A 70,135-nucleotide genomic window follows, 5' to 3' on the forward strand; every position below is an offset into this window, starting at 1 on the left:
CATCATTTCCCCCTCCATGCATAGCTTCTCTTCATCCAGTAAGGGCAGTGACATCCATGAGTGCCCCAGCTGCACCCAGGACTCAGCCTCCACACCTTCCTGCCCCTCTCAGGCCTTTTCATTACTGCCTGAGTCGTGCCTGGATGAGGTTGTGGTCTCCTGGTGGGTCTTTCGACAACTCTCCTGCCCACTCCCCACTGCAGCAGCCGAGCTTGTACACTAGACAGCGTCAGAGCCTGCAGCCTCTGCTCACTACCCTGGGAAGGCTCGGAGGGCCACCAATCCCTCTATATCCTGACTGCCGCCACACCCATGGCTCTTTGCCCATCACTTGACTTCCCTTCCTGGGCATGCATTCCTCAAGTGCCCAGGAAGCTGCCCTTTGAAATGTCCTTTGGCCCTGGACAGACCTCACCATTGGCTCCCCTGACTCCTGCATGGTCAGCGCTGCTGTGCATGCAGTGAGGACTCCACCTCGCCTCCAGCCTGGGTGCGTGCCCAGCCCAACTATCTTCAATGTCTAGAAGCAGGAGGCTTTTGGAAATTCTGGTTGAGTGAGAGAAAGCAGCCTGTCTCAAAGGTATGAGGCTCGTTGGACTCAGAAATGGCCAGAAACCCTGCCAACCTCCTGGCTCTGCTTTAACCTGCCTTACAGGAGGCTTTTCCTGGGGGATAGGGCTCCTTCTCTCACAAACCAGCTGCCAGCTCCTGGCCTCCCCGGTGGAGGGAGCCAAGCAGGGACCAACCTTGAGACTTGCCTCCTAGGGAGAGAACGTGTTCTTCTTGGTGACCAATTTCCTTGTGACGCCAACTCAAGTTCAGGGCAGATGCCCAGAGGTAAGATTGGCCAGGAGTCACCACACATGTTTCCCTTTCTGCTTCCTGGGTGGCTGAAGGCTCAGGATGTGCTTACTGTATCCCAGGCACTGGGCTAAATCCTACTTTTGTTTGTTTGTTTGAGACAGGCTGTCACTCTGTCACCCTGGGTAGAGTGCTGTGCATCATAGTTCACAGCAACCTCAAACTCCTGGGCTCAAGGATCCTGCCTCAGCTTCCCTCGTAACTGGACCTATAGATGTGGGCCATTGTTCCTGACTATTGTTTTTTTTTTCTATTTTTAGTAGAGATAGGAGTCTCACTCTTGCTCAGACTGGTCTTGAACTCCTGAGCTCAAGTGATCTCCCTGTGTTGGCCTCCCAGAGTGCTGGGATTACAGGTGTGAGCCACTGTGACAGTCTTGGGATAAATCTTATAATGAATGTCATTTCATTTAGTCTTTACATATCCCCTGCCTGGTAGGAATTACCATGATCCCATTTAAGATGAGAAGGCTGAAGTTCAGGGAGGTTGAGTCAATTGCTCAGGGCCTCCTAGCCTGTGAGTGACAGGACTCAGACTTTGCACTGCATCAGTGCCCACGGGGTCAGCAGGACCCTCTGCATCCTGGTCACACCTCTGAGCATGCTCCAGGTTGTTAGTGTGATACCAAGAGCTGGGCACATGCTCAGGTGGGTTCTAATAGTCAGAGCCAGGCTGGGATATCACTTCCCCGTCTCTGTGCCCAGAGACGTGAATGTGTCTTGAGGTGGCTTCCATTTTTGTGGGCCATCACACTTATAATTTCTAAGTATTTTTCACTACAACCATGGTCAAGCTAGGATACACACCCCTCCACACACGCACTGTTTTGTTCATTTCCCTTCCAGAAATACAGATTCTGCCCTAAAAAGTTACCTTTTCTACCTCTCTGGGGATATCCCCAGAGATCCAACCTCTGTCACAGAGCATGCTCATTCTCTCTCTCTCTTTTTTTTTTTTTTGTAGAGACAGAATCTCACTTTATCACCCTTGGTAGAGTGCCGTGGCTTCACACAGCTCACAGCAACCTCCAGTTCCTGGGCTTAGGCGATTCTCTTGCCTCAGCCTCCCGAGTAGCTGGGACTACAGGCACCTGCCACAACACCCAGCTATTTTTTTTGTTGCAGTTCAGCCGGGGCCGGGTTTGAACCCACCACCCTCGGTATATGGGGCTGGTGCCCTACTCACTGAGCCACAGGCGCCGCCCTCACTCATTCTTCTCCCTGGTTTGGACCCAGGATATAGCCCGGAAGTCTGCCTCCACAGTGACATTAATCAAATCCAGCATTTAACTGCTTGCTGCCTACAGGGTCACTGTGCACACAACTGTCCCCCAAGCCCTGGTGCTTTGTCCTGGCACAGTGCTGGGGACGTCCTGTGTCTGTGGTGGGCCCCATCTACCTAGGAGGTGAGATATGTGCGCAAAGGATTTGCTCCCCCTGGTGAACCCACATGACATTCCTCCCTTTCCAAATGCTCAGAAGGTGTCTATTTAGCGTTCAGTTTGTAGACTATTCTGAAATTTCACTGGAGCCATGGGTCTGTGATTTCTATGGTCTGTGTGATTCCTCTTTATCTGTGTCTGGACTTCTGTGTCTTTCCATGAAACTGCCAGAGCTGGGCAGTAATTCATCAGATCTGACAACCTGGCTCCCTGAGAATAACCAGAGTTCCTACCAGTTCCTCTCAGGATCCTAGTCAGCTAGTCTTTCCCCAGCACAGGGCACTGTGCTCCTTATAATGCCATCTCCTTCAGCAGACACCTGCACATTCCCTCTGTTCATCCCCAGGAGCGCCTGCAGAGACAGCCCAGCCAAGGTGGCAGGTCCCACAATGGGGGCAGGGGCTGCAGCTGGGGAACCCAGGACTTTGAGCAAAATCCTAAAGCGTGAGGGGAAGCAGGTGAGCAGGTGGGTGTGGCTGGAGCAGGATGTCCACGTGAGGATTCATGGGAGGTACCTCTGGGGTTACCAGCCACTGAGGCAGGGCTGGAGCACAGATTTGGACTGGTGCAGGAAGGGTGTGGCTCAGGACCTTAGGACCCTATGAGTCCTGCTAAGGAACTGAACTTGATGACAGGAGCAGAGGGAGCCACAAGTGGGCACAGGGAGGGTGTCAATCTCCTCCACATTGGGATGGAGCACTTGGTCTGCCAGGGGAGGTGGGTGAGGGCAGAGGCAGAAGTGGGGGCTTCATGTGGTGGTCACCGTGGGGTCTGGTTGGAGGAGACAGTAGCCTCACTCAGGGTGAAGGGGAGAGCCAGACTCAGGACACAGGTAGGGACAGCTGCCCTCTGCCCGCACATCACAGTCCCATTCCCACAATGTTCCATCCTCTCATTCTGGCATCTTGGAGGACCTCAGCCTTTCTTGCCATGCTGGCGCTATGTTCCAAGCTATGTGCCCTGGGGAGCAGCAGCCATCCTCGGCCTGGGTAGGACTGTGTCTGTGAGATTTCCCGGCACTTGCGGTGCCTTCCTCACCTGCCTTCCCCTCCTGGAAGACCCCGTAACTCTGTGACTCTGCCCCAGCATTCGTGTCCCTGACTTAAAGCAGTGCAAGTGTGGAGAGAGTGGCTGGGAGTGTCTCATCGAGTGTGGCGTCCTGCTTCCCCACCTGGGCCCGGAGACTTCAGGGTCCTCTTGCTCTCTGTCAACCAGACCTGGAACCTCCGCCAGGCACACCAAGCACCATGAACTTAGTCTTCCAAGGGCCTTCCCCTTCCCTGTTCTGTTGTCCAAATTGGACCAGATGAGCTGGACCTCACTTCCATGCCCATCACGGACGGAACTGTCAAGGGGGGGTTTCACTCTATCTTTGGAAGATGGCAACCCCGCTGCTCACCTCCTTTCATCTGCACCCTCCAGCTTATCCTGTCCCAGCAGCAAACTCAGGGTAGCCTGATTGGCGTGGGGCTATGGTGGGGAGGGTCATGTCCTTGCAGCCTGTTGCTGAGGAGAGACCCCTCCACCCAGGGGCATTGGTGACTGCCCTCTTGCCCTCCTCAGCACCCGTCTGTCCCGCTGGCTAACTGCTGGGCCGATGAGGACTGCCCTGAAGGGGAGACAGGCACACACAGCCACGGTAACGGTGGGCTCTGTCTTCTAGGGCCTCTGGCAGGGCGGGGCCGGGCTGGGACCCTGGGTGGCTCCTGAGTGTGCCCCACTGTACCTCTGTCCCTGCACCTCTCTGTTTTGCCAGCACCCCTGGCCTAGGCCCTCCCAGGCTCTGTGGAGACTTGAGGGCCTGGAGTTCATCTTGTGTTTTCAAGGCATAAAAACAGGCCGGTGTGTGGCGTTCAATGGGACCCACAAGACCTGTGAGATCCGGAGTTGGTGCCCGGTGGAGAGCGGCACGGTGCCCACGTAAGCATCCACTCCACCCCCAGAGCAGGGGCCCTGGGCCTGGCAGAGGCCCTCACCTTCCCTCCCCCCACTCAGGAAGCCCCTGCTGATCCAGGCCCAGAACTTCACTCTGTTCATCAAAAACACTATCACCTTCAGCAAGTTCAACTTCTCCAAGTAAGCAGGGGCAGGGACCAGCTGGCCCCAGACCTTCCCTGTCCCCTGTCTTGTTTGACATCACATGCCTGTCCCCTCCTAGGTCCAATGCCTTGGAGACCTGGGACCACACCTACTTCAAGCACTGCCAGTACGATCCACGCTCCAGCCCCTACTGCCCTGTGTTCCACATTGGGGACCTTGTGGCCACGGCCGGAGGGTCCTTCGAGGACCTGGCGTTGCTCGTAGGTCCTGGGGTGGAGGGTAGGCTTCCCGGAGGACTCTGGGAGAGGGTCCTAGCCCCAAGCCACTGGTGCAGCAGTGGTGTGCTGTGTGCAGGGCGGCTCTGTGGGCATTAGTGTCTGCTGGGATTGCGACCTGGACACCGGGGGCTCTGACTGCCAGCCCCGCTACTCCTTCCAGCTGCAGGAGAGGAGCTACAATTTCAGGTGAGGCCCCCACTGTCCCTAGTGCCTGGCTGCCATACTTGGCAAGCTTGTCCCCTCCACCTGTCTCCCTTGGAGGGCAGGAGAGAACTACCCCTGGGCCCAGCACTCGGCATAACACGCTGTGTGTCCAAGTGGGAGGTGCCAAGGGCAGGAGGGGTGTTCTGAGTCCTGCATCCCCCAGCACAGGCTCTGTCCACCTCCCCACCTCAGCCATGAACCCCTCTCCCCGCTATCATCCACCCTGCCCAGCTCAAGCTTCTCCCCAACTGCCTCTCCTCCACTCCACCCTACCTCCGCCACCTGCCCTGCACACATGGGAGGACGCCATTCATTTTTACCTCCCTCTTCAGGTTTTACCTCATAAAATTTTAAAAATCGATGTAAAAGTTCAAAGATTAGTGCTGTGAACACCTCTACACCCTTCACCTGGCTTCACCAGATTTTATTTTGCTGTTTGGCCATGTTTGCTTTTCCCCTTGTGCAGAGTGAGCTGGATAGATAGACTTAGTTTTCCAATGGAACTGAAAGTAGGGGCCAAACACCTGGACACTCACCCTTCTCGACACTGTCCTGAGAACAAGGACTTACCCAGTGTGACTGCCATCCCATTGTTACCCTCAAGAGATGGACCATGATGAGACCGGGCGAGGTGGCTCACATCTGTACTCCCAGCCCTTTGGGAGGCTGAGGAGGGAAGGTCGCTTGAGCTGAGGAGTTTGAGACCAGCCTGAGCAAGAGTGAGACCCTGTCTCTACTGAAAATAGAAAAACTAGGGCGGCGCCTGTGGCTCGGTGAGTAGGGCGCCGGCCCCATATGCTGAGGATGGCGGGTTCAAACCCAGCCCCGGCCAAACTGCAACAACAACAACAACAACAACAAAAATAGCTGGATGTTGTGGCGGGCGCCTGTAGTCCCAGTTACTTGGGAGGCTGAGGCAAGAGAATCGCGTAAGCCCAAGAGTTCGAGGTTGCTGTGAGCCGTGTGATGCCACGGCACTCTACCTGAGGGCGGTACAGTGAGATTCTGTCTCTACAAAAGAAAAAAAAGAAAATAGAATAACTAGCTGGGCGTTGTAGTGGGTGCTTGTACTACTCAGGAGACTGAGGCAAGAGGATCGCTGGAGCCCAAGAGTTTGAGGATGCTGTGAGCTGCAATGATGCTGTGGCACTCTATGCAGAGAAATGGAGTGACACTGTGTCTCAAGAAAAAAGAAAAGAGGGTCGTGCCTGTGGCTCAGTGAGTGGGGTGCTGACCCCATATACTGAGGGTGGTGAGTTCGGACCCAACCCTGGCCAAACTGCAACAATAAAAAAAAAAAAATTAAAAAAAAGAAAAGAGAAAAGAAAAGAAATTGACCACGGGCAGAATAAATCTAATATTTAAATTTCCCCAGCTGTGTCAGTTATGGCACTAAATCATTGTATTTTTCCCATCCAGAATCCTTTTTTTTGAGACAGAGTCTCACTATGTCACCCTCTATAGGGAGCTGTTGTGTCACAGCTCACAGCAACCTCAAACTTTGGGCTTAAGTGATTCTCTTGCCTCAGCCTCCCAAGTAGCTGGGAGTACAGGTGCCCATCACAATGCCCAGCTAGTTTGGCTTGTAGTCGTTATTGTTGTTTGGCAGCCCCAGGCTGGTTTCAAACCCGGCAGGCCCAGCGTACATGGCCGGCACCCTAACCACTGACCAACAGGTGCTGAACCAATCCCAAGATATTAAATTGCATTCATTGTCCATCAATAAATGCAGTCATTAAATTTATTCAATGTTGCATTGTCTAAGCAGACTCGCTGGTGATGGTCTGGCTTACACAACTTCTCCAGCCCCTCTCTAACCTGTGCGGCTGGCTTCTGTCCCCATCATACCCACCACCTGTGGGGGCAAACCACCGGCCGACACAACCTTCCAGGCCCAGTCTGAGCGTCTCCCTCCAGGAAGCCTACCCCAGTTCTGAGGAGAGACAGAGCTCCTGCGTCTGGGCTCTCACAGTCCTGGGCCTGTCCTGTCCCCTCTCTACCCCACCGTGGTGTCTGTTGGGCACCCTTCCGTCCCTCTGTCCTTCAGCAGGTAGGGAGCTTCCGAGAGGCAGGTCTCTGTTTCCTTTTCTCTGTTTTTTTTGAGCAGTGACAAAGCGCCCAGACCTAAGACTCAGGCTTGGCCTGGGGGTTATGGATGCAGTAGTCCAGCCCACTTTGGGGTGGGCAGAGCAGGACATGTGGTGGGTGCTTGTAGTCCCAGCTACTCAGGAGACAGAGGGAAGAGGATCGCTGAAGCCCAAGAGTTTGAGGATAGCAAAGTTGACTGGTTACCAGAGCCCTGTCTCCTGCCCCAGGACAGCCACACACTGGTGGGAGGACCCAGGCGTGGAGGCCCGGAGCCTGCTCAAGCTCTACGGGATCCGCTTTGATATCCTTGTCACTGGTCAGGTAGGGGTCTGGTTGGGGGCAGGAGGGTTGATGTGGGACGACATGTATGGCCTGACATGTTCAGCCCAGGTCTCTGTCAGGCAGGGAAGTTCGGGCTCATCCCTACAGCCATCACTCTGGGCACCGGGGCAGCTTGGCTGGGCACGGTGAGTCTGAGCACCAGGGGCTCCCTCGGGCTGAATTGAGGGTGGCCTGGGGCATCTGATGCCTCAGCCCTGAGTCACAGGGTGTGGGCTGGGGGGGAGGTGGCTTGAGGCAGGTTGGGGGGCTGAGACATTGAGTTGGCCCTACCTCTCCCAGGTCACTTTCCTCTGTGACCTACTGTTGCTTTATGTGGACAGAGAAGCCCATTTCTACTGGAGGACAAAGTATGAGGAGGTACGTTGCAGGCCTGCTGGGGGCCTCGAGTTGAGGCCACTTTGCCCAGATACTGAGGAGAGTCACACTTCAGGGGATGTTGGCCCAATCCCTGAACTGCTGTCTTTGTCTGCAGGCAAAGGCCCCGAAGGCAAGTGCCAACTCTCTGTGGAGCAAGCTGCCCAAGTGCTTTAGACAGGGCTGAGCACCTGCCCCCATGGCCACTGCTGCTGGGAGCCAAACACCAACACCAGGGTGGCCCTGTCCAGGCTCTGGCACCCACTCACTGGCCTGTTCCTGAGGCCTGTCTCCATTTCCTGCTGGTCGGCGGTGGGGCGCTGGGAAGGGAGAGGACACTGCCTTGGGGATCTCAAGTAGAACTTCACCAGGATTACGCCGGGGGTTGTAAGGGAGAAGACCACCCTCAAACTGAAGCAGAGGGCCCCTTCCGACTCCACCTCAAGCAGGATACTGTCTGGGAGCCACAGGAGCCGGTTTTGTTTAAAGCCCTGCAGGGAAGCATGAGCCATGGAGACTGGGAGAGCGGGGGACCCCCCCTGCAGGATGCCATCCAGTGGGACTCCTGCTGTGTCTGTGTCTGGAGTCTCCCTCCCAGACTCTGTCCCCAGTGTTCCTAGCAGAGGTCTGCTCACAGCTGTCACCACTGACCCTTCTCCCCCTCCCTGTACCCCCATCCCAGGTAGAGACCCCACCCTTCCAGTTGCCCTGTGGATAAGGCAGAAAAAGGCCTGCGGGAGAGGTCCTGCCAGTGCAGATGTCATCCTTGGAAGGGCGGGACAGAAAATCCAGCCCCCAGGGCCTCAGGAAAATGCATGAGCTTCTCTGTTCAGCTAATGGGTGCCGGCCATTTTCTTGCGGTAGTCCTCTGACCACAGAGGGCTGGGACAGGGAAGAGGGGGGACTGAATTGGTAGTCACTGGGCCCCTGAGGACCTTCTATATCCCTCCCCAATGACCCCCAACCCAACCCCCTAGAACCTGCTATCCCAGGCATCCTGAGAGCCTGGGGGTGAGGAGGGTGGGGGGCTGCCCTTCTGACATTCACTGCATCCCAAGCCACACCTAGGAACCTGTCTGGGCAGCTGCACAAAGAGGTCCTGACCCTGACTGCAGGCAACATGGGATGACTGGAAGGAATGTGCCTAAAAAGGACCCACAGCAGCCTGGCCCCAGGTTTTACCCCTGGAATCCTCCCGGGGCCCTGAATCCTGCCTGATAAGAGAACTTTCCCCGGTGGGGGGAGGCAGGAGAGGTGGCAGGACCCAGGCCCTGTCTTGGTCCCAGAGTGGGGCAGGGTCGCTCACCCTCCGAGGGGAGAGGCTGCTTTCAATCATGGGTACCTGCTGGGGAGGCTCAGGGTTGGGAATCACCTGGCACCAGAGACTCAGCAAAGCCCTTGGGGTCCCTGCTGCCTCTCAATCCCCAGAGCTGTGTCCATTGGAGGTGGGCTCTGAAGGGCCAGGGTGGGACAGCATGGCCCATGAGGCCTGGTTGTCCACAATGGGTGCCATGGACCTGGTTGTCCTTGGGGCCTGGAGAAAGCTGATGTCATGGCTGGACAAGTTGAGTAAAGCTGGCAAGGCCAGCAGTGTCCTGTGTCGTCCTTACAGGAAGGAACGGGAGGGGGGGCATCTGTGGTGGACGGGGTGCAGCCACGGGGAGACTAGTGGGGGTGGGGCCGGGTTGGCCTAGGGCTTTCCTGGCCCTCCATCCTCCAGGATGAGGCCCTAGAGCCACCACATGGCCTGGAGCAGGCACTTGTGTGGCCCTACACAGCTGAGCACCCTGTGTACCACATGGAACCTTCATCTCAGAGCCCTTGAAGAGAGGGTAGAGAGACAGCCTGAGAGCTGAGGCCTGGGCATGAACCTAGAAATAGCTGCCGCCTCACTCCGCATGGCAGCACCCCTAGGGTGGTCTGTGCGGGTCGTGTGGGGATGGGCATGGCTGTGTGCGGTGTGCCTGTGTACTGGGGTGCATCTGTGTCCCTGGGTCAGGCACCTGCCCCACTCTGGGAATCCAGGAAAACCAAGGAGAACCTGGAACCCCACTGCCATTTTAAGGCAGCCTCCTTGGGGCCCAAGATCTACTCCCTGAATCATCCCCCGGGGAGGACAAGTGGCGGGGGCGACCTCTCCTGTCACAGCCCCTCCTCCTCCCTACCTGGTGTTTGTAGGTCTAGGCAGGGACCTGGGCAGGGGGGCACTGGGCTGGGGTGGGAGCACACTTGGACCCAGGTGAGTCCCAGGGCTGGCACCTCCCCTTTGCAGAGCCTTAGTGTCTTGATGCGTGGACTGTGGAAATTAGCAAGTTCCTGGGAGCAGATGAGACCTCATTGCCGCAAAGAATGCCACAGTGAACACGGCAGCAGACCATATGGCTGGGTGAGCCATTATTATGGATCCCTGGGCCTGTGGGCCTCCCACCAGCCCCACCTCACCTTCCAGGGAGCTGGAGTCGGTCAGGAGCAAGAAGGCACTGGGCTAAGAGGCCAGTGCACCAGTGCTGGCCAAGGCTCCCTCCTGGAGACCTGAAACTCAGTGCTTAGGCTAAGTCCTAAAGTCCTAGGGACCCCAGACTGAGCAGGTAAACCCAAGCTGCCCTGGACAGAGGGGGCTCCTGAGGAGGTGGGGGAGGGCAGGGCAGGTGAGGGTGGCCGGCTACTCCGTGTGGCTGGGCGCAGGGGGTGGCGCCTGGCTGGAGGGTTGCACGGCCTGCTCCATCTCCTCCAGGCTGCCACTGGGGAACACCACATAGCGGGTGACGGTCAGCTCTGGGGGCTCCCGCTGGTTCTCCTTGCTGTGCCAGATGCCGTAGCCGAAATACACAGCCAGTCCTGCAGGGTGTGAGGGGATGAGCCTGAGGGCAGGTCCCAGCCCTCCCTGCCCCGCTCCCAGCCCACTCGGGGCCCAGCTGGCCCCACTCACCCAGTAGCACCCAGATTGTGAACCGCACCCAGGTCAGGTAGCTGAGCTTCAGCATGAGGCAGATGTTGAGGAGGATGCTGAGGGCCGGGAGCAGGGGCACCAGGGGGATCTGAGGGGACAGGGTGGGGCTAGCTGGGGTACAGAAGAGACCATGCCCAAAGGGGTGGGGCATGGCTGTTCCGGCCTCCCCAGCCCTGTGAGCCCTGGTTCATTCCCTGGTGAACAGAGGAGGAAGGGAGAGGGGAGCCTGCTGTTCTGGGGGATGTACCTGAAATGTGTCCTGCCGGGGCTGTTGCTGGAAAGCAGAAACACAGCACTGCTGAGCAGCAGCAGCAGGATGTAACCCCAGTGTGGGAGGCCCGAGTCCCCAAAAATCAGCGCGCAGCCCAGGGTGATGGCTGAGGCCATCAGGATACAGAGCACCCAAGTCACAACCCTTCTTGGGCTATACCCACTCAGGAAACCCAGATAGCGCCTCAGGGCAGGTCGCAGCTGTCCAGGCTCAGGGACTGACGCCTGCTTTGCACCCACGGGTTCTATGTGGTCTGAGACGGAGCTGTGCTTCTTGGACAGGGGGCCAGGGCTGGCTGGGGCCACGGCTGGGGAGCTGTGTGGAGAAGCCGTCTGGAAGCGCAGCACGACGATGCTGGCAGCCACAAAGGTGTAGGCCAGTAGTGTGCCAATAGACAGGAACTGGACCAGCGCTTCGAGGTCCATCAGCAGTGCCAGGAGGGCCGTGAGGATCCCGAACAGCATGGTAGCTACCACGGGCACCTGTGTCCGGGGGTGCACATAGGCAAACACCTGGAAGAAGAGCCCGTCGACAGCCATGGCATAGACGATGCGAGGCAGGGAGAAGAGGTTGCTGAGCAGGACAGTGTTCATGGCTGTAGAAGAGGGTAGGGCGGCGGTCAGCATGGTGGATAGGCTTTTGCTGGAGCCAGAGCATGGGTGGCTCCTTGTGAGTTTGTGTGGGCTCTCTGAGTGGGCATCAGTGTGGGGGTACTGTATTATCAGCCCCTCACCCCAGGAATGGGACACTCCAGTTTAGGTCTCAGGCCCTTTGGAGAATCTGATGAGAGCTGAGTCCCTCTCAGGAAACCAACCCATGAGGGCTGCTGGGCAGCCCTCAATCTCTCCTGGACTGTCCACCACCAGTCCTCTCTCTGTTCCCACCCTGAGGACCTGGGCACTCACATCCTGGGCCTGCTGGAGGGCAGGGATCAGATGGGGGTCAGGGATGTCTGGAAGTCCAGCCTTCCTCCCAGGGAGCAAAGGGGTCCGAGAGGAGCCCCATGGGGTTGCCTGGGTGGCCCTGAGAGTGGGGAGGGTGCAGCCTTAGGGAGCAGCTGGGTATCGCTTAGTGGTCTGGGATCCAAGAACACTGTGAAACCCGAAACTTCCCGGAGATGGGCCAGGCTGGTAGGACGCAGAACAGGTCAGGGGCGGGGGGCTGACCATCTGGTATCAGATACTGGCGGTCTCCCACTCCTATCCATCCCCCTCCACCGCCAAACAGGCAGATCAGGGCGTCGGGTCAGGGGGCTGGAATGAAGCGGGGCCCTGGGGCCGGGACCGCACACACCTCGCCCCCCTCACACCCCACCACTGCAGGAGCCAGCTCCGTCGCGTCCCACGTCCCAGACACCTGCCGGAGGTCGTCTCCGTGGGATCCGCTGCAGCCCTCCTGCTGTCGCCGCTGCAGTCTCAAAACAGCGCTGTGCCGGTTCCGCTCACCACAGCCACCTGCGCGCAAGGCCCGCCCCCACTCCCAGGCGCCCCGACTGGCTCGTAGCACCATCCGCCCGCACACAACCAGAGAGCCCCACCCCCTAGGATGTTAGAACCGAAGCTCACGGAGCTCCAGGGAAGTCCTATCACTGTGACCCATTCACAGATGAGGAAGGTCAAGTCACTAGCTACTGACAACCTCGGGGTGAGGTTGAGGTGTATGGGGGTCTGGGGGTACAGAGCCAACCCTCTTTCTACTGCAGCAGATCCCTCCCCCAACACAGGGTGGCATGAGGGCTGTGGCTTCAGGCACAGTGAGATAAGTGGCCCTGGGCAATCCCTGAGTCTCACCCACAGTGGGTGGCGGTCAGCCGTCTTCACGACAAAGGCAGGACTGAGAAGCCTTTGACAGTGCTTTTGTTTTTGTTGTTGCAGTTTGGCTGGGGCCGGGTTTGAACCTGCCACCCTCCGTGTATGTAGCCGGTGCTCTACTCCCTGAGCCACAGGCACTGCCCTGACAGTGCTTTTTGAACTGGCAGAACTCAGTGGCTGCTCTGAGCCTTCAGCTCCCCTGTCCTGCAAGTAGGCAAGCAGCCTCCTGGACACAGCCTGTACCCTCCTGGGAGGTGCTCTAGAACAGTGATTTTCAACTCGGTGTGTGTGTGTGAAAATTCTTAAAGATCATTAATTAGGCTCAGCGCCTGTGGCTCAAGCAGCTAAGGCGCCAGCCACATACACCTGAGCTGGTGGGTTGGAATCCAGCCCAGGCCGCCAAATGGCTGCAACAAAAAAATAGCTGGGTGTTGTGTCAGGTGCCTGTGGTCCCAGCTACTTGGGAGGCTGAGGCAGGAGAATCGCTTCAGCCCAGGAATTGGAGGTTGCTGTGAGCTGTGATGCCACGGTACCCTACCCAGGGCGACAGCTTGAGGCTCTGCCTCAAAAAAAGAAAAAAAATGTCATTAATTAAATTATGTTCAAAAGAAATTCAAAGCACAGTAAGTATATTCTTTTTTTTTTTTTTCTAGTTTGTTTTTTTGTAGAGACAGAGTTTCACTTTATGGCCCTCGGTAGAGTGCTGTGGCCTCACACAGCTCACAGCAACCTCCAACTTCTGGGCTTAGGCGATTCTCCTGCCTCAGCCTCCCGAGTAGCTGGGACTACAGACGCCCGCCACAACACCCGGCTATTTTTTGGTTGCAGTTTGGCCGGGGCCGGGTTTGAACCCGCCACCCTCGGTATATGGGGCCAGCGCCCTGCTTACTGAGCCACAGGCGCCGCCCAGTATATTCTTTTTTTAATCAATATAAGTGTGCATGGAAGTTTTAGCTATAGGTTCAAGTGTGCTGCGATATAAAATAGGTTGAAAAACACTGCCCGAGACCCTCTAAGAGTCCCATGGCAGCTCCCCCTGCAGGCTCAGAGACTCCTGGGGGACCCCAATAGCAACTCCGTGTTTGTGGTTATCCGTGACAGCCACCATGTGCTGTGTCCCCCGTGCCCGTCCTTGCACTACAGGCAGCCTCCATGTCCCCACCACCACCACACACACTGATGGGGACTCTTATTCCTGGGACTGAAGGGCCTTTCTGCTCTTCCCATTTCTTTAAAACTGAGAACATTCTGTGGTAGGGTGTTAATTTAGTCATAGTAAGAGAGTAACAATGTAGCCAGGCCCAAGCAGACATGTGCTTCCTCCAGAACTTTACAGGGCTGGGTCGTCAGGTCTGTGTGTGGTTCATGGAGCTGCATCTGAGGGCACCTGCAGCCAGCCTGGCTTGGTGGGCTGATGACAGGACGGTGGACTCCCAGACAAGGTGGTCCCACGGAGAACACTCTGCCTTGGCAGCCACCTTGGTCCCTTGGCTGATGGCACCTTGAGGAGCTTCTCAGATGGCCTCTCACTTCCTTTGGGGATGACATCTCCTTACCTGCCCCCATGTCACCTAAGCATGACTAAGCTCATATCCCTTGTCCTGAAAAGTCATCAAGAAAGCCTATAAAAGTGCATTTCAGACTATAAGGCTTGCATAGTTTTGTAATGGAAATTCCCCTAAAGCCTTAAACGTTTGCCAAATTTACTGTAGGTGTATGGTGTGTTGACTTTTTTTTTTTTTTTTTTTGTAGAGACAGTGTCACTTTATGGCCCTCGGTAGAGTGCCGTGGCCTCACACAGCTCACAGCAACCTCCAGCTCCTGGGCTTAAGCGATTCTCCTGCCTCAGCCTCCCGAGTAGCTGGGACCACAGGCAACCGCCACAACGCCTGGCTATGTTTTGGTTGCAGTTTGGCCGGGGCCGGGTTTGAACCCGCCACCCTCGGTATATGGGGCCGGCTGAGCCACAGGCGCCGCCCGTGTGTTGACTTTTTATCAATCCCAGAGAAGAGCTCCTACCACATTCCCTTACATGGGCCACAACATATCCTGGACATGCAAGGCCAAGTGTAACTGATGAAATAAATTGCACATTTCCAGGGATGTGGCTGGGCTGAGTGCCGGGATCTCACTGAGACAGGCAGTCATGCAGAGCAAGCCCGTGAAGATGCAGAAAAGATGAAGCACCAAGAATAAACAGAAGAGAATACTTTCCGATTCATTCTAGAAGGCCAGGATTACCCTGACACCAAACAACAAAGACCTCACATGCAAAGAGCTACAGGCCAGGTGAGGTGGCTCCCACCTGCAATCCCAGCCCTCTGGGAGGCTGAGCCAGAGCTCAAGCTCATACTGCTTGAGCTCAGAAGTTTGACACCAGCCTGAGCAAGAGTGAGGCCCCGTCTCTGCTAAAACTAGAAAAACTAGCTGGGTGTGGTGGCGGATGCTTGTAGTCCCAGCTACTCAGAGGCTGGGGCAAGAGGATCACTTGAGCCTTAGAGTTGCAGGTTGCTGTGAGCTGACACCACAACACTCTACCAGGGCGACAAAGAAAAAATAAATAAAATAAAAACTCAATAACAAATATTGCAGAGGATATGTAGTAACTGGAACCCCATTATGTTGCTTCTGGTATGTAAGATTGTGCAGCCATTTTGGAAAACAGGCAGTTCCTTAAAATGCAAAACATTAAATCGCTATATGATCTAGCCATTCTGCTTCTAGGTACATACACCCAAGAGGAATGGAAACATCATCCACACAAAAACTCTTTTGAATTTTCACTGTAGTGTTATTCATAATAGCCAGAAATGGAAACAACGTAAATGTCTATTGGCTGAGTGTGGTGGCTCAGGCCTAGAATCCTAGCACTCTGGGAGGCTGAGGCAGGTGGATAGCTTGAGCTCACGAGTTCGAGACCAGCCTGAGCAAAAATGAGACCCCCGTCTCTTCTAAAATAGAAAAACTGAGGCAAGAGGATCACTTGAGCCCAAGAGTTGGAGGTTGCTGTGAGCTATGACACCACGGCACTCTACCCAGGGCAACAGATTGAGACTCTGTCTCAAAAAGAAACAGGGTGGCCTCTGTGGCTCAGTGGGTAGGGCACCGGCCCCATATACCAAAGTTGGCGGGTTCAAACCCGGCCCCAGCCAAACTGCAACAAAAAAATGGCTGGGCGTTGTAGCAGGCATCTGTAGTCCCAGCTACTTGGGAGGCTGAGGCAAGAGAATCGCCTAAGCCCAGGAGTTGGAGGTTGCTGTGAGCTGTGTGACGTCACGGCACTCTACTGAGGGCGATAAAGTGAGACTCTGTCTCTACAAAAACAAACACACAAATAAATGTCTGTCAGTTGATGATGAATATATAAATGTGATTTAGCCATACAATGGAATATTATTTGCCAATAAAAATGAATAAAGTGGTAATACAACATATATGAATCTTTTTTTGTTTTGTTTTGTTTTTTGAGGTAGAGTCTCACTCTGTCTCCCTGGGTAGAGTACTGTGGCATCATAGCTCACAGCAACCTCAAATTCTTAGGCTCGAGAGATCCCCTTGCCTCAGCTGGGAGTACAGGGGCCTGACAACGCCCAGCTAGTTTCAGAGACTTGGTCTCACTCTTGTTCAGGCTGGTCTGAACTTCTGAGCTCAAATGATCCCTCCACCTCAGCCTCCCCGAGTGCTGAGGTTACAGGCTGAGCCACTGCACCAGCCCAACATGGATGAATCTTAAAAATACTGTGCTAAGTAATAGAAGTTAGAGGCAGAAGCCCTCACAGTGTATGATTTTATTTATGTGAAACATCCAGAATAGGCTAATCCATAGAAACCGAGAACGTATTAGTGGTTTCTAGGGGATGGAGAGAGGGTGGAATGGGGAATTCCTGCTAATGGGTATAAGGTCTTTTTTGAAAGTGATAAAATGTTTTGAAATTTGATAGTTGTGATCATTGCACAACTGTATGAATGTACTAAAACCCCCTGGACTGTATTATGATATGCGAATGAAGCTGTATTTCCACCATCTTTCTAGAACTCCAGGGGCAGGAAGGCCTGAATGCTGAGAGATGGAGCTTGGTGAGCCCAGGACAGACTTCAAGGTTGGGTGACTGCTCCCAAACTGGCCCAGTCTCCATTGCCTGACCCAGGTCAACGCACCACCATCCCCCATGCCCCTTAATCACTGAGTCTACATACCCCATGAACCCCAGATGTCCCCCTGTCCTCGAGCCTCCTGGAGTTCCCTTTTCCGTTAGCATCCAAATGAGATCACTTGAATCAGAGCGTTCGTTTCAGGTAGTCCAGGCCCTACTCAGCTTCTGAGGGCATGTGGTGCTGCTGGAGGGGAAAGAGATAGAAACAAAAAAGTCCTGCCTTTCTCCTGAGTCGGTCCTCCTTGCTATCTTTTTATCTTTTTCTCCAGTTTTGTAAGTCTCCTGCAGCTTGTCCTCTTTTCCCTCAGCTTGTTATTGTCCTTGGGGCCAAAGCCAACCCAGCTTCACCATTCAAAGCTCACCCGCATGTTGCCCCATATTACCTTTCCAAACATATCCCCATAACACTTCACCCCGGATTGGCTTCCAAAGCCTTCCTTCTGTTTGCTGTCCAGCCCTGGCAAGGGCAGCCACATCTGTCTCCATCCCATATCAATCTTTCTGTGAGAAGCTGACCCTGGTTTCTTGCACCCACTAGGTCAGGTCTTTCCAGAGAGAGTCCCACATCTGGGTTTCCATACACCACACCCTAGAGGCCCCAGCTAGATGCTTGGCTTTTCTAACACCCAGACCACACTTTTTCTGCTCTGCCAGAGCAAGGCAGGGATGGGGATCTGAAGAGTTGACCTCACTGAATGCAGGGAAGGGGGGATAGTATAACTCAAACTCCAGTCATTTGAACTGTCCTTGTGAATTACCTACAGGGTACAAAATCTGCAGTTAGCATCTGTAAGGGTCTTTTTTTTTCCTTTATTAATTGGTTCAGGTTTATGGAGGGTAAAAGAATTAGGTTATACTGTTTGTACTTGTTAGGTAAAGTCCCTTTTACAGTTGTGTCCCCCACCAAGGGATGTGCCCCACCAGAGACCATGACCCCTTCATTCCCCTCTGATCTCCCCCATTCCCTTATTCCTCGACGCCCCACCTTGAATCGATTTGAGTTTTTCTCTAATGTGAGTATGTATTAGATCGTCTACTGCCTTCATATTAGAATTGAGTACATTGGATTCTTGCTTCTCCATTCTTCTGATACTTTACTAAGAAGAATGTGTTCTTTTCTTTTTTTTACATATACATGTGTTTATTAGGTTTCCATTTTTTTTGCCTTCACAAATTAAAAAGGCTTAAGATTTAATAGCAACAATAATGTTTAAGATAAGGGCCAGAAACAAAACACTCGTTTTTTGTTTTTTTCTTTTTAAGAGATGGGATTTTGCTTTGTTGCCCAGGCTGGTCTCAAACTCCTGGCCTTAAGTGATGATCCTGCCTCAGCCTCTCAAAATGCTAGGATTACAGGCGTGAGCCATCACTTCAGCCAGAAGGCAGGAATTCTTACCAAAGTTAGGTCTCCTGGATTTCTGTCTGCAGTGTCTGGTTGACAGAGGAGGGTAAAGTTTGCCTTGTTCTTTTCTTTACAAATTTGGATGTGTAGGAAAAGAGCATTTGTTTCTTTGAATTATGATTTTTATGTCAACTTTGAATAATGAGATTCAGAAAATATTATTACGTATAGAGTGTATTCAAGTGCAAAGTTTGAGGTAACCACCTGAGAAATATGTATAGACCCCAAAGAGATGGCATAGTGATCCAAAGTGGGAGTTTGGAAAGTTCTAGCAGGTTTACAACAGTTTCCATATAAGGCCAGAAGTTACAGCAATTTGATTTGTACATTTGTTACATTCTAAGGAAAACTGCTTTAATATTCCATTCATAGAAGTAATGTTCTGAGGGGATCTTATCTCTGGCACCACTCTGTCATTTCTAATCATTTATAAGAAAAAGCAGAAGTCATGATGCATACATTGTGACTCAAGCTACACAGCCACATTCCTCTCAAGGCTCAGAATAACTGGAAGTTCCAACAGCTTAAAGTTTGAATTACTTAATATCGCACTTGTGAATTTGGTTCTGGGTGCACATTGGCTGGTGATCCACAGCCTCCCAGTAATAGTGCATGGTTTCCTGGCCTCTGTCTTTCTTGTGGTTTAAGGAGGAAAATCATAAGATTCTTCTTCCAGCTTGCTTTGGGTCTCAAGAGCTTGGTTTTGTGACCATTGAAAATATTCTTTTTGGTCTCTGCTAGCCAGGGGTCACATGTTGACAGGCTTGCGGCACCGTGCCACTGGCCAGCTGCTAGGAATCAGAGACACATAGTCTCTCTTGTCACTTGCCAGCTCCCAGGGGACTTTAATTGTCTCCACCTTCCTTGCCTGGTTAACAGTGAGAGCTGTTACTTTCTCAGGCTATCTTGGGACAGACTTCACATCTCCAAGGGGACTACATCCATCTTTTCCAGCTTCTTTGGATGTACTTTCTGTGTCATCGTTAAGCCATTAAAGTCTTATTGATTTTGAGTCACTATGAAAACATGCATACCTTTGAAGATACGGACTTTTGTATCTAGAAATATTTTTTAAGAGTGCCGTCACCCTAAACAATTGTCCTATCAGGCCAGGCATGGCGGCTCACAACTGTAATCCTAGCACTGTGGGAGGCTGAGCTGGGAGGATCAGTTGAGTTCAGGAATTCCAGGCCAGTCTGAGCAAGAGTGAGACCCAGTCTCAAAAAAAAAAGACACAAAAGTATGTGCCAGGTATAGAATTAGGGACTCCTTTAGCAAGATTAAAGATAATAGTTAAAATTCCTCTGTAAATTCTCCTCCTGTGCTACCTTTTACCTCCAAGTCCCTGCCCCTTGAACCCTCAGAAAAATCTTTTGGATCTTTGGGCCCCTGACTTAAACTTCTCTACCTCAAAATATGGCCCTAGCTCTTCAGCAAATTTCTTTTACTCCTAAAATTCCCCTGGCTTCTCCAAATATCCTTTAAACACCCATCTGTCTACTTTAACTTCCCTTTCCCTGAAAAATTTATAGACCACTCCTCAGCCTGATCACCAGGCACAAAATATACTACTTATGTAACTGTTGAAAGACCAAAAATGAAGGCTGACTCTGGAATTTGCAGCCAGATTTGCTTTATTGTACCTTCAACTCCTACTTCCCAGGACTTGGCAATCAAAATGAATCAGCCAAGTCTTCCCATATTAAAGAACCTAAAGAAAAATGTATTGGACTGTCCTACACTGAGGGAAAAAAATATATTAAAAACAGGTGGCCCCTGTGGTTCAGTGGGTAGGGCACCGGCCCCATATACCCAGGGTGGCAGGTTCAAATCCAGTCCTGGCTAAACTGCAACAACAACAAAATAGCCGGGTGTTGTGGTGGGCGCCTGTAGTCCCAGCTACTCGGGAGGCTGAGGCAAGAGAATTGCGTAAGGGGAGTTGGAGGTTGCTGTGAGCTGTGTGATGCCACGGCACTCTACCAAGCGTGATAAAGTGAGATTCTGTCTCTATAAAAAAAAAAAAATCATAAAAACTACTCTAGATCTCTCTGATGGTAACAAACAAATATGCCCCCAACTACCCCTTCTTGGAAAAAAAATCTATATCCTTTCTCTGCTGGGTGCAGGGGCTCATGCCTGTAATCCCAGCACTCTGGGAGGCAGAGGCGGGTGGATTGCTTGAGCCCAAGAATTGGAGGTTGCTGTGAGCTATGACACAACAGCACTCTACCCAGGGCAACAGCTTGAGATTGTCTCAAAACAAAACACAAGAAAAAAACAAAAATCAGAAAACTTGTATCCTTTCTCACTTGTCTTGAAAGTGTAAATCTTATCATATCTTTAAAACTTAAGTATCTGGAGGCTGAGGCAGGTGGATTGCTTGAGCGCAGGAGTTCCAGACCAGGCTGAGCAAGAGTGAGACCCCGTCTCTACTAATAGAAAAACTAGCTGGGCGTGGTGGTGGTAGTCCCAGCTACTTGGGAGGCTGAGGTAAATAGATCTTTTTGTTAGGGTGAAAAGAAAGCAAGCCAGACTCTATTTGTTGTAACTTTTGTTCCTGAAAATCAGTGGGGAGACAAAAAGCAAGCCGGACTCCACTTTGCTGTTTACCCCTCTTCTGTTACATGTTAATACCTTCCAAACTGGTTCCTCTTGTTTACCCAACCACTGTGTCACTGTAAATGTTCTTAGCTAAAATTGCTAGTGATGTGTTGAGGTTGTGATTGTGACCCTGCTGATTACAGCTTTTATGATCATGCCCTTACAACTCTAAACGTTTCTTGTAAGTTCCTGTCCCTACCCTGCCCCTTGATTTTGTACCTATTTTGTAAGGAAGAAAAATTACTAATCGCTCTTGTCATTATAGCATTGTGTAAAATAACTAAGTGCCCTACCCTCAGGATTCCCCCTTTAACTGATATTTTTGCTACTGGAACAATGTTTCTTTGCCCGGGGAAAATTTTGCCCTATAAAAGCCAGGACCCCAGACAACTCGGTGCTGCTCTCAGAAACCCCACGGTGGGACCCTGAGGCAGTCGCTGGCTGGCCAGCTCTTCAATAAAAGGACTCTTCTGTAAATTCAGCTTGTTTGCCAGTGTGGTCTTTGTGGAACTCCTGGGCAAAACACTCCTGAGACCAAGAGTTTGAGGTTACTGTGAGCTATGATGCCACGGCACCCTACCCAGGGTGGCAGAGTGAAACTATCTCAAAAAAAAAAGTTAAGTATCTGAAGAATTAATGAAAACAACCCCTACATCTGCCCATCTGACACAAAATGAAAGAAAAAAGCAGAATGTTTAACTTTTTAGGTGCTTTACTTCAATAATGTTTTTCTTTTTTTTTTTTTTCAGTTTTTGGCCGGGGCCGGGCTTAAACCCACCATCTCCAGGATATGGGGTTAGCACCCAACCCTTTGAGCCACAGGCACTGCCCTCAATAATGTTTGATAATTGTCTAATTGTATGTTATAAAAACTGCCAGCAAAAGAATAACTTAATATAATGACTAACTTTGTTTAATGTTTCATAAAGTTTTCACAATCATAGTTGTTAAACAACATAAACTCATAAAAGTGGGGAAAATTTATAAATCAATTTTTCAATTATGATTATGTTTTAGGGCCAGGCGCGGTGGCTCACGCCTGTAATCCCAGCACTTAGGAAGCTGAGGCAAGTGGATTGCTTGAGCTCACAGGCTTGAGACCAGCCTGAGCTAGAGCAAGACCTCGTCTCTAAAAACAGCTGGGTGTTGTGGTGAGCGTCTGTAGTCCCAGCTGCTCGGGAGGCTGAGGCAGGAGAATCGCGGAAGCCCAAGAGCTGGAGGTCGCTGTGAGTCCTGTGACATCATGGCACTCTACCGAGGGCGGTAAAGTGAGACTCTGTCTCTACAGAAAAAAAATAAATAAATAAAATAAATAAATAAAAAGGAGTAGGGCACCTGCCCCATATACCGGAGGTGGTGGGTTCAAACCCGGCCCTGGCCAAAAACTGCAAAAAGAGAGAGAGAAATGTTAAACTAATTAGGCTTGTTTGATATGTTCAATTTACACAGGAAGCATTGCCAAATACATGATTTTTAACCCTCTCTTAAGTTATATTTGTTGTGTGTTATTAATATAAAAGTTCCAAAGGGTTGGGCAGCGCCTGTAGCTCAGTCGGTAAGGCGCCAGCCCCATATACCGAGGGTGGTGGGTTCAGGCCCAGCCCCGGCCAAACTGCAACCAAAAAATAGCCGGGCGTTGTGGCGGGCGCCTGTAGTCCCAGCTGCTCGGGAGGCTGAGTCAAGAGAATCGCTTAAGCCCAGGAGTTGGAGGTTACTGTGAGTTGTGTGAGGCCACGGCACTCTACCGAGGGCCATAAAGTGAGACTGTCTCTACAAAAAAAAAAAAGTTCCAAAGGATCAAAATTTGGGATATGTTCTAGTATAATATTACAAGTCATAATTTTGGTTAATATCTTAATGTTGTATATCACAAAAATAACCAAGTTTCCTTTGAATGATGTTAAGAAAGTCTAACCAGATCTTTAGACTGGCCATTTTTGAGTCTTCTGTCTTTCACAGACAATTGTTTTACTCTGATACTTTCCTGAAAGCTGTTAACAATCAGCTACATCCCCTTGATTGCACTAATGTACACAGCTATGATTTAACAATAAAAAAAATTTTTTAAATAAACTATTAACAGCCAAAATAAAATCATTAATTGAATGTTAAAAAATTAAAAAAAAAAAAACAGTCAGCTACAGTCCAAGATCACTGCTTCTTCAAAGAGATTCATGGAAAAGACTGACTCTGTAATACAGATTTCTGATAACTTTAAGATCATACCATCATTGGCTCGGTGCCTGAAGTTCAGTGGCTAGGGCACCAGCCACATACACCAAAGCTGGTGGGTTTGAATCAGCCTGGGTCTGCCAAACAATGACAACTACACCAAAAAAAAAAAAAAAAGAAAAAAGTAGCCGGGCATTGTGGTGGGCACCTGTAGTCCCAGCTACTTAGGAGGCTTAGGCAAAAGACTTGCTTAAGCCTAAGAGTTTGAGGTTGTTGTGAGCTGTAACGCCAAAGCACTCTACCCAGGGCGACAGCTTGAGACTCTGTCTCAAAATAAATAAATAATAAAATAAAATAAAATAAAAAAGGTCATACCATCAGACTGGGTAAGAATTTCCGGAACTCAGGTGGCGCCTGTGGCTCAGTGAGTAGGGCACTAGCCCCATATATTGAGGGTGGCGGGTTGGAACCCTGCCCTAGCCAAACTGCAACAACAACAAAAAAAGCATTTCCTCTGTGTGTGGCTCAAAGGACGCTGGTCCCATGTGCTGGAGGTGGCAGGTTCAAACCCAGCCCCGGCCAAAAACTGCAAAAAAGAAAAGAATTTCCAGAACTCTAGTAGAAAAACTGGATTCATAAAACAAGCAAAACAAGTACTAATTACCTAGGACTGAAGAAACGGATAAGAAAAACGTTTTTTTTTCAGCCGAGCGTGGTGGAGCTCATCTATAATCCTCGCACTCTGGAAGGCCGAGGCAGGTGGATCACTTGAGCTCAGGAGTTGGACACCAGCGTGAGCAAGAGTGAGACCTTGTCTCCACCAAAAAAAATAGAAAAACTCGGGCGGCTCCTGTGGCTCAGTGAGCAGGGCGCTGGCCCCATATACTGAGGGTGGTGGGTTCAAGCCCACCCCCGGCCAAACTGCAACAAAAAAATAGCCAGGTGTTGTGGCAGGAGCTTGTAGTCCCAGCTACTCGGGAGGCTGAGGCAAGAGAATCGCCTAAACTCAGGAGTTGGAGGTTGCTGTGAGCTGTGATGCCATAGCGCTCTATCAAGGGTGATAAAGTGAGACTTTGTCTCTAAAAAAAATAAAAAAGAAAAGAAAGAAAAAAGAAAAACTGGCTGGGCATGGTGGCAGGCGCAGTGGTGGGTGTCTATAGTCCCAGCTATTCTGGAGGCTGAGGCAAGAGGATTGCTTGGCCCCAGGAGTTTGCTGTGCACTATGACACCACGGGACTCTACCCAGAGTGATAGAGTAAGACTGCCTCAAAAAAAAAAAAAAAAAAAAGGCTTTTTTAGGCAGGCGTTGTGGCGGGCGCCTGTAGTCCCAGCTACTCGGGAGGCTGAGGCAAGAGAATCGCTTAAGCCGAGGAGCTGGAGGTTGCTGTGAGCCGTGTGACGCCACGGCACTCTACCGAGGGCCATAAAGTGAGACTCTGTCTCTACAAAAAAAAAAAAAAGGCTTTTTAATTTTTTTTCTCACCAGGGCAATGCAGCCTGCAGTGTATAAAGACAAAAAAATGTGTTCCTATGAATTATTTTTTAATGGCCCTTTTATTTGAGACATTGCTGGTTCTTTAATGTTTTGTTTCCCAGATTTAAGCACATCTTTTTATATTTTCTCTTGGGCTATATCTATGGTTTATAGCAATTTGGTAAAGTATACCTTTCCAAACAAAATTAAAACATTTATCTATTTCTCCCCACTTGATCCTTCACTGATATAAACTATCCATAAGGATTCTTATTTTCATGGCAATGTGGTCATTTGCATAGTTTCGAAAGAATTTATTCTTCCAGTTGAAAATACTGGTGGGGCGGGCACCTATGGCTCAAGGAGTAGGGCGCCAGCTCCATAAACCAAAAGTGGTAGGGTTCAATCCCGGCCCCGGCCAAAAACTGCAACAAAAATAAATAAATAAAATAAAGTATACTAAAAAAAAAAAAAAAAGAAAGAAAATACTGGTGATAATACTGGGGTTTTGTTTTCTTTTCTTCCTTTTCTTTTTTCTGTTCTTTCTTTTTTCCTTTCTTCTTTTTTTTTATTTATTTTTGAGACAGTCTTACTTTGTCACGCTGGGTAGAGTGCGGTGGCGTCATAGCTCACAGCAACCTCAGACTCTTGGGTTCAACCAATTCTCTTGCCTCAGCCTCCCAAGTAGCTGGGACTACAGGCACCAGCCACAGCACCTAGCCATTTTTAGAGATGGGAGCTGGCTCTTGCTTAGGCTGGTCTTGAACTCTTGAGCTCAGGCAATCGTCTGCCTTGGCCTCCCAGGGTGCTGAGATTACAGGCGTAAGCCACCGCACCTGGCCCATTCCTTTTTTATTTTATTTTATTTTTCCTTTCTCCTCCTTCCCTCTCCTCCTCACCCCTTTCCTCTCATCCCTTCCTTCCCTCTCCCCTTCCCTCCCCCTCTCCTCCAACTTCTCTCTTCTCCCCTCCCCTCCCTTTCTCTTCCCTTTCTAACAGGGCCTCACTCTATCACCCAGGCTGGAGTGCAGTGGTGCAGTCATAGCTCGCTATAACCCTGAACTCCTGGGCACAAGCCATTTTCTTGTCTTGGCCTCTTCAGTAGCCAGTACTACAAGTGCGTGCCATCACGGCCAGCTATGACTGTAACCGAAATTCCATATTTTCATTTCTTTTCTTTTAATTTTTATTTTTCCCAGGCCAAACTTCACTGGGAAGGAATTTTATATTTTCAGATATGACCGGACAACTTGAAGGAACAAAGGTTGACTTGATAGAGCCGATGCTTGTATAGCTCCTTTGGAAAAACTGGCTTAAAAGGTTGCTTGCTGGCCTTACAGGTGAGTAAGGACTGCCGCTTCCTGGCAGGTTCAGGAATCTCAGATATTCCAGGGACCTGGAGTAGAGAGGAATTTCCCCAAATCTATTGGTAGTGCAGGTGAAGTCTAATGGTGAGCTCTGGGCTTGGCTTCCTAGCCTTGAGAGGCTTTTATAATAAAAGTCAAACTGGAGAGTCCTTATTTTATTCACAACAAGGCAGACTTCAAAAGAGCTAGATGTTGCTGGGCAAGGTGGCTCATGCCTCTAATCCCAGCACTCTGGGAGGCCAAGGCAGGTGGATCACTTGATCTCTGGAGTTCAAGACCAGTCTGAGCAAGAGGGAGACCCTTTCTCTACTAAACATAGAAAAATGAGGCTCGGGGCCTGTGGCTCAAGCTGCTAAGGTGCCAGCCACATACAACAGAGCAGGCGGGTTTGAATCCAGCCTGGGCCCACCAAACAACAATGACGGCTGCAACCAAAAAATAGCCGGGCATTGTGGTGGGTGCCTGTAGTCCCAGGTACTTGGGAGGCGGAGGCAGGAGAATCACTTGAGCCCAGGAGTTGGAGGTTGCTGCGAGCAATGACGCCAGGGAACTCTACTGAGGGTGACAAAGTGAGACTCTGTCTCAAAAAAAAAAAAAAAAAGGGAACAAAACCATGTTGTAGGTGACAGCAGTGAAAATGGTGGAGTAAAGACATCTGAAAATTCATCCCTTCATAAAAACAACAAAAATATGGCCAAAATGTCCAGAATCAATGTTTTCAGAACTCTAGAAATTTAATCAAAGTCACAATGCAGCAACCCAAGGAGTGTTTATTCAGGAAAAATGGCTAAATTTCAGTAAAAACAGTGAGATTTGTGTTGTTTTAGCTTACCCTAGACCATCTTTTGCTCCCAGCTCAGTAGTAGCCTTAAAAATAGCACACATCTGGGTGGCACCTGTGGCTCAGTGGGCAGGGCACCAGCCCCATATACCGAGGGTGACGGGTTCAAACCCGGCCCCAGACAAATTGCAACAAAAAAATAACCGGGCGTTGTGCTGGGCGCCTGTAGTCCCAGCAACTTGGGAGGCTGAGGCACGAGAATCGCCTAAGCCCAGGAGCTGGAGGTTGCTGTGAGCTGTGTGACGCCACAGCACTCTACCAAGGGCAATAAAGTGAGACTCAACAACAACAACAAAAAGTAGCCCAGATCTCTAGTACCAGAGGGAGCAAAATGGAGCCAGAGCTCTCTCAAAGCCACAATTCCAATGAACTGTCATTATTTGACATGTTTTTTACATGGAAGACCTTCCTGGAAAGGCTTGCTTCTATTTGACCTAAAAGGGTGTTTGTGGAAGACAATTATAAGAAGTGTCTTAACATGGCAGCTACATGAGGCGATGGGTAAAAGTTGGCACCTTTTACCAATAGATGGCTTGGCACCTGCAGCTCAAGCGGCTAAGGCAGCAGCCACATACACCAGAGCTGGCGGGTTCAAATCCAGCCCGGGCCTGCTAAACAAGAATGACAACTACAACCAAAAAATAGCTGGGCGTTGTGGCGGGCGCCTGTAGTCCCAGCTACTTGGGAGGCTGAGGCAAGAGAATTGCTTGGGCCCAGCAGTTGGAGGTTGCTGTGAGCTGTGATGCCACGACACTCTACCCAGGGTGACAGCTTGAGGCTCTGCCTCAAAAACAAACAAACAAACTAACAAAACTTAATAGAAAAGGCCTAGGAATGAGATATCCATAGGAACTCTGAAATACTCCAACATTTCCTTGTTAAACTGGAAGACCATGAGTCATATTCCTTGAAATCTGGAAGGTCATATACATATTTAGGACTGTGAGCATTGTCAGGAAACATCAGAGAAGTCCCTAACCTCTCATCCATGTCAGATTCTGAGGTTCTGCACAAAGCAGGAAATGAAAGCTAAGGCAGAGCTATAAAACCATCTTGCTGAGTGCTGAAGGTACGCCCTAACACGCACACAAGCCCCTTGGGAAATTCTCGGAGACTTACTGGTTCTAGACATTTAAGGAAATCTCTGTTCATTCATCAGCAGACTAACCTAACCTAGTAGAGATTTCAGTGGCCACACGTGACAACACAAATTAGTTCCAAAAAGTCACTAAATAAATTAATAATAACTACTATAATAAGCAGCAGTACACACCAAACCCTGGGGGCAGGGATCTGATTTCTAGAATTGTTACATTATACGTAGTATTATTTAAAATATCCAATTTTCAACACAATTTATAAGGGGCACAAAGAAACCATGCACAGGGGTGGGTGTGGGGGTTGGAAATCAGTAGATACTGTCCCTGAGGAAGTCAAGATATTGGGCTTACTAGACAAGAATTTAATTCAACTATTTGAAATATGTTCAAAGACGTAGGGAAAACATTTACTTCTATAGATTAAAGTAGATCAAGGATGGGTACACAGAAGCCTAAACAAATACTAAATGAGAAACTTTGCCTTTTTGGGCCATGTGGTCCAAGCATCCATCCTGAGCATAATTGTCCTCAGGATGGGGTTTATACAAAAAGAGATGTAACAGGGGAGGGGAGCGCGCGGGGCGGAGGTGGGGGCGGGGCTTCCGGGAGCTCCGTTCATCCGGAGTGAGGCCTTCTAAGGAGCTGTGGTTTGTAAGGTTTTATTTTAGTTCACAACTCCCCTTTTGGCCGAGATCCGCCAGAGGCAGCATCGACGGTCAAACTCTTACTCTGTTATATTGGTCACCAGTGAAAGGTGTAAGCGGAGATGAGATGACACCAGAGCACTCTACCAGGGGGTGACAAAGTAAGATTCTGTCTCAAAAAAATAATAATAATAACTAAAAATAAAATCTTAAGGCTCCCCCCTCCAGCTGACTAATTGGACCCCCCTCTTGGCCAAAGGGCTGAGTTGCTAGCGCTAAGAGGGGAAGTCAGAAATGCCTCATCAAGCCCCCTCCCTTCTGGGAGACTCGTTAACAGACCTGAGGCTATAGAGGACAAACCTGTAGGTCCTCTGCTTACTTAACAGTTCACTGGAGTCTAGGTATTTGTCAGATGTGTTGTCTCTAATTAACAGATGTCCTTAACTTAAAGGATCCCAAGCCTTTAGACCCGGGGACCTCAAACTGCGGCCCGCGGGCCACATGAGGCCATGTGATTGTATTTGTTCCTGTTTTGTATTTTTACTTCAAAATAAAGTTTGTGTAGTGTGCATAGGAATTTGTTCATAGTTTTTTTTTTTGAACTATAGTCTGCCATCCAACCGTCTGAGGGACAGTGAATTGGCCTCCTGTTTAAAAAGTTTGAGGACGCCTGCTTTAGACAAAGCTTCATTTCTTTAACCAATTACAAATCAAAGAGTTTTAAGACCCACCTATAACCTGTAAACCTCCATTTTGAGATGTCCCACCTTTTTAGGCCAAACCAACTTACACCCTGCCTTGTATTGATTTATGACTTTACATGCAATGCCTGTCTCCCTGAATTGAATAGAAGCAAACTAATCCAGTCACAGTGAGTCCACTTGCTCAAGGTTTCTTGGGCATGGGTCCAGGCCATGGTCCTCAAATTCAGTTCTTAGAATAGACCTCTTCAAATTATTTTACAGAGTTTGCCTTCTCTTCTGTCGACAATGTTCAGTGAAGGTGGTGAGTTCAAGACATTTGTACTGATGCCATCTAAATCTCTTGGTGGAGGGATCTAATGAATCTGGTTCTTTGGTGTGAGGGCAAAAGAAAAACAGACCCTTGTGTTCTTCCTCTATGCAAGGCATCAGTAAATTAACAAGGGAAGAGAAGAGGTCCCTATAAGACCAGCCTCTGTAGAAACTGTTAATCAGTTCCACACACACCCTAAACCCCTCCCTCTAACCCAAAATGAATGGTGTGAAATTAGACTTCCAAACCTCAAGACAGGTGGACAGTCTTTTCCAAAGTCAAGTTTAGAAGAGGATCTTCACCTTGAGTCTGAAATTTCCTTCAGGCCATAGATCATATATACCTACCATGATCTGCTTGTGTCACAGAGAAATTATTGAATTTTGAGCTGAAAGAAAATAAAACCTACATAGCTTTTTTTTTTTTTTTTGAGACAAAGTCTTCCTTTGTTGCCCTTTGTAGAGTACCATAGCAAGACAGCTCATAGCAACCTCAAATACTTGGTCTCAAGTGATCCTCTTTCCTCAGCCTCCCAAGTAGCTGGGACTACAGGTGTCCACCACAACACCTGGCTATTTTTTTCTTTTTTAGAGACAGGGTCTCATTCTTGCTCAAGCTAGTCTCGGACTCCTGAGCTCAAGAAATCCACCTGCCTCAGCCTCCTAGAGTTCTAGGACTACAGGTGTGAGCTACTGTGCCTGGCCCCTCTACATTACTTGTTGAAGGGTAGTCAGGAAAGCAAGTATATGGAATTAGGCTAAAGTAATGTATTTTCTTTCTGAACATTTTTTGCACTATAGCTTAACATGAACACCATTTTCCCCCACAGTGCAAAGATGCCCACAGATCATTCTTCATAGGTATATATTTTTTAAAAAAATAAGGTATGGGGTGACAGGGAGAGACGTGCCCTATGGCAGATTTTCTGGAATTCTTTCTGCTTTATTTATTATTATTATTATTTTTGGCAGGATTTTGGCCGGGGGCTGGGTTTGAACCCGCCACCTCCGGCATATGGGACCGGCGCCCTACTCCTTTGAGCCACAGGCGCCACACTGGTTTAAAAGAAAAGAAACTGACTCTGGGTGGCACCAGTGGCTCAGTGCGTAGGGCACCGGCCTCATATACCAAGGGTGGTGGGTTCAAACCCAGCCCCGGCCAAACTGCAACAAAAATAAAGAGCCAGGCGTTGTGGCGTGCGCCTGTCGTCTCAGCTACTTGGGAGGCTGAGGCAAGACAATCGCCTAAACTCAGAAGTTGGAGGTTGCTGTGAGCAGTGTGACACCACAGCACTCTACCGAGGGCAATAAAGTAAGACTCTGTCTCTACCAAAAAAATAAATAAATAAATAAATAAATAAAAGAAACTGACTCCGAGAAAACATGCTTCCCCTTTTGCACCCTGGAGGACTTTGTGTTACGCTTCCTCCTTTGTGGCTAGACGCTGTATATATTTCAGCGGTTAGAAACTCTGTACATGAGTAGGAATCAAAGTTATATTCAAACGTAGGATTTCAAGGACAATTCACATATCAAAGCAGCATTGTTGGGGCTCCCAAGACAATGCTAATTTGCTTGACATCTTTTATCACCCATTCCAAAGATCATTTCTAGGGAAAGCAGAGCATGTCATATGGAAGTTACACAAGTCTCCTGGCCTCTTTGTACCTTAGTTTCCTCACCTGAAAATATTGGATGGATCCTTCCTGTGAAATATAAATATAACTTTAAAAAAAATTAAAAAAGAAAAATTGGATAGATCTTAAGATATGCTATTCAGAGTTCATAATGAGCTGATACCTAGTTAACTGATAACTGAATGATGCTTTTACACATAGCTTTTTATGTGTTCATCTATTTAACTTACACCTTGTGTAAAAATTGCATTCCATGCCACGCCTGAAACGTTCGGAAGCTCAGTTCAGTGATTAAATTGCAACCAAGATTTCTACAAAAAACAACAAGAAAAAGGAAAGACATAAGCCGATAAAGAAGAAGAAAAGATATTCTTTCAGAGCATTCATCATTTGGCAGTGATTCTAACTTATATATGACAAAACATAACCTCAGTACTTTCTCTGTACACGAAGGAAATTTCGCCGTAGAAGATATTGGCTTATGATTTATACTTTATTGCATTTACTATACATGCAATGTGTAGATACGAAACAGTGAATGCTCAGCCAATACTTGTGTTGAGAGATCTTTATTTCTCTATGACAGAGTTTTGCAACTTCAGTGCTATTGATATATTAGCTGTATAATTCTTTGGGGGATTTGTCCTGTACATTGTAGGTCAACAACATTCCTGGCTTCTGCCCACCAGGTGTCAGTAACATACCCACAGTTGTGACAACTGAAAATGTCTCCAGGCATTGCCAAATGTCGTCTGGGTACAAAATCCCACTAGTTGAGACCATTGTTCTATTATGATCCCCTCTGATCTGTGTAATAATTCTCACACTAATAATTTTGTGTGTAATAATTCTCACACTAATCTTTGCTAGAGATTAAATGAATTTGCTATAAATTTTAGTAACTTTCTACTAGTAAAATTTTAATCATATTTCAAAATGAATAGCAGAGGGTTTATAAGTTTAATAAAAGTTCCAAATGTAATGAAGTTCTATTTGTAACTTACACATACTGCAGAAATGGTAGTGATTCAAAGGTACGTCTTTCAATAAATTGGATTTTATTGCAGGATAAATCTCTAGAAAAAGTAAAAGAAGACACTGCCTTGATTTGATACCAAATTAGTGGGAACAACTAGTAGCATTTAGAATGATAATAATGAATATGTAGCTTTTGTCTACATTCTAAACTTTTGGACTTGTATTTGAACTTTCCATAGCCCCCTAATGCTCCCTGTATTTCATGATTTTCACCAATAAAATATGCAACTGTAGATCTTAAAAGATTTTGGATGTAATCTTTCCCTGGGCAGCAGGAGACTTGACTAAACAACCTTTTGTAGCCTCATCAAATTCTAGATTAGAAGCTTCAAGTTTTTATTTTTCTATATAATTTCTAATATGAAAAGGAATAACCTCACATTTTACACCTTTCTGGTTTAATTCTGTTTTTCTAAGCTAGTTCAATACCAAAAGAGATAAAAGATATCCCTTCACATCCTTTGAAAGGAAGTTACCCTTCTAATTAATACATAACTTTGAACTAATTCAGAATTATACCATATTAATAGAAATTCATTTTGGTTTTATATTGCCTTAATATTCCATGAAAGCAATTTTTTCGGTGGTACAGTGATGGGACGTAGCAAAAGGCAACACGGAACTGGATTTTTATTTGAAAACACCCCTTAACTATAGTTGACTATTTCACTTGACTCCAGTTTATCCCTCGCTCTTCACCTGGCTGTTGTCACTCTGTGCTGACTGGTATCTCTTCCTTCTAAACCAGTGGTTTTCAACCTGTGGGTCGCGACCCACAGGAACTGTGTATTAAAGGGCCGCGGCATGAGGAAGGTTGAGAACCATTGTTCTAAACTATCCTGCACACAATTGACCAGATGAACTCTCCAGAAGTGATTCTCAAAGACCAGCATATGGGAATTTATGAAAGATGCGAATCCTTGGCCTTACTCTAAACTGACTGAATCAGTAGCTGTGGAGTTGTAGTCCAGAACCAAGGCCTAACAAGACCTCCAAGTGCTTGTGGTGCAGACTTAAGATGGGCGTAAAGCATGGTGGTATAGCATGGTTCCCTGCGATGGCTTTTGCTTGGCATTCAAAGCCCTAGAAAGTCTGGCTCCAGTCTCCTACTCTCTCTCCTTGCACTCTACAGGTACTCAAAGCATTCCTCAAATACTTTGCTGTATTTTGCCTTTCTCCCATTTCCCTTTTCCAAGTTTGGACTATTTCCCCCCAAATCTGTCTAAGGAAATCTGTCTAAGGATATCTGATGGCCTTCTGATAGATCCTGTTCTAGCAGCATTGCTCTAGGAACATCTTCTCTGATCCAAACTCAAGTCTTTTCTCCTCCTTCTTGCTCCAGAAGCAGTTTGTCCCTCTTAGTGCCCATAGCTATGTCTTCTTTCCAATGCAGTTATTTTTGCTCCCATTTCTTTTAAGTATAAACTCCTTGAAAGCAGGGATTAGGTCTTGCTCATCTGCAAGCCCACTGTGTTTAAAATTGACACATGAGAATACAGTAGAACCTCTCTAAGCTGATCACTTGCTGGACTATAACAAACCAGGCAACTACAGTGGTGGTCGGCATAAGGAACTTCCACTGAGCACATGTGGCGCATGTCTGGTCTGTGAAAATGAGGTAAAATTATGGAGGTGGTCAACCATGGAGGTTCTACTGTATTTATAAAATGAGTGAAAAGCTGAGAATGAGGAGAAGAAGAAAAAAAAATGTTTTAAAAGAAATGCAATTTTATTACTTTGTATCCTTCTTCTGGGCCTTTGCAACCAGCCCTTTGTCATCCTCTTAGTGCTTGTCTCGTTATGGTTGATGCTTACATGTTTGTTTCCCCTGTGAAATGTTAAGTTCTTAGAAGGGTAGGAATCCTGTCTTACTCATCTCTCTGACTCTAATATTAGGCAAAGTGGTTGGCATATTCTCTTTGTTTTTTTAATTGGTTGGCATTTTTTAAATGAATGAGAATATATCCTAACATGAAAGATTAGCTTACAAAATATGCATATGTCATTGTGGAAGTAAGGAAGGGCCTACTCCATTGAGCAATTACGTCATTTACTTTTTTCCCCAAATGTGGCAGAGGTGCCTAAGAAGACCAGTACAAAAGTAGTCATGCCTTTAAGGCCTAGAAGGTTAGATCATTCAAAGGACTATTTTTAGTGTCATGTACCTACTTCCCTTAAGTCTTCTACATTTGAAAGAAGAATCTATTTGCTAAAGAGCAACATTAGTGAGCTTAATAAAGATTAATGATGTACACACTTCTTGACTACACTTCTTTGCCGTGGGCAAAGGATAAAACTCAGACTTTCATAGCAAGGGATATAGTATCTTCTTATCTTTAAAAAGATAGAAATAAATACTATGCAAATATTCCCTCCTTGGCAATAAGGCAGGAGAAATTTTCATTTTGTAATTTGGGAAGAATTAGGAGCATTGGTAATATGCTTATTCATTGTAAACATTTCTAGCTATACCATTTAACCATAATTTAAACAACTTTTTTTTTTTCTTTTTGAGGCAAAGTCTCATTCTGTTGCATCAGGCCAGAGTGCCATGGTGTCAGCCTAGCTCACAGCAACCTCAGACTCCTGAGCTCCAAGCTATCCTCCTACCTCAGCCTCCCGAGTAGCTGGGACTATAAGCACCCACCATAATGTTTGGATAATTTTTCTATTTTTTAATAGATACAGGGTCTCACTCTCAATGAGGCTCGAACACATGAGCTCAAGGGATCCTCCTACCCTGGACTCCCAGAGTGCTAGGATTACAGGTGTGAGCCACTGCACCTGTCCTTAAACAACTATTTTCAATAAGAGTATAGTAATTTCTGCTATGAAATCCTCACTGCCAGCCTATTCTCTTAAATATATATATTTACTATATGATTAAATTAAATCATATCTATATGATTTTCATATAATGTTCTTATATTAAATATTTAATATTCTTTAATATTTTATATTCTTAAATATATTTATTCTTTATAATTCATCTGCTTATTTATTAGTTAAATGTTAATTTAATTCAGATTAAATTATCAAAAAATTCTGGATTAATGGCATTCAAACTAGTGTAGATGGTCTATATTTTCCTTTCCTTTCCTTTGAGCAACAACTTAAAGTTTAATTCTTCTCATGCTACTAAACCAACTTTTTCAAATCCTTCTTCTTTCTTTCTTTTTTTTTGCATTTTTTTTCAGCGGGGCTGGGTTTGAACCCACCACCTCCGGCACCTAGGGCTGGCACTCTACTCCTTCGAGCCACAGGTGCCACCCAAATTTAGCCTTTTTCTGAAGGCTAAATAGTAATATTTTAGGCTTTGTAGGTCACATATGGTCTCTGTTGCATATTCTTGTCTTTCTTTTTCTTTTACAGACCCTTTAAAAATGTAAAAACCATTCTTAACTTACAGGCTGTAAATAAAAACAGACTGTGGATTAGATTTGCTCTATGGGTTGTAGACTAAATATAAATATAAGCAGATGATATATAAAACTTATAAAACAAGGTTCAATGGGTGCCAATAATTGCTCAGATGTTATTACCACTTTTTCCTTATAAGCAAAGTTTTTTTCTATCCGTATCTTATCTATATGATTTTAAAAACTAAAAATGCACAGAGATGGGCTAGAGACGGGCTAAAACTCTACACGGATTTAGAGAACTGCAGCATTTTATTGCTGAAAGAAGTTTTAGAGATTATCTAATTTGAACCCCTTATTCACTTTACGGATCATATCACTAAAAGCTCATAAATAAATATGATTAACTAACTAACTTACAAATACTGGAGGGATAGCAGGCCTTCAAATGAATCTTTATGTAATTCGGTCAAATGATTTTCACTGAGAATTCTGAAAAAGGATAAGGTTATTTGTTATTTCTTTTTTAAGATTTTATTATTGTTTCGGGTTAATCTGAGGGCACAGAGAAATAGGTTACAATGTTTGCATTAGTTAGGTAGAGTTCCTCTTATAATTGTGTACTGCCCCCAAGAAGTGTGAAATACACTCGAACATTGGGCCCATTGAGTGGGAGCACCTCCATCCTCCTCCTTCCCCTCTCCCTGCTCCCTCTTTCTCCATCCCAGACCTTGAATTGATTTGAGTTTTTCGCTTATGTGGGAATGTATCAGATTATCTACTGGCCTCATGTTAGTATTGAGTACATTGGATTCTTGCTCTCCACTCTGTGATACTTTACTAAGAAGAATGTGTTTCAGTTCCATCCAGATTAATACAAAAGATGTAATGTCCCCATCTTTTTTAATGGCTGAATAGTATTCCATGGTATACATATGCCACAGTTTGGTATATCCATTCCTGGGTTGGTGGCATTTAGGTTGTTTCCACATTTTGCCAATTGTAAATTGAGCTGCAATAAACAACCTAGTACAAATGTCTTTATGATAGAATGACTTTTTTTTTTCTTCTGGATACATGACTAATAGTGGGATTTGAGGAATAAAATGGGAGATCTAATTTGAGTTCTTTGAGGATTCTCCATACTTCTTTCCAAAGAGGTAGAATTAGTTTGCAGTCCCACCAACAGTGTAAAGGAAGAGGTTATTTCTAAATAAAAATGCAAACTATTTGCCATATAGGACTAACTCCTCTCTGTGGAGGAAACCTGGGTAATGGTGCCAATTGAATACACTAATTCTTATTTAATTTCAAGGTGGCAACATCTGCTTTGTTTTCATTCAAACCTTTTTTCACATTTTCCTTTTTGTGTCCAAATCTCTACACACACACACACCCCTACCCACTATTCCCACCAAATTGTATATTTAATGCTTAGTGTCTAGATCACAAAATACCTGTTAGAACCAAACTCTGGTTCTAATCAAGACCAGCAGAACTGCCATTTCCTCATCTCTTTCCGCCCAATTTTTTTTTTTTGTTCTTGTTGTTGCTTCTTTTGAGACAGAGCCTAAAGCTGTCATCCTGGGTAGAGTGCTGTGGCGTCACAGTTCACAGCAACCTCCAACTCCTGGGCTTAAGAGATTCTCTTGCCTCAGTTTCCCCAGTAGCTGGGACTACAGGTGTCCGCCACAACACCCAGTTATTTTTTGGTTGTAGTTGTCATTGTTGTTTGGCAGGCCCAGGCTGGATTTGAACCTGCCAGCTCTGGTGTATGTGTCTGGCGCCTTAGCCGCTTGAGCTACAGGCACCGAGCCCCACATGTTATTATTAAAGCCCCACATGGACCTATGTCAGGCTACAAGTGAAGTCAGTAGGCTTTTCCCCCCATTTAAAAAATGTTTTGTTGTTGTTTTTTTTTTGAGAAATACAATGCGCATAAAATGCATATAACTTAAATGTTCAGTTTAAATAATTGTAAAGCAGGTACCCATGTAATATCATCACATCAAGAAAGAGTACCATGAGCATCCAGAAGCTCGTGTGGCCCTTTCCAATCACAACCCTCTCTCTGACCTCTGAAGATAACCACTATCTTAACTTTTATAGTAATTTCCTTGTTTTCAAAATATAGTTTTACCTGTTATATGTCAGTCATACACAACATACTTTAGTTTTGCCTCTTCCTGAACTGTATATAAATGGAATCATATTACAAGGGGACAAACTTTAATGGAAAATAAAATGACATCTCTATTTTCAAAAATGAAAACTCAGAGATCACCTATACAAGTTGAACTGATGACACACAAACTACTGTATTTTTCCAAAATAACTTCTGTATCTAAATTGACTGCTTTAATAAATTAATAAGAAAATGATAAAAACAATTGAAAAGGAAAATGGATAAAGGACAGAAAACTCAGAAGAAACACAAATGTTCACCAACTTTTAACAAATAAAGGTATTTAAATTCAAGAGTAATCAGAAAAATTCAGACAGGACCCTTTTTGTTCACCCATCATATCAGCAAAGAGTTGGAGAATACTCAGTGGTAAAATGCTATCATATTCTGTTGAGTATAGTATAAGTTGGCACAACTTTTTTGAGGACAATTAAAATTTAATACCTACATTGTCCTCATATCAACCATTCCATTTCTAGATATCTGTTCTATAGAAATATTTGCCCAAGTTTACAAAGAAGCAGCAATGCACCTAACAAGAAAACTGGACATAGGAGGGTGTCGCCTGTGGCTCAGTGAGTAGGGTGCCGGCCCCATAAACCGAGGGTGACAGGTTCGAGCCTGGCCCCCACCAAAATGCACCAAACTGCAACAAAAAAATAGCCAGGCGTTGTAGCAGGCGCCTATAGTCCCAGCTACTCGGGAGGCTGAGGCAAGAGAATCGCCTAAGCCCAGGAGTTGGAGGTTGCTGTGAGCTGTGATGTCAGGGCACTCTACCGAGGGTGACACAGTGAGACTCTGTCTCTAAAAAAAAAAAAAACAAAAGAAAACTGGTCATAATCTAAACATCCATCCATAGGGGAATTATTAAATAATTCATGCCACATCCATAGTATGGAATCCATAATATGGAATGATGCAAGAGTTTAAATGAATGGGGTAACCCTCTAAGTGCTGTGAAAGAAAAATCTAACATGTATCATGAAGTGAAAGAATCAAGTTGTAAGATGTTACCATTTCTATAAAACAAAAAACGTAAGGCCACACAAAAAATTCATTTTGCTATATGTAAATATGTATGTAGGCAAATACTTGGGAAAGGTCTGGAAGGATATGCACCAAACTTAGGGGTAGTGGTTACCTCAGGGACCAGGTATCAGGGCACAAGGAGGGTTTCCATTATACCTGTTATTTAGTTTTTATATATTAAGAGTATAATGTGTATTACTTACATAATAAAAATACATTTAAATTGCCTCTTTCTTTTAAAGAGAGCCCACCAAATTTAATTTTAAAATAATCATAGAATTATAATCAACAGACATTGATTTGAGATGTGGAGGAAGAAACACCTTTCCTTAGAAGCGTTGACCTCAAGATTCTGGACGAGGAAGGATCTTACAATGCAGCTAAGCTTTTGTACTCATATCTGGAGAGAGTATACTCACAGTTTCTCAGTCCAACGGTATGATTTCCATACATTCTCATCAATGTAGAAATAGCATTTCCTTGGAAATTTCTGTGAAGAAACACAGGAGATATTCAAATACAGAAAATACTTCCAGTTTTCTCATTTCCAGAGCTATGAGCTTCCTAGTTTGCACAATTAATCAAGAAATAATGTGGGGATTCCTGGAGATTCCAGGTGTCTCTGCAGCAGCCTCTGTCACCCTGTGACCTGCAGGTACTGGGACATCTCGGGAGCTGGGAAGTGATGCACAGCCAGAAAGAAGAAGGCGGCACCGAGGATTCTGAGCAGCGTTTGTCTCTGGAGTTGGGCTCTGAGCTACGGCCTCCTCTTCAGCTGTTCCCTTTCCTGGGGATCCTAAGTGTCTCTGCAGCAGCCTCTGTCACTCTGCTTCTGCAGAGAATTGACCTGCAGGACACCGGGGCATCCCGGAAGCTGGGAAATGCCCAGAGCTGTCTGAGCAGCTGTCTGCCTGCAGCGCCCACCGTCCCTCCCTCGTGGTGACATTCAAAAGGTCCTCAGGGAAGAATCCAAAGGAGTGTTGACATTCAAGGACATGTCTGTTGAATTCTCTATGGAAGAGTCGGCCTGCTTGGACCCTGCTCAGCAGCATTTGTATGGGGAAGTCATGTTAGAGACCTACAGAAACCTGTTCTTCCTGGGTCTTACTGTCTCTAAGCCAGAACTCATCACCTGTCTGGAGCAAAGCAAAGAACCCTGGAAGGCGAAGACACACCAGACACTAGTCAAGCACCCAGCTCTATATATTCATTATACTGAAGACCGTTTTCAAGAGTGGGGCACAAGTATTTTATTTCCAGAGATGATCCTGACCAGATATCAAAGCTATGGCTCCGAGAATTTAAACTTAACAAAATATTGGGAAAGTGTGTATAAGTGTGATGAGCAGAAAGTATGTTACAGTGGACTTCACCAATGATTAACAGCTACCTATGGCAAAGTATTCCAATGTAGTAACTCTTTGAACACCTTCAGACAATTGTTAAATCTCAATGGACAAATAATGATATATACCTTAGAGAAAACTTTTAATTGTAAAAGCTATAGGAAAGCCTCTAACTTCTGGTCACATGTTACAGAACATAACATCACTCGTATTGGAAAAAACAGTCCAAATGCAAAGAAGGTAGCCAAGTTTTTCAGTCTTGTTCAAGATTCGATACTGGAGAGAAACTGGACACGTGTGAAAATTATGGCAAATGTCTTAGCCAAAGTTCAAAATATCGTAACCATGAGAATTTTGATACTGGAGGAAAAACCTGCAACTATAAGGAATGTGACAAACTTACCAAGCAACACTCACATGTTTCTGGACGAGAAAAAGAATTGATTCTGCAGAGAAACCTTTCAAATGTGAAGAATGTGGCATAACCTTTAACCAGCACTCTCTCCTCTGTAGACATCAAAGAATTCATTCTGGAGATAAACCCTACAAATATCAGGAATGTGGCAAAGCCTTTAACAAGTACTGAAACCTTTCTGTACATCAAAGAATTCATTCTGAAGAGAAACCCTATGGATGTGAAGAATGTGACAAAGCCTTTAAACACCACTCACACCTTTCTAGACATCAAAGAATTCACTCTGGAGAGAAACCCTACAAAGGTCAAGAATGTGGAAAATCCTTTAAGTACTACACAAGCTTTTCTAGACATCAAAGAATTCACTCTGGAGGGAAACCCTACAAATGTCGAGAGTGTGGCAAAGCCTTTAACTGTGACTCAAACCTTTCTGTACTTCAAAGAATTTACTTTGGACATAAAACTTACAAATTTAGAGAATGCACTAAAGCCTTTTTCCTTAGTTAAACTCATAGTGAACATAACAGAATTTCTTGTGGAGAGAAACTCCACAAATGTGAAGAAGGGGGCCAGGCATTTACACTCTACTCGACCCTTTCTGTTCATCAGAGTAGTCATTCTTGAAAGAAACTACAGTGGTCAAAATGTGGCATAGACTTTCATTAGTTTGTGAACATTTCTAGACATTTAAGAATTTATTCTGGAGGAAAACCTTTTAAATATGGACAGTGTGGCAAACTCTAACTCAAATTCAATCCTCACTGTACACAGAGGAAATCACACAGAGAGAAACCCTCCATTTGAAGACTGCGGCGGTGCCTTGACCTGGTGTTGATAGCATGCTAAGCATAGAAGAATTCAAACTGGAGAGTAATCCTACAAATGTGAACAGTGTGGCAATGACCTTAACCAGAGCTCAAACCTTAACATAGAACATTCATATTGGAGAGAAATCTTCCAAATATCGATAATGTGGCAAAGGTTTTCAGTGGTCCTCAGTCTTATTAAACATCAGAGAAACCATAGGAGGGAAAATGGAAACGATGTGAAGATGTGGCAGAGCCTTATGCCAGTATGCACTGTTTTCTGTACACAATAGAATTCATGTGGAAGAGAAAGTCTAAAAAGAAAAAGAAAGAAAGAAAGAATGTGGGGCTATGGGCACAAATAATAAGGCATTTCCTCAGAAGCTTAACTTCCTGTCTGTCCAATGTCTTGGAAGATAATATCAGTTATGAATGAATAAATGGATAAAATCACTTATGTGTCTAAATTATCATATATCAACGTTTGCTCTTCACAGATGATATGATTGTATATCTGGAAAACACCAGGGATTCTACTACAAAACTTTCAGAAGTGATCAAGGAATACAGCAGTGTCTCAGGTTACAAAATCAATATTCATAAATCGGTAGCCTTTATATATACCAACAATAGTCAAGCTGAAAAAACAGTTAAGGTCTATATTCCATTCACAGTACTGCCAAAGAAGATGAAATATTTGGGAGTTTATCTAACAAAGGATGTGAAAGATCTCTACAAAGAGAACTATGAAACTCTAAGAAAATAAATAGCTGAAAATGTTAACAGATGGAAAAACATGCCATGCTCATGGCTGGGAAGAATCAACATTGTTAAAATGTCCATACTACCGGAAGCAAAATACAATTTTAATGCAATCCCTATTAAAGCTCCACTATCATACTTTAAAGATCTTGAAAAAATAATACTTCGTTTTATATGGGATCAGAAAAAACCTCGAATAGCCAAGACATTACTCAGAAATAAAAACACAGCAGGAGGAATCACTCTACCAGACCTGAGACTTTACTATAAATCGATAGTGATCAAAACAGCATGGTACTGGCACAAAAGCAGAGATGTAGATGTCTGGAACAGAATAGAGAACCAAGAGATGAATCCAGCTACTTACCGTTATTTGAGATGTTTGACAAGCCAATTAAAAACATTCAGCGGGGAAAAGACTCCCTATTTAACAAATGGTGCTGGGTGAACTGGCTGGCAACCTGTAGAAGACTGAAACTGGACCCACACCTTTCACCATTAACTAAGATAGATTCTCACTGGATTAAAGATTTAAACTTAAGACATGAAACTATAAAAATACTAGAAGAGAGTGCAGGGAAAACCCATGAAGAAATAAAAAATAATAAATTATCATATATCATATATATACATGCACACATATACACATATATACACACATGTATTTCCATGACTTTTTTTAAAAAAGTGTAAATATATCCATGAATGACATGTTTGAAAGCAAACTGTTAAATGCCTTACAATCAGTTTCAGCTCTGTGGATAACTTTAAATCTTTACCTTTAACACTGTTCCCTATTCCTCAGCAACAAATTTTTATTTTGAGGCAGTATCTCACTATGTTGCCCTGGGTAGAGTGCTGTGGCATCACAGCTCACAGCAACTTCAAACTCTTGGCTCTTGGGTTTAAGCAATTCTCTTGCCTTAGCCTCCCGTGTAGCTGCGGCTACAGGCACCCATAACAACGCCTGGCTATTTTTTGGTTGCAGTTATCATTGTTGTTTAGCTGGCCCGGGTCGGAATCGAACCTGCCAGCCCGGGTGTATGTGACCAGGGCCCTACTCACTGAGCTACAGGTGCCGCCCCTCAGCAATAATTTTACCTATTTACTTTATAGGTGTATTTTTCCCAGTTGGGGGCAGGGGTAGAAATAAGACAGTCGTCTGCCTAATGCACATTTCCATTTAACCAGAAGCTTTCTGGTTGTTTAATGCTCAGAAATTTAAAAAAATGCCCAAACTGATCTTCTCTCCCTCAAATTGGCTCTGACTGCTGCACTTGTTATATACCACCATCATTATCTTTTTTTATTATTATTAAATCATAGCTGTGTACATTAATGCGATCACGGGGCACCATACACTGGTTTTATAGACCGTTTGACACATTTTCATCACATTGGTCAACATAGCCTTCCTGGCATTTTCTTAGTTATTCTGTTAAGACATTTACATTCTACATTTACTAAGTTTCACATATACCCTTGTAAGACACAACGCAGGTGTAATCCCACCAATCACCCTCCCTCTGCCCAACTCCCCCCTCCCTTTCCCCCTTCCCTCTATAGCTTTCATGTGAAAGCCATAAATTAGTTTCATAGTAGGGCTGAGTACATTGGATACTTTTTCTTCCATTCTTGAGATACTTTACTAAGAAGAACATTTTCCAGCTCCATCCATGTAAGCATGAAAGAGGTAAAGTCTCCATCTTTCTTTAAGGCTGCATAGTATTCCACAACCATCATTATCTTCATCATGCAGGACAGAAACCATGGAGTCACATTTGATTTCTCCCTTCCCTATACACATCCTCTCCCAACTATTAGTTGGTCACTAAATCCTGTCCTTCCTTTGTAGTATCCCCAGGACTTTATTCCCACTTCTATCACAAGCACTCAGCTTTAGTCCTTTCTCACTTTACTTCTAAATTTTGCTAGACAAGCTTACCATTTGGTCTCCCAGAGTTAAGCTTCCCCCTCTAGAGCATGCTATGTATGGATTCTAAAATAATCCTTTTGTCTTTTTTTTTTTTTTTTTTTTTTGTAGAGATAGAGTCTCACTTTATGGCCCTCGGTAGAGTGCCGTGGCCTCACACAGCTCACAGCAACCTCCAACTCCTGGGCTTAAGCGATTCTCTTGCCTCAGCCTCCCGTGTAGCTGGGACTACAGGCGCCCGCCACAATGCCCGGCTATTTTTTGGTTGCAGTTTGGCCGGGGCCGGGTTTGAACCCGCCACCCTCGGTATATGGGGCTGGCGCCTTACCGACTGAGACACGGCGCTTAATCATTTCTTTCTCTTGCTTAAAAACTTTCCATGGCTCTCCATACCTCATTGCATATAACTTTCAAACTCCCATATCTGATGTTCAAGGTTTTTCATAATCACGTTTTCCACTGCTTCCTAACCCAATTCTTGGAAGCAAGACTGGTCTTCTAAATCCCCATCATTCCTGCAGCCATGATGTTGCCTAGGCTTTACTCCCAATGTTTCTCTTTAACAGATTATAGATGCTTTTTAAGCCCCAGGCAAAGTTTCAGCTTATCCAGGGAGCTTTCCCTGACCTCCACACCTCAATGATTATAGATTCTGGTGAATTACAGCATCTATGGTCTCTATATCTCTTTAGGACTTAATTATAAACCACCTCCCTTTTGATGCCTATTTCTTTTCTTCCTACCTATCATTTTCATATTCTAGAGATAATGTCATACTCTTCCTTGAGTTGGGCACAAAATGGGCACTACATACAGGAAACCAGGTACAAAGATGAGGCCTGGACATAATTAAGGGACTGAATAATGATAATAATAGTTAACATTCATATATATGCTAGGCACTGATACACATGTAAGTATTACATGTACTCCCACTCCTAAATCTCACAACAATCCTGTAAAATGGTAAGTATCACAATCCCCATATTAAAGATGAGGAAATTGAGCCACAGAGTGGAATGACTTGCCCAAGGTCACAAAACTAATAAATGACAGACCTGGGTTGTTGTGGTTTTTTTTGGCCGGGGCTGGCTTTGAACTTGCCACCCTTGGTATATGAGGTTGGCACCCTACTCCTTGAGCCACAGGTGCCACCCAGAGGAATATGCTTCTGTGAAGAGAGTGAAGCAAACTCAGAAGAGAAGAGGTAAGCAATGATATGATGGGACTAAAGAGAAATGGATAAAGAAGTAAAGAGTAATCACAGGTAAAAGTTTGGAGAAGGGGCACAATAGTACAAAGGAGAATGAGGATAAGGAAAATCTGACAAGTAAAAGGTAAAAGCAGAAAGTCAACCAATGAAGAAAGCCCACAAGTGTCTCAAGGAAAAGGCTGCCATGTGAGGCAGGATGCAGAGAACGAAGGAGGATAAGTGACTTACAAGACGGTGAAGGTGCCATTATAGGCTTCAGGCTCCTGCACAGGCACTCGGCGGAGTCTCTTCTCTGGGCTGAGACCAACACACGACAGTGTCTCATCTCTGCAGGTACAGAGCTCACATATGCTGGTGTTCATGTCGGTGTTGATATTGGCAATCTCTTGTTCCATGTTGTAATTCGGCAACGAATTTTGAGTTACGGTAATGTAACTCAAAATTTGAGTTGTAACTTCAGTCGGGATTGGAGGCTGAGTCTGAATCTGGTCTGGATGGGGAGCTGCCATTCTCTCCAGAGCCACAGGATGTTCAACCTCTGAGGTAGTTGCTAAAGTTACAACAAATTCCAGGCTCAAAGGTAAAACTGTGATCGTGACACCAGGGGATGTTGTATGCTGGGCTTGATCCTGACCCGGTGTTGGAACTGTTATTTCATAATAGGCTGGAGCTACTACATCCCTTGGTACCTCTAGAGGTTGAGTTGGAGTCTCTTGCATGGTTGGAGAAGGTTTAACCTCTCTAGTTTGTTCTGAAGTCATGGTAAGTTCCTGGTCCAAAAGCTTAACTGTGACCTCAGCTGGGTTTTTCTGCCGAGTCTCCATCTGGTCTAGTGTGGAAGTGTCACATCAAGATGCTGAAGTGTCACCTCAGGATGCGGAACTGTGACTACAGGATGTGGAAGTGTCGCCGCAACCTCAAGATGTGGAAGTGTCACCTCAGGATGCGAAAGTGTCACCTCAGGATGCGGAAGTGTCACCTCAGGATGTGGAAGTGTCACCTCCACATATGGAGGTTTAACTGTAACATTGGGCAAGTAATAAGGATGAGGTTGATCCTCACCTGGAGGTGGAACTGTCACCTCATGATTAGGTGGAGTTTGAGCCATATTCTCCATGGGGGAATCTGGAGCTTGAGCTGTTACCTCCTGCTGCATTTGAGAATTTTCACTCTCCCCAGGAGACACAAAAGACTGAGGTGGCTGCTCCTGCTCATTGGGGGAAGGCTCAGCCTCCCCACAATAGCATGGGCACTCAATTGGGGTCTCCTCCTGGACGGCAGGTGGTTTCACCTCCTCAGGATGCTCTGGAGGCTGAGTTGGAGTCTCTTGATGGGCTGAAGAAGATTCAGCCTCCGTCACAGGCTCTGAAGTTATGGAAACCTCCACATTCGGAGGTTTACATGTTACGTCATGATTAGGTAGAGTTTGAGTTATACTCTCCATAGGGGCCTCTGGAGTTTGAACTGTGGCCTCCTGCTGTATTTGAGAAGGTTCAATCTCCTGCGGAGAAAAAAAAGGCTGAGTTGGCTTCTCTTCCTCACTGGGGCAAGGTACAGCCTCTGCAGGAAAGCCTGGAGACTCAGTTGGGATCTGCTCCTGGGTGGCAAAAGGTTTCCCCTCCACAGGATGCTCTGGAGACTGAATTGGTTTCTCCTCCTGGGTGGCAGAAGGTTTTGCCTCCTCAGGATGCTCTGGAGGCTGAGTTGAGGTCTCCTCCTTGGTTAAAGAAAGTTCGGCCTTTTTGGTAGGCTCTGAAGTTATGGTAACCTCCACATCTGGAGGTTTAACTGTAACATTGGGCAAGTAATAAAGATGAGGTTGATCCTCACCTGGACGTGGAACTGTCACCTCATGGTTAGGTGAAGTTTGAGCTATATTCTGCATCGGGGACTCTGGAGCTTGAGCTCTGACCTTCTGCTGGATTTGAGAAGGTTCAGTCTCCCCAGGAGACACAAAAGGCTGAGGTGGCTGCTCCTGCTTACTGGGGGAAGGCTCAGCCTCCCCACAAAAGCATGGGCACTCAGTTGGGGTCTTCTCCTGGATGGCAGGTGGTTTCACCTCCTCAGGATGCTCTGGAGGCTGAGTTGGAGTCTAGTGCTGGGCTGAAGAAGATTCTGCCTCCATCACAGGCTCTGAGGTTATGGAAACCTCCACATCCGGAGGTTTACCTGTCACCTCATGATTAGGTAGAGTTTGAGCTATACTCTCCATAGAGGACTCTGCAGTTTGAGCTGTTGCTTCCTGCTGTATTTGAGAATGGTCAATCACCCCCGGAGACACAAAAGGCTGAGGTGGCTGCTCTTCCTCAATGCGGCAAGGTCCACACTCTGCAGAAAAGCCTGGAGACTCAGTTGGGGTACCATCCTGAGTGGCAGAAGGTTAACCCTCCTCTGGATGTCCTAGAGGGTGAGTTGGGGTCCCTCCTGTGTGGCAGAAGGTTTCACCTCCTCAGCATGCTCTGGAGGCTGAGTTGGGTTCTCCTCCTGGTGGGCAGAAGGTTTCACCTCCTCAGGATGCTTTGGAGGCCGAGTTGGTGTCTCTTCCTGGGTGGCAGAAGGTTGTGCCTCCTCAGGATGCTCTGGAGGCTGAGTTGGGGTCTCCTGCTGGGTTATAGAAGATTCGGCCTCTTTGGTAGGCTCTGAAGTTATGGTAACCTCCACATCTGGAGGTTTAACTGTAACATTGGGCAAGTAATAAAGATGAGGTTGATCCTCACCTGGTGGTGGAACTGTCACCTCATGATTAGGTGGAGTTTGAGCTATATTCTCCATCGGGGACTCTGGAGATTGTGCTGTGACCTCCTGCTGGATTTGAGAAGGTTCAGTCTCCCCAGGAGACACAAAAGGCTGAGGTGGCTGCTCCTGCTCACTGGGGGAAGGCTCAGCCTCCCCACAAAAGCATGGGCACTCAGTGTGGGTCTCCTCCTGGATGGCAGGTGGTTTCACCTCCTCAGGATGCTCTGGAGGCTGAGTTGGAGTCTCCTGCTGGGCTGAAGAAGATTCAGCCTCCGTCACAGGCTCTGAAGTTATGGAAACCTCCACATCCGGAGATTTACCTGTCACCTCATGATTACGTAGAGTTTGAGCTAAATTCTACATAGGGGACTCTGGAGTTTGAACTGTGGCCTCCTGCTGTATTTGAGAAGGGTCAATCTCCCCCGAAGACACAAAAGGCTGTGGTGGCTGCTCTTCCTCACTGGGGCAAGGTCCAGCCTCTGCAGGAAAGCCTGGAGACTCAGTTGGGGTCTCTTCCTGGTTGGCAGAATGTTTCGCCTCCTCAGGATGCTGTTCAGGCTGAATTGGGTTCTCCTCCTGGGTGGCAGAAGGTTTTGCCTCCTCAGGATGCTCTGGAGGCTGAGTTGGGGTCTCCTCCTGGTTGGCAGAAGGTTTCACCTCCTCAGGATGCTGTTCAGGCTTAATTGGGTTCTCCTCCTGGGTGGCAGAAGGTTTTGCCTTCTCAGGATGCTCTGGAGGCTGAGTTGGTGTCTCCTGCTGGGTTAAAGAAGATTCGTCCTCTTTGGTAGGCTCTGAAGTTATGGTAACCTCCACATCTGGAGGTTTAACTGTAACATTGGGCAAGTAATAAAGATGAGGTTGATCCTCACCTGGTGGTGGAACTGTCACCTCATGATTAGGTGGAGTTTGAGCTATATTCTCCATCGGGGACTCTGGAGCTTGTGCTGTGACCTCCTGCTGGATTTGAGAATGTTCAGTCTCCCCAGGAGACACAAAAGGCTGACGTGGCTGCGCCTGCTCACTGGGGGAAGGCTCAGCCTCCCCACAAAAGCATGGGCACTCAGTGTGGGTCTCCTCCTGGATGGCAGGTGGTTTCACCTCCTCAGGATGCTCTGGAGGCTGAGTTTGAGTCTCCTGCTGGGCTGAAGAAGATTCAGCCTCCGTCCCAGGCTCTGAAGTTATGGAAACCTCCACATCCGGAGGTTCACCTGTCACCTCATGATTATGTAGAGTTTGAGCTAAATTCTCCATAGGGGACTCTGGAGTTTGAACTGTGGCCTCCTGCTGTATTTGAGAAGGGTCAATCTCCCCCGGAGACACAAAAGGCTGTGGTGGCTGCTCTTCCTCACTGGGGCAAGGTCCAGCCTCTGCAGGAAAGCCTGGAGACTCAGTTGGGGTCTCTTCCTGGTTGGCAGAATTTTTCGCCTCCTCATGATGCTGTTCAGGCTGAATTTTGTTCTCCTCCTGGGTGGCAGAAGGTATTGCCTCCTCAGGATGCTCTGGAGGCTGAGTTGGGGTCTCCTCCTGGGTGGCAGCAGGTTTGCACCTCCTCAGGATCCTCTGGAGGCCGAGTTGGTGTCTCCTCCTGGGTGGCAGAAGGTTGTGCCTCCTCAGGATGCTCTGGAGGCTTAGTTGGGGTCTCCTGCTGGGTTATAGAAGATTCGGCCTCTTTGGTAGTCTCTGAAGTTATGGTAACCTCCACATCTGGAGGTTTAACTTTAACATTGGGCAAGTAATAAAGATGAGGTTGATCCTCACCTGGTGGTGGAACTGTCACCTCATGATTAGGTGGAGTTTGAGCTATATTCTCCATCGGGGACTCTGGAGCTTGTGCTGTGACCTCCTGCTGGATTTGATAAGGTTCAGTCTCCCCAGGAGACACAAAAGGCTGAGGTGGCTGCTCCTGCTCACTGGGGGAAGACTCAGCCTCCCCACAAAAGCATGGGCACTCAGTGTGGGTCTCCTCCTGGATGGCAGGTGGTTTCACCTCCTCAGTATGCTCTGGAGGCTGAGTTGGAGTCTCCTGCTGGGCTGAAGAAGATTCAGCCTCAGTCACAGGCTCTGAAGTTATGGAAACTCCACATCCGGAGGTTCACCTGTCACCTCATGATTACGTAGAGTTTGAGCTAAATTCTACATAGGGGACTCTGGAGTTTGAACTGTGGCCTCCTGCTGTATTTGAGAAGGGTCAATCTCCCCCGGAGACACAAAAGGCTGTGGTGGCTGCTCTTCCTCACTGGGGCAAGGTCCAGCCTCTGCAGGAAAGCCTGGAGACTCAGTTGGGGTCTCTTCCTGGTTGGCAGAATGTTTCGCCTCCTCATGATGCTGTTCAGGCTGAATTTTGTTCGCCTCCTGGGTGGCAGAAGGTTTTGCCTCCTCAGGATGCTCTGGAGGCTGAGTTGGGGTCTCCTCCTGGGTGGCAGCAGGTTTCCACCTCCTCAGGATGCTCTGGAGGCCGACTTGGTGTCTACTCCTGGGTGGCAGAAGGTTGTGCCTCCTCAGGATGCTCTGGAGGCTTAGTTGGAGTCTCCTGCTGGGTTATAGAAGATACGGCCTCTTTGGTAGGCTCTGAAGTTATGGTAACCTCCACATTTGGAGGTTTAACTGTAACATTGGGCAAGTAATAAAGATGAGGTTGATTCTCACCTAGAGGTTGAAATATCACCTTATGATTAGGTGGAGTTTGAGCTATATTCTCCATGGGGGACTCTGAAGCTTGAGCTGTGACCTCCTGCTGGATTTGAGAAGGTTCTGTCTCCCCAGGAGACACAAAAGGCTGAGGTGGCTGCTCCTGCTCACTGGGGGAAGGCTCAGCCTCCCCACAAAAGCATGGGCACTCAGTGTGGGTCTCCTCCTGGATGGCAGGTGGTTTCACCTCCTCAGGGTGCTCTGGAGGCTGAGTTGGAGTCACCTGCTGGGCTGAAGAAGATTCAGCCTCCGTCACAGGCTCTGAAGTTATGGAAACCTCCACATCCGTAGGTTCACCGGTCACCTCATGATTATGTAGAGTTTGAGCTAAATTCTCCATAGGGGACTCTGGAGTTTGAACTGTGGCCTCCTGCTGTATTTGAGAAGGGTCAATCTCCCCCGGAGACACAAAAGGCTGTGGTGGCTGCTCTTCCTCACTGGGGCAAGGTCCAGCCTCTGCAGGAAAGCCTGGAGACTCAGTTGGGGTCTCTTCCTGGTTGGCAGAATGTTTCGCCTCCTCAGGATGCTGTTCAGGCTGAATTGGGTTCTCCTCCTGGGTGGCAGAAGGTTTTGCCTCCTCAGGATGCTCTGGAGGCTGAGTTGGGGTCTCCTCCTGGGTGGCAGAAGGTTTCACCTCCTCAGGATGCTGTTCAGGCTTAATTGGGTTCTCCTCCTTGGTGGCAGAAGGTTTTCCCTCCTCAGGATGCTCTGGAGGCTGAGTTGGGGTCTCCTCCTGGGTGGCAGCAGGTTTCACCTCCTCAGGATGCTCTGGAGGCCGAGTTGGTGTCTCCTCCCGGGTGGCAGAAGGTTGTGCGTCCTCAGGATGCTATGGAGGCTTAGTTGGGGTCTTCTCCTTGGTTAAAGAAAGTTCGGCCTTTTTGGTAGGCTCTGAAGTTATGGTAACCTCCACATCTGGAGGTTTAACTGTAACATTGGGCAAGTAATAAAGATGAGGTTGATCCTCACCTGGACGTGGAACTGTCACCTCATGTATAGGTGAAGTTTGAGCTATATTCTCCATCGGTAACTCTGGAGCTTGAGCTCTGACCTTCTGCTGGATTTGAGAAGGTTCAGTCTCCCCGGGAGACACAAAAGGCTGAGGTGGCTGCTCCTGCTTACTGGGGGAAGGCTCAGCCTCCCCACAAAAGCATGGGCACTCAGTTGGAGTCTTCTCCTGGATGGCAGGTGGTTTCACCTCCTCACGATGCTCTGGAGGCTGAGTTGGAGTCTCGTGCTGGGCTGAAGAAGATTCTTCCTCCATCACAGGCTCTGAGGTTATGGAAACCTCCACATCCGGAGGTTTACCTGTCACCTCTTGATTAGGTAGAGTTTGAGCTATACTCTCCATAGGGGACTCTGTAGTTTGAGCTGTGGCTTCCTGCTGTATTTGAGAATGGTCAATCACCCCCGGAGACACAAAAGGCTGAGGTGGCTGCTCTTCCTCACTGCGGCAAGGTCCACCCTCTGCAGGAAAGCCTGGAGACTCAGTTGGGGTCTCTTCCTGAGTGGCAGAAGGTTTACCCTCCTCTGGATGTTCTAGAGGGTGAGTTGGGTTCTCCTCCTGTGTGGCAGAATGTTTCACCTCCTCAGCATGCTCTGGATGCTGAGTTGGGTTCTCCTCCTGGGTTGCAGAAGGTTTCACCTCCTCAGGATGCTTTGGAGGCCGAGTTGAGTATCCTCCTGGGTGGCAGAAGGTTGTGCCTCCTCAGGATGCTCTGGAAGCTGAGTTGGGGTCTCCTGCTGGGTTATAGAAGATTCGGCCTCTTTGGTAGGCTCTGAAGTTATGGTAACCTCCACATCTGGAGGTTTAACTGTAACATTGGGCAAGTAATAAAGATGAGGTTGATCCTCACCTGGTGGTGGAACTGTCACCTCATGATTAGGTGGAGTTTGAGCTATAATCTCCATCGGGGACTCTGGAGCTTGTTTTGTGACCTACTGCTGGATTTGAGAAGGTTCAGTCTCCCCAGGAGACACAAAAGGCTGAGGTGGCTGCTCCTGCTCACTGGGGGAAGGCTCAGCCTCCCCACAAAAGCATGTGCACTCAGTGTGGGTCTCCTCCTGGATGGCAGGTGGTTTCACCTCCTCAGGATGCTCTGGAGGCTGAGTTGGAGTCTCCTGCTGGGCTGAAGAAGATTCAGCCTCCGTCACAGGCTCTGAAGTTATGGAAACCTCCACATCCGGAGGTTTACCTGTCACCTCATGATTACGTAGAGTTTGAGCTAAATTCTACATAGGGGACTGTGGAGTTTGAACTGTGGCCTCCTGCTCTATTTGAGAAGGCTCAATCTCCCCCGGAGACACAAAAGGCTGTGGTGGCTGCTCTTCCTCACTGGGGCAAGGTCCAGCCTCTGCAGGAAAGCCTGGAGACTCAGTTGGGGTCTCTTCCTGGTTGGCAGAATGTTTCGCCTCCTCATGATGCTGTTCAGGCTGAATTTTGTTCTCCTCCTGGGTGGCAGAATGTTTTGCCTCCTCAGGATGCTCTGGAGGCTGAGTTGGGGTCTCCTCCTGCGTGGCAGCAGGTTTCCACCTCCTCAGGATGCTCTGGAGGCCGAGTTGGTGTCTCCTCCTGGGTGGCAGAAGGTTGTGCCTCCTCAGGATGCTCTGGAGGCTTAGTTGGGGTCTCCTGCTGGGTTATAGAAGATTCGGCCACTTTGGAAGGCTCTGAAGTTATGGTAACCTCCACATCTGGAGGTTTAACTGTAACATTGGGCAAGTAATAAAGATGAGGTTGATTCTCACCTAGAAGTTGAAATATCACCTTATGATTAGGTGGAGTTTGAGCCATATTCTCCATGGGGGACTCTGGAGCTTGAGCTGTGACCTCCTGCTGGATTTGAGAAGGTTCTGTCTCCCCAGGAGACACAAAAGGCTGAGGTGGCTGCTCCTGCTCACTGGGGGAAGGCTCAGCCTCCCCACAAAAGCATGGGCACTCAGTGTGGGTCTCCTCCTGGATGGCAGGTGGTTTCACCTCCTCAGGATGCTCTGGAGGCTGAGTTGGAGTCTCCAGCTGGGCTGAAGAAGATTCAGCCTCCGTCACAGGCTCTGAAGTTATGGAAACCTCCACATCCGGAGGTTACCTGTCACCTCATGATTACGTAGAGTTTGAGCAAAATTCTCCATCAGGGACTCTGGAGTTTGAACTGTGGCCTCCTGCTGTATTTGAGAAGGCTCAATCTCCCCCGGAGACACAAAAGGCTGTGGTGGCTGCTCTTCCTCACTGGGGCAAGGTCCAGCCTCTGCAGGAAAGCCTGGAGACTCAGTTGGGGTCTCTTCCTGGTTGGCAGAATGTTTCGCCTCCTCAGGATGCTGTTCAGGCTGAATTGGGTTCTCCTCCTGGGTGGCAGAAGGTTTTGCCTCCTCAGGATACTCTGGAGGCTGAGTTTGGGTCTCCTCCTGGGTGGCAGAAGGTTTCACCTCCTCAGGATGCTGTTCAGGCTTAATTGGGTTATCCTGTGTGGCAGAACTTTTTGCCTTCTCAGGATGCTCTGGAGGCTGAGTTGGTGTCTCCTGCTGGGTTAAAGAAGATTCGTCCTCTTTGGTAGGCTCTGAAGTTATGGTAACCTCCACATCTGGAGGTTTAACTGTAACATTGGGCAAGTAATAAAGATGAGGTTGATCCTCACCTGGTGGTGGAACTGTCACCTCATGATTAGGTGGAGTTTGAGCTATATTCTCCATCGGGGACTCTGGAGCTTGTGCTGTGACCTCCTGCTGGATTTGAGAAGGTTCAGTCTCCCCAGGAGACACAAAAGGCTGAGGTGGCTGCTCCTGCTCACTGGTTGAAGGCTCAGCCTCCCCACAAAAGCATGGGCACTCAGTGTGGGTCTCCTCCTGGATGGCAGGTGGTTTCACCTCCTCAGGATGCTCTGGAGGCTGAGTTGGAGTCTCCTGCTGGGCTGAAGAAGATTCAGCCTCCGTCACAGGCTCTGAAGTTATGGAAACCTCCACATCCGGAGGTTCACCTGTCACCTCATGATTATGTAGAGTTTGAGCTAAATTCTCCATAGGGGACTCTGGAGTTTGAACTGTGGCCTCCTGCTGTATTTGAGAAGGGTCAATCTCCCCCGGAGACACAAAAGGCTGTGGTGGCTGCTCTTCCTCACTGGGGCAAGGTCCAGCCTCTGCAGGAAAGCCTGCAGACTCAGTTGGGGTCTCTTCCTGGTTGGCAGTATGTTTCGCCTCCTCAGGATGCTGTTCAGGCTGAATTGGGTTCTCCTCCTGGGTGGCAGAAGGTTTTGCCTCCTCAGGATGCTCTGGAGGCTGAGTTGGGGTCTCCTCCTAGGTGGCAGAAGGTTTCACCTCCTCAGGATGCTGTTCAGGCTGAGTTGGGGTCTCCTCCTGGGTGGCAGCAGGTTTCACCTCCTCAGGATGCTCTGGAGGCCGAGTTGGTGTCTCCTCCTGGGTGGCAGAAGGTTGTGCCTCCTCAGGATGCTCTGGAGGCTTAGTTGGGGTCTCCTGCTGGGTTATAGAAGATTCGGCCTCTTTGGTAGGCTCTGAAGTTATGGTAACCTCCACATGTGGAGGTTCAACTGTAACATTCGGCAAGCAATAAAGATGAGGTTGATCCTCACCTGGTGGTGGAACTGTCACCTCATGATTAGGTGGAGTTTGAGCTATATTCTCTATCGGGGACTCTGGAGCTTGTGCTGTGAACTCCTGCTGGATTTGAGAAGGTTCAGTCTCCCCAGGAGACACAAAAGGCTGAGGTGTCTGCTCCTGCTCACTGGGGGAAGGCTCAGCCTCCCCACAAAAGCATGGGCACTCAGTGTGGGTCTCCTCCTGGATAGCAGGTGGTTTCACCTCCTCAGGATGCTCTGGAGGCTGAGTTTGAGTCTCCTGCTGGGCTGAAGAAGATTCAGCCTCCGTCACAGGCTCTGAAGTTATGGAAACCTCCACATCCGAAGGTTTACCTGTCACCTCCTGATTACGTAGAGTTTGAGCTAAATTCTACATAGGGGACTCTGGAGTTTGAACTGCGGCCTCCTGCTGTATTTGAGAAGGGTCAATCTCCTCCGGAGACACAAAAGGCTGCGGTGGCTGCTCTTCCTCACTGGGGCAAGGTCCAGCCTCTGCAGGAAAGCCTGGGGACTCAGTTGGGGTCTCTTCCTGGTTGGCAGAATGTTTCGCCTCCTCAGGATGCTGTTCAGGCTGAATTGGGTTCTCCTCCTGGGTGGCAGAAGGTTTTGCCTACTCAGGATTCTCTGGAGGCTGAGTTGGGGTCTCCTCCTGGGTGGAAGAAGGTTTTACCTCCTCAGGATGCTGTTCAGGCTTAATTGGGTTCTCCTCCTGGGTGGCAGAAGGTTTTGCCTCCTCAGGATGCTCTGGAGGCTGAGTTGTGGTCTCCTCCTGGGTGGCAGCAGGTTTCACCTCCTCAGGATGCTCTGGAGGCCGAGTTGGTGTCTCCTCCTGGGTGACAGAAGGTTGTGCCTTCTCAGGATGCTCTGGAGGCTTAGCTGGGGTCTCCTTCTGGGTTATAGAAGATTCGGCCTCTTTGGTAGGCTCTGAAGTTATGGTAACCTCCACATATGGAGGTTTAACTGTAACATTGGGCAAGTAATAAAGATGAGGTTGATTCTCACCTAGAGGTCGAAATATCACCTTATGATTAGGTGGAGTTTGAGCTATATTCTCCATGGGGGACTCTGGAGCTTGATCTGTGACCTCCTGCTGGATTTGAGAAGGTTCTATCTCCCCAGGAGACACAAAATGCTGAGGTGGCTGCTCCTGCTCACTGGGGGACGGCTCAGCCTCACCACAAAAGCATGGGCACTTTGTGTGGGTCTCCTCCTGGATGGCAGGTGGTTTCACCTCCTCAGGATGCTCTGGAGGCTGAGTTGGAGTCACCTGCTGAGCTGAAGTAGATTCAGCCTCCGTCACAGGCTCTGAAGTTATAGAAACCTCCACATCCGGAGGTTCACCTGTCACCTCATGATTATGTAGAGTTTGAGCTAAATTCTCCATAGGGGACTCTGGAGTTTGAACTGTGGCCTCCTGCTGTATTTGAGAAGGGTCAATCTCCCCCGGAGACACAAAAGGCTGTGGTGGCTGCTCTTCGTCACTGGGGCAAGGTCCAGCCTCTGCAGGAAAGCCTGGAGACTCAGTTGGGGTCTCTTCCTGGTTGGCAGAAGGTTTCACCTCCTGAGGATGGTGTTCAGGCTTAATTGGGTTCTCCTCCTGGGTGGCAGAAGGTTTTGCCTTCTCAGGATTCTGTGGAGGCTGATTTGGTGTCTCCTGCTGGGTTAAAGAAGACTCGTCCTCTTTGGTAGGCTCTGAAGTTATGGTAACCTCCACATCTGGAGGTTTAACTGTAACATTGGGCAAGTAATAAAGATGAGGTTGATCCTCACCTGGTGGTGGAACTGTCACCTCATTATTAGGTTTAGTTTGAGCTATATTCTCCATCGGGGACTCTGGAGCTTGTGCTGTGACCTCCTGCTGGATTTGGGAAGGTTCAGTCTCCCCAGGAGACACAAAAGGCTGAGGTGGCTGCTCCTGCTCACTGGGGAAGGCTCAGCCTCCCCACAAAAGCATGGGCACTCAGTGTGGATCTCCTCCTGGATGGCAGGTGGTTTCACCTCCTCAGGATGCTCTGGAGGCTGAGTTGGAGTCTCCTGCTGGGCTGAAGAAGATTCAGCCTCCGTCACAGGCTATGAAGTTATGGAAACCTCCACATCCGGAGGTTTACCTGTAACCTCATGTTTACGTAGAGTTTGAGCTAAATTCTACATAGGGGACTCTGGAGTTTGAATTGTGGCCTCCTGCTGTATTTGAGAAGGCTCAATCTCCCCCGGAGACACAAAAGGCTGCGGTGGCTGCTCTTCCTCACTGGGGCAAGGTCCAGCCTCTGCAGGAAAGCCTGGTACTCAGTTGGGGTCTCTTCCTGGTTGGCAGAATGTTTCGCCTCCTCATGATGCTGTTCAGGCTGAATTTTGTTCTCCTCCTGGGTGGCAGAATGTTTTGCCTCCTCAGGATGCTCTGGAGGCTGAGTTGGTGTCTCCTCCTGGGTGCAGCAGGTTTCACCTCCTCAGGATGCTCTAGAGTCCGAGTTGGTGTCTCCTCCTGGGTGGCAGAAGGTTGTGCCTCCTCAGGATGCTCTGGAGGCTTAGCTGGGGTCTCCTGCTGGGTTATAGAAGATTCGGCCTCTTTTGTAGGCTCTGAAGTTATGGTAACCTCCACATCTGGAGGTTTAACTGTAACATTGGGCAAGTAATAAAGATGAGGTTGATCCTCACCTGGTGGTGGAACTGTCACCTCATGATTAGGTGGAGTTTGAGCTATATTCTCCATCGGGGACTCTGGAGCTTGTGCTGTGACGTCCTGCTGGATTTGATAAGGTTCAGTCTCCCCAGGAGACACAAAAGGCTGAGGTGGCTGCTCCTGCTCACTGGGGGAAGGCTCAGCCTCCCAACAAAAGCATGGGCACTCAGTGTGGGTCTCCTCCTGGATGGCAGGTGGTTTCACCTCCTCAGGATGCTCTGGAGGCTGAGTTGGAGTCTCCTGCTGGGCTGAAGAAGATTCAGCCTCCGTCACAGGCTCTGAAGTTATGGAAACCTCCACATCCGGAGGTTTACCTGTCACCTCATGATTACGTAGAGTTTGAGCTAAATTCTCCATAGGGGACTCTGGAGTTTGAACTGTGGCCTCCTGCTGTATTTGAGAAGGCTCAATCTCCCCCGGAGACACAAATTGCTGCGTTGGCTGCTCTTCCTCACTGGGGCAAGGTCCAGCCTCTGCAGGAAAGCCTGGAGACTCAGTTGGGGTCTCTTCCTTTTTGGCAAAATGTTTCGCTTCCTCACGACGCTGTTCAGGCTGAATTTTGTTCTCCTCCTGGGTGGCAGAAGGTGTTGCCTCCTCAGGATGCTCTGGAGGCTGAGTTGGAGTCTCCTCCTGGGTGGCAGAAGGTTTCACCTCCTGAGGATGCTGTTCAGGCTTAATTGGGTTCTCCTCCTGGGTGGCAGAAGGTTTTGCCTCCTCAGGATGCACTGGAGGCTGAGTTGGGGTCTCCTCCTGGGTGGCAGCAGGTTTCACCTCCTCAGGATGCTCTGGAGGCCGAGTTGGTGTCTCCTCCTGGGTGGCAGAAAGTTGTGCTCCTCAGGATGCTCTGGAGGCTTAGTTGGGGTCTCCTGCTGGGTTATAGAAGATTCGGCCTCTTTGGTAGGCTCTGAAGTTATGGTAACCTCCACATCTGGAGGTTCAACTGTAACATTCGGCAAGTAATAAATATGAGGTTGATCCTCATCTGGTGGTGGACCTGTCACCTCATGATTAGGTGGAGTTTGAGCTATATTCTCCATCGGGGACTCTGGAGCTTGTGCTGTGACCTCCTGCTGAATTTGAGAAAGTTCAGTCTCCCCAGGAGACACAAAAGCCTGAGGTGTCTGCTCCTGCTCACTGGGGGAATGCTCAGCCTCCCCACAAAAGCATGGGCACTCATGTGGGTCTCCTTCTGGATGGCAGGTGGTTTCACCTCCTCAGGATGCTCTGGAGGCTGAGTTGGAGTCACCTCCTGGGCTGAAGAAGATTCAGCCTCCGTCACAGACTCTGAAGTTATGGAAACCTCCACATCCGGAGGTTCACCTGTCACCTCATGATTACGTAGAGTTTGAGCTAAATTCTCCATAGGGGACTGTGGAGTTTGAACTGTGGCCTCCTGCTGTATTTCAGAAGGGTCAATCTCCCCCGGAGACACAAAAGGCTGTGGTGGCTGCTCTTCCTCACTGGGGCAAGGTCCAGCCTCTGCAGGAAAGCCTGGAGACTCAGTTGGGGTCTCTTCCTGGTTGGCAGTATGTTTCGCCTCCTCATGATGCTGTTCAGGCTGAATTTTGTTCTCCTCCTGGGTGGCAGAAGGTTTTGCCTCCTCAGAATGCTCTGGAGGCTGAGTTGGGGTCTCCTCCTGGGTGGCAGAAGGTTTCACCTCCTCAGGATGCTGTTCAGGCTTAATTGGGTTCTCCTCCTGGGTGGCAGAAGGTTGTGCCTGCTCAGGATGCTCTGGAGGCTTAGTTGGGGTCTCCTGCTGGGTTAAAGAAGATTCGTCCTCTTTGGTAGGCTCTGACGTTATGGTAACCTCCACATCTGGAGTTTTAACTGTAACATTGGGCAATTAATAAAGATGAGGTTGATTCTCACCTAGAGGTTGAAATATCACCTTATGATTAGGTGGAGTTTGAGCTATATTCTCCATGTGGGACTCTGGAGCTTGAGCTGTGACCTCCTGCTGGATTTGAGAAGGTTCTGTCTCCCCAGGAGACACAAAAGGCTGAGGTGGCTGCTCCTGCTCACTGGGGGAAGGTTCAGCCTCCCCACAAAAGCCTGGGAACTCAGTGTGGGTCTCCTCCTGGATGGCAGGTGGTTTCACCTCCTCAGGATGCCCTGGATGCTGAGTTGGAGTCACCTGCTGGGCTGAAGAAGATTCAGCCTCCGTCACAGGCTCTGAAATTCTGGAAATCTCCACATCCGGAGGTTAACCTGTCACCTCATGATTATGTAGAGTTTGAGCTATATTCTCCATAGGGGACTCTGGAGTTTGAACTGTGGCCTCCTGCTGTATTTGAAAGGGTCAATCTCCCCCGGAGACACAAAAGGCTGTGGTGGCTGCTCTTCCTCACTGGGGCAAGGTCCAGCCTCTGCAGGAAAGCCTGGAGACTCAGTTGGGGTCTCTTCCTGGTTGGCAGAATGTTTCGCCTCCTCAGGATGCTGTTCAGGCTGAATTGGGTTCTCCTCCTGGGTGGCAGAAGGTTTTGCCTCCTCAGGATGCTCTGGAGGCTGAGTTGGGGTCTCCTCCTGGGTGGCAGAAGGTTTCACCTCCTCAGGATGCTGTTCAGGCTTAATTGGGTTCTCCTCCTGGGTGGCAGAAGGTTTTGCCTTCTCAGGATGCTCTGGAGGTTGAGTTGGTGTCTCCTGCTGGGTTGAGGAAGATTCGTCCTCTTTGGTAGGCTCTGAAGTTATGGTAACCTCCACATATGGAGGTTTAACTGTAACATTGGGCAAGTAATAAAGATGAGGTTGATCCTCACCTACAGGTTGAAATATCACCTTATGATTAGGTGGAGTTTGAGCTATATTCTCCATGGGGGACTCTGGAGCTTGAGCTGTGACCTCCTGCTTGATCTGAGAAGGTTCTGTCTGCCCAGGAGACACAAAAGGCTGAGGTGGCTGCTCCTGCTCACTGGGGGAAGGCTCAGCCTCCCCACAAAAGCATGGGCACTCAGTGTGGGTCTCCTCCTGGATGGCAAGTTGTTTCACCTCCTCAGGATGCTCTGGAGGCTGAGTTGGAGTCTCCTGCTGGGCTGAAGAAGATTCAGCCTCCGTCACAGGCTCTGAAGTTATGGAAACCTCCACATCCGGAGGTTTACCTGTCACCTCATGATTACGTAGAGTTTGAGCTATACTCTCCATAGGGGACTCTGGAGTTTGAACTGTGGCCTCCTGATGTATTTGAGAAGGTTCAATCTCCCCCGGAGACACAAAAGGCTGTGGTGGCTGCTCTTCCTCACTGGGGCAAGGTCCAGCCTCTGCAGGAAAGCCTGGAGACTCAGTTGGGGTCTCTTGTGGGGTGGCAGAAGGTTTCTCCTCCTCAGGATGTTCTAGATGTTGAGTTGGGGTCTCCTCCTGGGTGGCGGAAGGTTTCACCTTCTCTGCATGCTCTGGAGTCTGAGTGGGTTCTCCTCCTGGGTGGCAGAAGGTTTCACCTCCTCAGGATGCTCTGGAGGCTGAGTTGGGTTCTTCTCCTGGGTGGCAGAAGGTTTTGCCTCCTCAGGATCCTCTGGAGGCTGAATTGGGGTCTTCTGCTGAGTTAAAGAAGGTTCTGTCTCTTCGGTAGGCTCTGAGTTTATGGTAACTTCACATCTGGAGGTTTAATTGTAACACTGGGCAAGTAATAAAGATAAGGTTGATCCTCACCTGGAAGTTGAACTGTCACCTCATGGTTAGGTGGTGTTTGACCTATATTCTCCATGGGGGACTCTGGAGCTTGAGCTGTGACCTGCTGCTGGATTTGAGAATGTTCAGCCTCCCCAGGAGACACGAAAGACTGAGGTGGCTGCTCCTGCTCACTAATGGAAGGCTCAGCCTCCACAGGAAGGCCTGGAGGCTTAGCTGGGGTTCCCTGCTGTGTAGCAGAAGGTTCAACCTCTTCGGGGTACTCTACGTTTTGAGCTGGGCCTTCTTGTTGGGTTGGGGACAGTCCAACCTCCTCAAAAGTTGAGACCTCTTGTTGGGTTGAGGAAAGTTCCACCTCTTCAGGGCGCTCTGGAGGCTGAGCTGGGGCCTGCTGCTAGCTTAAAGTAGGTTCAATGTTGTTACTTGTCTCTGAAGTTAGTGTAAGCTCCAGATCTACAGGTTTAACTGTGACTTTGGGCAAGACTGAATGATAAATTTCAGCCCGAGTTGGAGATGGAACATTTACCTCATGATGTATCACTGGCTGAGACACATCCTCGTCAGTATTAGTTGGCTGCTGAGCTGAGGTCTCCTGCTCTGTTAAAGAAGGTTCTACCTGCTCAAAAGGCTGTGGAGCCTGAGCTGGGGCCTGCTGCTCAGTTAAAGGTTCTACTTCCTCAGGGTACTCTTCTAGGGTTTCTTGATGGAGTAAAGAGGATGGGATCTCCTCAGGGGTCTCTGGATTTCGACTTTCATCTTTTACATTGAACTGAGAAAGTTCACCTTGTGCACGGGCCTCTTGAGCCACCTCTGGGTTTCTCACAAATCCCAGAGGTATGCTGCCAGGGTAAAGTAAATCCATACTTTGATCTGTATAATCGTCATTCTGCAGAATTTGTTTGTAAAACCGAGATTTTGATTCAAATTGGTCTAGAGCTCCAACAACTTTAGTGAGCTGTGGATGTTGAGCTAGATCTTCCTTCAGGTTCTTTGGTGAAACAATGAATGTTGTTGGTTTTGAACTGTGACTATCTAGAGGTGGAACAAGTATTTCAAATGCCTGGTGAGCTGTAACCTCATCTGGACTTACAGTTTGAATCTTCCTTATGAGTTGAGGACTCAGAGTTAGGACTGGGTTCTGATCCCACCTCTGGAGGGCTTCGTCGTCTCCTTAGCTTATTCCTCAGAAGCCGACGACATAGAATAGTAAGCCTATCTGGCCCTTGAGGTAGCTCTTGAGCTGAATCCCTGTCCGGGAATGGACACGGAGCTGTAACCTCATCTGGACTTACAGTTTGAATCTTCCTTATGAGTTGAGGAGGCAGAGTTAGGACTGGGTTCTGATCCCAACCGGGCGTTGGAACCACCTCTGGAGGGCTTCGTCGTCTCCTTAGCTTATTCCTCAGAAGCCGACGACGTAGAATAGTAAGCCTATCTGGCCCTTGAGGTAGCTCTTGAGCTGAATCCTTGTCCGGGAATGGAGCCAAATTCTCAGGCAACTCCTGAGGTGAAGCCAAGAAGTGGGAAGGAGCAGAAGACCCCAGGTAATCAAAGTCCCCAGGATCTGCTGGGGGTGTAGGCACATGAGGGGATTCGGGTGAGAGATCCGAAGAGAGGGAAGACCAGGGCTCTTTCGGCCCTGGGGATTCGGAGGTAGGCTGGACCCTGTCAGGGGGCCACCTCCAAATAGCAGCTGCCTGTATCAGCAGCCACAACAATTGCTCCCTGAGAAGGACCCGTGGGGTCCACAGTCGCAGTAGGGACATAATGTCCAGAGGCTCCGGCGCCAATGAGAGCCGGAACTCTTATGGCAGCTCCGCAGCGCGAGCACCCACTGCAACTGTGTGCCCCGCCCCCACCCTTTATCTACGACAACCTTTGTTTACGCAGCAACCTTTATTAAGCTCGGGCTGGCTCCATGCGGTCAGGGTGAGCTGTTGCCCACAGTCCCTGAGCCCAAACCCCCTCCCCACAGAGATACAACTGTCTCACACCAGAACATCCCTCCCGCCCTTAGCAGAGCAAGATTTCGGCCACAGACTAGGGTAGCCTCAGGACTCCAGCAGCCCATTATGGTAGGGGCGCCGGAGCTTCCCAAGGACGTCACAGGGCCTCGCCTCTTGGCACATTCAGAAATACTAGCTCGGTTCTGGCAGCCTGAACTCGTCTTCCTCCAAGCTGAAATCCCAGAGATATTCTTCTTCCCCCCAGCAGTACTGCTTCCAAGAAACACAACTGACCTGCAAAATGATCACCAGTTGGACACCACGGCCAAGAGGCTGCTGCTGGGTGCGCGGACATGGCTGCGGCAGCTGCGGCAGCTGCGGCGTCGGCCGCGGGCTGCGCTCGGGCCTGAGCGCCCAGCGCCCTCCCGCGGGGCCACCGGCCTGTCCGCACTGTCCTCAGGTGCACTGGCCAGGCACCTCTTGGCTTGGTGGACACCTGGGGCCTTCGCCTGTCCAGCCTTACTAGGCCGAACTGCTGGGGAGTCCGGCGTCAGGGGGTGCCACGGAGCCAGGGGGAACGGCGAGGCACTGGCGGGAGCCTCCTGGCGGTGCTCCCCCTACCTCCCACCTCCCTGCGCCCCGCCCCGAGCCTGGGGCTTTGGAGCATGCAGCCCGGGAAAACATTAACTTTTGGGCCACGTGCAGAATAGCATCATCTACATGGACATTCCTTCCTCCTACCATCTCAGAAAATCTTTGATAACAAATTGAGAAAATGCAGATGATCTTTCCAACAGATGAAATTGCCAATACTCAAGCTTTTAGAAAAAGAAAGAGGAAAAGGACAGAGACAATGAACTCAGAACATGCAAATAATGACCTGGATAAAGGACCGAGAGACCCATATTCGGGAAATGCCTTTCTGCCCGGTGAGATCTCCAGTGAGGATGATGAGCCCTTAGCAGAACTGTCTAAGGAGGAATTGTGCACCAAAATAAAAAGCCTGAAAGAAAACTAACAAACATGAAAAGAAAACAGCGGACTTGGACAGTCTTTGGTCATGCTTCAAGTGTTACCACAGGCAGTCACCCAGTTTGCAGAGCTGGTTGGTATGGCAGAAGCCCTGCTTAAAGGTGTAGGAACCACGTCTACGTCTGCATCCACCCTCTGGAGAGCAACAAACAACTCCTCCCCAGACTCATTTACTTCAACATGCAGTAACTCTAATTCTAATTGCAGTTCACCAGTTTCCTTGAAGGCTGAGGAAGAGCATCAGGCTGATAAGAAGCAGTTCAAGATTGAGAAATGGCAGATTGCCCGTTGTAATAAGAGCAAGCCTCAGAAGTTTATTAATGACTTAATGCAAGTGCTATACACAAATGAATATATGGCCACACACAGCCTGACGGGAACAAAATCCTGTACTTCAAGGGACAAAGCCGGAAAACCAGCTATGAATCAGAATGAAGTTCAAGAAATCATAGGAGTAACAAAACAATTATTTACCAATACGGATGATGTTTCAATTAGGAGTATGATAGGGCAAAAGCTAAACAACTGTACCAAGAAGCCAAATTTAAGCAAAAATCCTAACTCTCAGGATATTAAGTAGATTATTTTGGTATTACAGGTATCTGTAACAAAGCTCCTTCAGTTCTAAATCTAGCATTGGATTTTGTGGAGAATCTGCAACCCTCCTGGCAGTGAGCAGAGACAGACATCTGCAGTGACAAGCTGTAAGACATCGTATCATCACTGGGCTCCCTGAGGGACCAACAAGCTCGCTGAAGAAGCTGCATGTAGGTAGAATCCCTCCTAAATACCAGCGATGCATCAGACCAGAGAATTTCTCCCAATCAAATAAGCGTGCAATATCATTTTTTGGAAACATGCATTTCCTGATCCCCCCATACTACTCTGTACAGCTAACTTAACTGGATAGTCAGAATTCTTATCATAGCAACAAAAATTTCAATCTTTAAGATTATTCATTGTCCCAACTGATCATTATACATTTATTATTATCAATGACTCCTCTTTAGAGTTTTTGAATCTTAGTGTAAGTACATGTTTGGAAAAGTAAACAGTGAAATAATCGATGTTCACAAATATGAGAGCAGCAAATTCAGATAATAATGAAAATCTGATAATCATGACTAACAAGTAGTAAGATTTTAGCAATAAAATTATAGAATTATTCCATTATCTAAAAATGTATAAAATAGGAATATGAAAAAAATCTTGCAGGTGTCAAGATTTTTATATTTTAATATGACTCTACTCTAACACACACACACACACACACACACACACAAATCCAGGTTTGGGGGATTACTAAAACAATGCATTGATTCTCAGAATTTTCTTTTTGTTTGTTTACCAGACATGTTTTAACTTTTTATTGCCCAAAGTATATTAACTACATATGTGTAATATAAAACATCAATATCGCCTAAGACATCCTATAGAAGATATAACATCGTATCTATTTGGTTGACTATGTTGCTAAACTGCTTAGTTTTAGCTGATTTCTTTTAATCACAGCAGAAGAAAAATGAGTTGAAACAATCATATGGGTTGAATGATCACGCACACAAATCATTTTGTAAATCAATAGAAGATTAAACACCCAAAGCCTTCCTGCAGGTCAGGTTGTCATACATGATAACTCTACAATGAGAAGCCATGCTTCTTCGCTGCACAAGGTCATGTTTAAACTTGGAAAAGAGAATGCTACAATAGTTACAAAGTTCAATATCCCAGATCCAGGGCACATTCCATAAATGTTGCTTGATAACAATGTAGTTGTATAAATTAAATGTTCTTAAAGAAATAACTTATGTAACATTTGCTACTTTTACTTAAACGTAAATAAATCCCACTGAAAAGATAAAAAAAAATGAGTACCAGTTAGGGCGGCAGGCAGAACACACATTTGTTCCATTGGTTAGTTACTCCAAAATGTTGCCATTTCTGCTCAGCTTTCAGTATCCTTTCTTCCACGTTTGACAATTAATTCACCACTCTATCATGTGGGGGCTGCCATGGAATCAGAGATGACTCTGAAATTTCTGTAGGAAGGGTTTTAAGAGTTGAGCAATTCAACTTAGCAGAGAAGGTATTGCTGCAAGTGAATAGCCCTTTAGGTCAGCAATGGGCAAACACAGTCAATAATCTAGAAGGTCTATCCTGTACGCACACATGGAGAAAGACACATAGTGTGTTAAAGTCAGCATGTTAAATTATTATCTTCAAATACTACTATAACAGAACCCAAGTGACTTATTTCACAACTCTTCAGTGTGTATCACTCTTAGGAAAATGTGGAACTCTGAGAATATTTCTGGTGCTTTTACTAAAGTCCTGGCTCTTGGCTCTAACCCCTTATTTGAAGTTTGGAGAGCAGAAGTGAGGACTGTTAGAATTCTAATATGGGTGCAGACACAGGAGAGAGGTTTGTCTCTCTCACTTGGAGATAAAATAGTGCTTCGTCTTTTTCCCAGAATCTAGCATATGACTTGGTGCACAGTAATGGTTTTAAAGTTGGAGGTGATTCCAAGATTTACCTCATTTAGAGATGACCTGTTGTTAGAATCAGATTTCTGAAATTGGTGCTGACTTTCTTCCTTCCTCTCACATTTCACAGGAAATGAGTATTCTTTTTTTTCTTTTTTTGGAGTCAGAGTCTTACTATGTGGCCCTCAGTAGAGTGCCGTGGCGTCACAGCAACCTCAAACTCTTGGGTTTAAGCGATTCTCTTACCTCAGCCTCCCGAGTAGCTGGGAAGAAACTAGTATTCTTAAAGTTTGACATTTTCTTTACTGGTTTTATTTAAATAGAATTATAATAATTTGCCTTAAATAGAATAAAACTTCAAATACTTTTTCAGACTTCAACCACTTTCTCTTTCACTCCCTTCTTCAAAACAAAACACTTTGCAACTCTGGAGCAAGTTAAATAATCAAAAACCTAGCCCCAAATTAGGTTCCCCTGACACAAAACACATTTTTGGCTCCTTAAAAAAAAAATCTCATACATAGTAAATAATGATAACTTTAGAAATTACTTTAGCAACTTAGTCGCTAATTAAGGGACTTCACATACAGTTATGCATTGCTTGCCATATGAGGAGGAGCTTGAAAAATGCATCATTAAAAAAAATGCAATTATGGGGAAAGGGCCAAGGAAGGGGAAGGGAGGGGGAAGGTTTTGGTGGAGGGAGAGTAATGGGTGGGACCACATCTATGGTGCATCTTAGAATGGGTACAGGTGAAACTTACTAAATGCAGAATACAAATGCCTATATACAGTAACTAAGAAAATGCCATGAAGGCTACGTTGAACAGTTTGATGAGAATATTTTAGATTGTATATGAAAGCAGCACATTATACCCCTTGATTGCACTAATGTACACAGCTATGATTTAACAATAAAAATAAATAAATTAAAAAAATGCATTAGGCAATTTAGTTGTTGTGGTATAGGTGGTATACGTGTATCCTGTTATATACCCAGGCTATATGGTATGGCCTATTGCTCCTAGGTAACAAATCTGTACAGTGTGTTATGGTACTAAATATGGCAGGCAACTATAACACAGTGGTGAAGTATTTGTGTATCTAAATATAGAAAAGATACAGTAAAAATATAGTAGAAAAGATTTTTAAAAGGTACACCTGTATAGCCTTGTTATATTTTTATGAGATTACCATGACATATGTAGTTTATTGTTGACATAAGCTTGTTAGGTGGCACATGACTGTAATTGATTTACAGAAAGGATCTTCAGCAAAATATTCCATCTAAGATAAGTAGATGTTGAATTCTAGGTAATAAGCTACATTAGAAAGGCATAATAGTTTTTAAAAGCTATAGCATAATCACACTTAGGTCAATAATTACTTTCTGCTCAAATTCCTGGGATCCTGTTTTAGGGGACTTAAAAAGTCTTCTCTTCAAGTAGCCTAGAATCCCTAACCCCAGGTGGGAGAGACTAACTGAGACCTGCTCGTCACACTTGGGGGGAGCGGGGGACGGGGATATCGAGCATCGGCAAAGAAGGCCCAGATCTGTCAGCAAACTGTGAGTTACCTGTGATATACCCTTAAAGATGGACAGAGATGGCTCACTGAGGCCAGGGAGCAGACTGTACTTAAGATCCCAACCCCAACAAACCCCAGGCAAGTGCGAGAGTTTTTGGGGTCTGCAGGGTTCTGTTGACTTTGGGTACCAGGCTTTGCTGAAATTGCAAAACCCCTCTATGAAGCCATGAGGGAGGGATACCCCTTCGAATGGACAACAGAAAGAGAACTTAAGACTGCTCTGCTCTCTTCCCCCACTTTGGGACTCCCTGATATTACAAAACCATTTCATCTCCATGTAGATGAACATAAAGGGATAGCCCTATCTCCTGGGATGTGTCCCTATCTCCCGGAGTGTGTCAGAACTCTCCCCACCCCACCCCCACCCTTCTGGCCGTTGAGATTGGCGGGACCCTATCAGCTTTAAATTCTAGTATAGGCATAAGAGATAACCAATCCAAAGGCCACACTTTGCTTCCCATGCCCCTCACCCCATATCCACTGCATAAAACCCCCAGCCCATGACGAGTACAGGGCTCTGGGCTCTAGGTCTCACCAGCTGCGTCTGGGGGAAGGCCGACAGCCTTGGTTCGAGCCTGAATAAATGCCCTCATGTGATTTGCATTGGTGTCCAGCTCTCTCTTGGTGATTCCGATTCTCGGATGCAACACCATAATGAGACATTCTTTTGATTTCTAAAAGCAGAAAATAAGGGCATTTTCCTGTAAATTTCCTCATCTCACATTTTAATTTTTAACATAACTGTAAGGACCAAGTTAACTCCATTTTGTTAAAACTAACTTCATCTTGTCCCTCAGTCTTCATTTTGCAGCTGCATACCAAAGGCATTAGGCAACTTGCTCCCTTCCCTGCCCCCCTGTCCTTGCCCCATGATCTGTGCCCTTGCATAATGTCTGCTCCGAGTGATAGCATCACTCTCCCAGACACCCAAGGACAAACACTGCTCAGTCCCCTAGACCCCTATTAGCTCGCCCCAGCAGCTCACCTCACACCCCCTCCCTTTTCTATCCTTTCTGTACCCTTAAAATCCTCCCTCCTTTTCGAGATCAGGGTTTCTCTGCTCTCCTGCTGCACCAGGACCAGGGAGCCCAGGCTCAAGCTTATAAATAAAGACTTGGTCTCCGAGTGATTTATGTGGGGGATCTCGTGACTTGGGCACAACAATAACCATTTATTAGAAATATGTATGAAGTATCAACTGTGTTTGGTCCAAAAAACTTTATGATCTTACAGGCAGGAACTAAGGAATTTACAATTTATAGGAAATAAAAAATGTGAAAACAAAAATGTTCAATCATGCCTGGGCATGGTGGCTCATCCCTGTAATCCTAGCACTCTAGAAAGCTGAGGTGGAAGGATCACTTGAGCTCAGGAGTTCATGTCCAGCCTGAGCAAGAGTGAGACCCTGTTTCTACTAAAGACAAAAATAAAATTAAAAAAAAAAAAAAAAAAACCCAGCCTTCATTGTGGCAGTACTTGTAGTCCCAACTCCTTAGGCAGCTGAGGCAGGAGGATCATTTGAAACCAGGAGTTTGAAGTTGTTATAAGCTAGGCTGATTCCAATAGCCTGGACAACAGAGTGAGACTCAGTCTCAAAATAAAAAAAGTTCAATCATAATATGATTAAATAGTAAGGCATTAAATGGGGGT

At 47.5% G+C, this 70,135-nt stretch overlaps 3 protein-coding genes and 2 long non-coding RNA genes across 7 annotated transcripts in view; 2 read left to right on the top strand and 3 right to left on the bottom strand.

The window, feature by feature from the left end:
- Positions 1-9,764, top strand: part of LOC128583507 (P2X purinoceptor 6-like) — an 11,201-nt gene extending 1,437 nt beyond the window's left edge. Inside the window, 10 exon segments of the mRNA XM_053587705.1 lie at positions 766-837; positions 3,866-3,941; positions 4,129-4,222; positions 4,298-4,378; positions 4,461-4,602; positions 4,697-4,806; positions 7,140-7,233; positions 7,314-7,379; positions 7,534-7,611; positions 7,727-9,764. Of these exon segments, the coding sequence (XP_053443680.1) occupies positions 766-837; positions 3,866-3,941; positions 4,129-4,222; positions 4,298-4,378; positions 4,461-4,602; positions 4,697-4,806; positions 7,140-7,233; positions 7,314-7,379; positions 7,534-7,611; positions 7,727-7,891 (978 nt within the window). The 3' untranslated portion in view covers positions 7,892-9,764.
- Positions 9,765-10,336: 572 nt separating this feature from the next.
- Positions 10,337-11,508, bottom strand: LOC128583478 (cationic amino acid transporter 4-like). 2 transcript variants are annotated; one of them, XM_053587687.1, is made up of 3 exons: positions 10,806-11,508; positions 10,538-10,646; positions 10,337-10,446 (listed from the first exon to the last, which is right to left on the bottom strand). In XM_053587687.1, exons 1-2 carry the CDS (start codon positions 11,453-11,455, stop codon positions 10,586-10,588), a joined length of 711 nt encoding a protein of 236 aa, XP_053443662.1. In that variant the 5' UTR covers positions 11,456-11,508; the 3' UTR covers positions 10,337-10,446; positions 10,538-10,585. The 2 variants fall into 2 exon arrangements, with proteins under 2 accessions (XP_053443662.1, XP_053443661.1); XM_053587686.1 differs by having other exon boundaries at positions 10,538-11,508.
- Positions 11,509-16,344: 4,836 nt separating this feature from the next.
- On the bottom strand, positions 16,345-35,988 carry LOC128583513 (uncharacterized). Its single transcript, XR_008379477.1, has 4 exons — positions 35,863-35,988; positions 32,050-32,121; positions 31,276-31,356; positions 16,345-16,978 (listed from the first exon to the last, which is right to left on the bottom strand). It is a non-coding gene; the product is annotated as an uncharacterized LOC128583513 (long non-coding RNA).
- Positions 35,989-63,887: 27,899 nt separating this feature from the next.
- LOC128583479 (BEN domain-containing protein 6-like) overlaps positions 63,888-70,135 on the top strand; it is a 9,771-nt gene continuing 3,523 nt past the window's right edge. The window contains 1 exon segment of the mRNA XM_053587688.1: positions 63,888-65,181. Within this exon segment, the coding sequence (XP_053443663.1) occupies positions 64,158-64,994 (837 nt within the window). The 5' untranslated portion in view covers positions 63,888-64,157 and the 3' untranslated portion in view covers positions 64,995-65,181.
- Positions 65,903-70,135, bottom strand: part of LOC128583512 (uncharacterized) — a 22,432-nt gene continuing 18,199 nt past the window's right edge. For both annotated transcript variants that reach the window (XR_008379476.1, XR_008379475.1), the window contains 2 exons: positions 69,021-69,159; positions 65,903-66,453 (listed from right to left, as the gene is read on the bottom strand). This is a non-coding gene — a long non-coding RNA (uncharacterized LOC128583512). The remainder of the gene's footprint in view (positions 66,454-69,020; positions 69,160-70,135) is intronic.

Source organism: Nycticebus coucang, chromosome 4 (genome assembly GCF_027406575.1).
Source record: "Nycticebus coucang isolate mNycCou1 chromosome 4, mNycCou1.pri, whole genome shotgun sequence".
Lineage (NCBI taxonomy): Eukaryota > Metazoa > Chordata > Mammalia > Primates > Lorisidae > Nycticebus > Nycticebus coucang.

What these genes read in the sequence shown, in the direction of transcription:
- LOC128583478 (XM_053587686.1), bottom strand. Translation starts at nt 11,455, where the DNA reads ATGCTGACCGCCGCCCTACCCTCTTCTACAGCCATGAACACTGTCCTG.